General features: G+C 40.0%; 1 protein-coding gene, 1 long non-coding RNA gene and 11 other non-coding genes across 13 annotated transcripts; 1 reads left to right on the plus strand and 12 right to left on the minus strand.

Annotated features, from left to right (window-relative positions):
- The first annotated feature begins 18,564 nt into the window (after positions 1-18,564).
- LOC133814425 (uncharacterized) lies at positions 18,565-19,710 on the plus strand. The gene has a single exon (XM_062247385.1). The coding sequence runs from the start codon at positions 18,565-18,567 to the stop codon at positions 19,708-19,710; it is 1,146 nt and encodes a 381-aa protein (XP_062103369.1).
- Positions 19,078-19,184, minus strand: LOC133820714 (small nucleolar RNA R71). The gene has a single exon (XR_009887115.1). It is a non-coding gene; the product is annotated as a small nucleolar RNA R71 (small nucleolar RNA).
- A 17,474-nt stretch (positions 19,711-37,184) lies between the features above and the next one.
- Positions 37,185-40,440, minus strand: LOC133818062 (uncharacterized). Its single transcript, XR_009885788.1, has 2 exons — positions 39,148-40,440; positions 37,185-37,847 (listed from the first exon to the last, which is right to left on the minus strand). It is a non-coding gene; the product is annotated as an uncharacterized LOC133818062 (long non-coding RNA).
- Positions 37,721-37,841, minus strand: LOC133820377 (small nucleolar RNA snoR77). Its single transcript, XR_009886790.1, has one exon. It is a non-coding gene; the product is annotated as a small nucleolar RNA snoR77 (small nucleolar RNA).
- LOC133820371 (small nucleolar RNA snoR99) lies at positions 37,914-38,020 on the minus strand. The gene has a single exon (XR_009886785.1). It is a non-coding gene; the product is annotated as a small nucleolar RNA snoR99 (small nucleolar RNA).
- Positions 38,352-38,451, minus strand: LOC133820338 (small nucleolar RNA R64/Z200 family). The gene has a single exon (XR_009886755.1). It is a non-coding gene; the product is annotated as a small nucleolar RNA R64/Z200 family (small nucleolar RNA).
- LOC133820337 (small nucleolar RNA U54) lies at positions 38,511-38,570 on the minus strand. Its single transcript, XR_009886754.1, has one exon. It is a non-coding gene; the product is annotated as a small nucleolar RNA U54 (small nucleolar RNA).
- Positions 38,652-38,726, minus strand: LOC133820414 (small nucleolar RNA SNORD18). The gene has a single exon (XR_009886824.1). It is a non-coding gene; the product is annotated as a small nucleolar RNA SNORD18 (small nucleolar RNA).
- On the minus strand, positions 39,005-39,082 carry LOC133820329 (small nucleolar RNA Z199). Its single transcript, XR_009886746.1, has one exon. It is a non-coding gene; the product is annotated as a small nucleolar RNA Z199 (small nucleolar RNA).
- LOC133820389 (small nucleolar RNA snoR116) lies at positions 40,116-40,203 on the minus strand. Its single transcript, XR_009886801.1, has one exon. It is a non-coding gene; the product is annotated as a small nucleolar RNA snoR116 (small nucleolar RNA).
- Positions 40,236-40,310, minus strand: LOC133820390 (small nucleolar RNA snoR117). The gene has a single exon (XR_009886802.1). It is a non-coding gene; the product is annotated as a small nucleolar RNA snoR117 (small nucleolar RNA).
- Positions 40,441-41,921: 1,481 nt separating the features above from the next.
- LOC133820336 (small nucleolar RNA U54) lies at positions 41,922-42,010 on the minus strand. The gene has a single exon (XR_009886753.1). It is a non-coding gene; the product is annotated as a small nucleolar RNA U54 (small nucleolar RNA).
- A 408-nt stretch (positions 42,011-42,418) lies between these two features.
- LOC133820331 (small nucleolar RNA Z199) lies at positions 42,419-42,496 on the minus strand. The gene has a single exon (XR_009886747.1). It is a non-coding gene; the product is annotated as a small nucleolar RNA Z199 (small nucleolar RNA).
- Positions 42,497-72,089: the final 29,593 nt, after the last annotated feature.

Consider the following 72,089-nt stretch of genomic DNA (forward strand, 5'->3'; position numbering starts at 1 on the left):
GTTGATGGCCAAATCTAGAGAAAAAGGATCTAGGTTAAAAGCTTGGACTAGTAAACCAATAGCTTTAGCCTAATTTTTATTTATGAAGATCTCACCTCGAAAGAGAGAGCAAAACAATAGATAAAAGATAGAACTAACAGAGACAAACAACAGTACCAACTGTCTGACAAACACTAAAGCCCAGCAACACACAGGCTAGATAGGTAGTAGAACACAGGCAAACCAAAAACTAACTACAACCATCCAGAATGCTAATGTAACGTACAGTTGAACTAACAAACAAACTAAGTAAAAAAAAACCAACTCCATCAAACTAGTACAAAGACTGGCAACTACTGAAAAACATACATTGAGTTTCAGTGACAACACAAGTTGTTATGGCGGATAATAGGCCTTATAATAATAAAGAATCTCCATATCCAGACTCTTCCAGTCAATCTTGCCAGTCCATTGGTTCTTTTTGGCAGCAGCTGCTACATTATGCGCTGCAAAGTTAATTTCCCGTGGGATTTTCGTCACCTCCCAAAACCACAGATGACTACTAAGGCTTCTAAACTTCATAGAAAAGTCTTCCAACAAAGCAGCTTTCATCACACCCTTCGCCTTAAAGGATTCAACAGCCCAATGAAATTCACTATTAAAGATCATTGCATCTAATTTCAAGTCGACTACAGCACTAGCTGCCATAACTAGTGCTAAGGCTTCCATCTGCATAGGATCCATTTGAGGCACCTTGTCCACCACTGCATGTACTATACCGCCCTCACTTTCACGATCCAATGCTGCAAGAAAACTACCGCTGTCTATGAAAACCACATTTGTAGAGAAGTTAATCCAACCGAGTGGGGGGTTGGACCAATGATAGTTTTGAACCACATCTACCGAGGCACCCCAATCCTGAATATGTCTACTAACCGACTTACAAAGTATGTCGAAAGGCACTGTGGGTGCTCCATGGGCTATTGAGTTTCTTTCCCTCCAAATCATTGAAACAATAGCTGACACTCTTTGCATGAGGTCATTAAAGGATGACGTGGGCAGTCTATTAGATCCATTTCCTAACACTTGAAACCATTCCTTCCAAGAGGATATCCTTCCCGTATCTGCTATGAGACCCCAACAGTATAAGAACCATAGCCTAGCCGAGATTGGGCAAGACCAGAACAAATGTATAGTTTTCCTCCTCTAGATTACACAATGTGCATCTTGAAACAGCTACATGCAAGAATCTTGCCACTTTTGCCTTACAAGGGAGAGCATCCATCAGAATCTTCCACCACAAGATCTTATGCCTCTCATGGATCTTGCTCTTCCAAGTTTGCATCCAAATTTCACAAGAGGAGTCATCTTGAGATGCAATTTGCATGGCAGATCGGATAGTGAAGGAACCAAATGGGTTTGCATCCCAGGACCAAGAATCCTCCTTATTCTCTCATGGGATCAGGATATTAAGAATACGCCTTACCTCATACAATTGAAACCAATTGTACAACTTTGTCACATCCCACCGACCTTCTGAAATGAACTCAGAGACCCAACTTACTCCTAAGGTGGCATCGAGTTTAGGAGTTGGTTTCTGATCACCCCCAGTCACCCAATTATCAAACGAAATGGTTGTTCTTTTTTCCATTCCCTATTCAGCGACATATCCCTTTAGCCAGTAGAGGACGCACTTTCATTATAGCTTTCCAAATGGTTGAGTTCTGTTGCTTGGGTTCATAATCGAAGATACACCGACCATGCAGATATTTTGATCTAATCAGATCATACCATAGAGCCTATTTTCCCATCAGAAGCTCCCAGTCTCTCTTGGCCAAGAATGCTTGGTTCACCAAGTTAACTGGCCAAAGCCAAGCCCGCCAATAGCCTTAGTACGGCATAGTCGTTCCTAGTCTACTAAATGGAGACCCAGTTTCCCATTTTTTTCTCCCCACCAAAAGCTCCTCAACTCTCTATCAATTTTCCTAGCTGTCATAATTGGGATAGGCCTCGAGTTTGCCGCATGGGAGGTAAGAGAACCACCAATTGAGTGAACTAATGTTGCTCTACCTGCCTTGGAGAGCAACTTAGCCTTCCAACCCTGGATCCTAGCTTTTAATTTGTCCAAAGTGAAGTTGAAATCATTTCTAGTTGTACGCGAGTTTAGTAAAGGTACACCTAGATAGTGGCTTCCCTGTTTCACTCTTTTCATTCTTAGATGGTCAGCAATATTGATCGCCTTCGATTTGGATACCCCTTTTGAGAAGAAAACCACAGACTTCTCATAGTTAACCTTCCCTCCTGACCAGCTACAATAATCAATTAGACATTTCATAAACTCATCTTCCTCAGGAATAGTAGCTTTACCAAAGAAAATTAAATCATCTACGAACAAAAGGTAACTAATAGTCGGGGCATTCCCTGATATCCTGATTCCTTTCAACATTCTGGATTCTTCTGAGCAAGTGAGGAGTCTAGAGAAAACATCTGCCACAATAATAAAGAGACTACGTGATAGAGGGTCGCCCTGACGGAGGCCTCTATTTGGTTGAATTCCTTCAAAGGGATTGCCATTGTGGAGTAAAGTAAAGTGCGAAGAGGATACACATAAGATTACCCATGTGATAAAAATCTCAGAGAATCCCCAACAAGTGAGAATATGCCTAAGAAATCCCCAGTCCACTCTATCATACGCCTTTTCCATATCTAATTTCATTAACATAAAACCTTCCTTGGATTGCTTCTTATTCCTTGAGTGGATGATCTCCTTGGCAATCATGATGTTGTCGTGTAAGATTCTACCTTTGACAAACACTAATTGCATGGGTGAAATAATGTCAGGAAAAATCGTTGTGAGTCTATTCGCCAAGATCTTTAAGATGATCTTGTATGCGACGTTGCACAGAGCGATTGTGCGATAATCATTAACTAAGCATGGATTGTTTTTTTTTTGGAAGCAAGACAATGTTGGAAAAATTCAAGTGTTTGGACATCACCAATCTCTGGAAGAACGCCATGACCATCCCATAGACATCATTATGTATCTGACCCAGTGATGCCTATAGAAATCCCCTAAAATCCCATCGGGCCCCGATGCTTATTGGGATCATTTGCATGAGGGCTTCCTTAATCTCGGCTTCATCTGGAATAATGGATAGGCTAAAGTTGGTGGCTTCTGAAATCTGATTGGGGAACAACCTGTCCATATTATCCGGGAACATTGCAGATTGGGCCTGGAATGTTTCCTTAAATTTCTTGACAAAGCAATTGCCTATCTCTTTCCTCTTATAGACCCATCAGCCTTCATCCTTCAAAGCCAAAATTGCATTTCTACGGCCTCTAACCACAGTAGACATATGAAAGAACTTCGTACTCCTATCACCTTGTTTGAGCCAACTGACCCTAGACTTTTGCCTCCAGGGGACTTCCTCTCTTCTCAAAGCTTCATTGAGTACACCTCTAGTTTAGTCTTCTAGTATAGGATCGGGAACAACGGCCGATTCAATTTGAAGAAGCTTTGTTTTAGCATTGTTAATCTGATTTTTGACATCCTTGAATTGTTTCTTATTCCAATTCGCTAGGCCCTTTATATTTGCATTAATCTTAGCTCTAAAGTTTTCCATAGGCATATCAAGCTGAATGAAACCCCACGCTTTCTTAACCACTCAATAACGTCTTGGATCCCTTGCCCACATGTTCTCATACTTGAATAACTTTCTAAGTCTCTCCCTATCTTCGAAAGTATTTAACACAATTGGATTATGATCTGAGGTCAACGATGACACATTCAAAACCATAGCAGAGGGAAATGAGATCCTCCAATCAAGAGTAGCCAAACATCTGTCTAGTCGGGCCCTTTTTAGAGAACTGAGACCACCCGCCGTACTAATCTTCTTTCTCCAAGTAAATGAGGTTCCACTAGCTCTGAGATCAGCCAGACCAATCTTGCCACCATTCTCCGCAGGTCAAACGAGTAGTAAGATTTGTTACCTGCTTTTGAATAATTGATGCATCCAGAGTCCCATAACGTTCCATTAAGATCACCCATCAACAACACAGGACACCCTTCCTGGGAGATTTCCAATCCAATCTACTTCTAGAATTCCTCTCTTCCTTGCAATGCCAGAGGTCCATAAATTGCATACAATTTCCATGAAATTTCTATTGGGCCCGACGCAATGGAGGCAATGATCAAGTTTTTATCTGAATACGATAGTGAACAATCTACTCCTTTCTTCCAAGCAATCCCCAGACCACTAGACAAGCCGCGTGGTGGAACATAGACAAAATAAAATAACGAAAATTTTCTCATAAGACACATATACCGACTTTCATCTATCCTTGTTTCCGACAGAATGAGGACTTCAGGTTCATGTTGTCTGAGTAACTCCACCAATTCTCAAACTACCAGGCTGCAGTGAAGCCCTCGGCAGTTCCAAGCAATGGTTTTCATGGTGCCCTTGGAGACTTTTCTGGGCCAGTCTCTGAAGCCCCAAAACGAAAAACCAATTGTTGTACATCCTGCTGAGCATCATTGTTATCTGCTGACTGTGTGGTTACAGAGTCATCCACCATTGTCAGGTCCTCATCACTGTCCACTCCCACTGAACTCGGGCTCTTCAATGCCTCAAGGAACTCCCTTTGTCAAATGTCATCCACAATATCAAGACTTATCTTAATCGATGTGGAAATAGAATCTTTGAGTACCTTATGGGGCCTTCCTCTTGGCCTACCGGTAGGGGAAGACGACTGTTTCCCATTGAGTGTGTTTGACGCTCTGGTTCGTTTCCTCTTTCTTCCGAGAGCCTTGGTACTCACTGAGTGCGGCGTCGACTCCACTGCCCTAATAGAAAAATTAATGGGGGTGTACCAAAGCTCCAATGCCGTAGAGGAAGGCTTTGGATTGATGTAGGTAGCATCGGTCTCTTGAGCACCATTGCAGGGTAACGATAGGTGATCGAAGTCACTCGGAAGGGGTAATGGGATAATAGTTCCAGTAACTTTCCTTTTCAAATTGATTCCAGCTGATTTATCTTGAAGGTTCCTAAATGACAAAGGAGGGTTAAACAGAGAAGGAGTGGGCCTGAATTTATCAACTGTTTCCTGCCCTAAGTAAAGCTTAAAGGCTTGGGCCTCAAAGGCCCTTCTCTCAATCATCACTTGGGCTTTGCTAGAGCTAGCCTTAGACCCTTCAATGACTTCAGAAGAACCCACTTCTTGGATCAAATTGGGTTGACTCTGGCCCACTAAATCACATTTACCTTGATCTCGAATACTAGTCTTCTTTTTTGTTCCCATGCTACGTTGGTCCAAGTTAAGTTTAGTTTGTGTGCTATTTTCATCCCCCCGATCAGACCCTAGAGTTGCCAAATTAATGCAAGTGTTACTCTCCGAGCATTTCTCAACATCCCCAGTAATCCTGGGGACCTAGAATATCGAGCCTTCAACCACGCGTACCCCTTCCGGATTAGGACGTACCCTGCCATCAGTACTTGACATGTGGTAATCGTTAGCTAGAGATGTTTGAATACTCTGAGCTTTGACCGTCCCGTTTGAGTTATGCTTCTTCGCCAGTGGTGAACCCATTAAAATAGAGTGCCGCTGCCTAGAGTCTCCTTTCCTGGTGGACAATGGTGTTTGTTTAATAGGGGAGTTCATGCCATGGGCCGCCCCTACTGCCTTATTTTGCGTCTCCACCCAGTCCAAAAACCATTTCAGACGTCTGATATGAAATGGGGATTGCTCCCAACATTTCGCTGGAATCCAGTCGTCGTAAAGAGGGAAACTAATTCCTGCATTGTTTTTAATGAGGGTTGGGGGGCTAAAATAGTGCCTTTGATCATGACCCAGTATCTCGCATTTGTAGCAGATCCTTGGGAGCCTCATATATTTGTACTGCAGCCACGCCGGTTGGAGTCCTTCACGGGGAAGTGCCAGTCCAGAGAACAGGGGTTTGTTTATGTGGATATCAGCCCAGAACCGTAATGTTACGTTTCCATAGTTAAGGGCATGCTTTGTAGAGTCCCAGAACTTTACTTAACTAGTTAGATAGTAGTGATAGTTAGTAGTAGTTATAGTATGATAGTTACTATGGATTTTGGTTCAAGCTGGGATTTAGTTGAACACTCGTAGCAATACTTATAGATTTTATAAGTTTAACCTATAGTTTAAGAATATTAATTATAATATAAGGTTTGATTAATATAGCTGATTATAAAGATGTCATTTATTATACTATAAGGTTTAGATAGGATTAATAAGATCATGACACTTATTGTGTGCATGTTTATTTAAGGATTTAAGTACAGTTTAAATAAAAGAAAGTTCAAGAAAGCACTAGAATCTTCCAAGACCATTAAGAACATGACATTTGTCACAACCTTGTTTATTTGGGGATTTAAGCATTTTAAGTGGATAATTCAAAAATAGAGGTTTCTAGAAGCTCTAGACCCTTCCAGAACTTGCTGGAACTCGTATTACTCAGTCAAACCTGATTAACCAATTCAATTATGTTGAAAAAGTGTGATTACGTGTTTAATATATTCACGTATGCCGATATATCACCGTCTAGGAGCCGATGTATCGCCACACGGGGAATACGAAAAACACGTCAAATTCGCACAAACGAATCGACGAGACTCGGGACATAAGCCCAGGTGATATATCGCCTATGATGAGCGATATATAGGCCCTAGGGCCATAATTTCAAACGTTGTTGAACCCGAGCTTGATTCATTCCTTAACCTCTTGACTAGCCTCTGAACGTTTTGACCGAGTCTTCAGCACCTGCTGAACGAATATTCAAATATTTTTTAATTAATACTCATTATTTTTATTCAAGCTAAAAGGAGATAGTTAACTCCTTGAACTCTATAAATAGGACCTAGTACCCAGCCATTTCTCTCATTCTTCAAGCTGTGTTCAGAGCCTTCAAGCTGCTAGGATTACTATAGAGTGATAAACACTTGGGTTGGGATATAAGCTTTATCATTTTAAGCTTTATAAACACTTGGGAAGTGAGATAGAGAGTATGTTTTCAGTATCGAGGTGTAGTTTGGTTCTAGTACATCCAAAGGTATTCTTATTCCTAGTTCATTTCTGTATGTTTCTTTAATTTCCTTTAGTTTCCTTCATTCAAATCCTAACTCGATGTTTTCCATTCTTGGTTAGGTATATAAGTTCTTTGAACTTAAGGTTTCTTTTCGGTAAGCTTCTTCTTGGTGGTTTAGTTCTCTTATTTATCATCTCTTTCTTTAGAATTACTCACCATTCTTATTGTTGGTTTTAGGAGTGTTCCAAATCCCGTCCTTGTTCTCATATCCCGGTATTGGTAAGGAGAATAGGATAGAATTTTATATGTTTATATGATATGATATGTTATGCTTATGTTATGTTATCTTATGTTATGATATGTTATGTTTACGTTATGTATAGAATATAGTCCTTGGGCATATGACTTGTCTAGTCAGCAAGCCCCAATAATTTATGGGCATATGACTTTCTTGGCTAGCAAGCCCCACAAATCTATGGGCATATGACTTGCTTAGTTAACAATCCCCAAGAGGTATGATGGCCATTGTAGTTTAGTATATGTATATGATATAGTTTTATCCATATGCTTTTATGTGTTAGTAGATTTTCCTTGCTGGGCATTAGGCTCACTCCTTTATTTTTTAATGTATGCAGGAAAATAGATATGGTGGCAGAAGGATTCTTGGTAGCTTGGTTTGTGTATTAAGGATGAAGGGATTCAATGGACTGCGTGACGATTCAAGGACGGCGTTATTTTTAGTCTTTTTATTATGTTTTATGTATTTTTGTTTGCACTTAGTTTTGTAAACAATTTCCTTTAGTTTAAAGTTATGTTTTATTTTTTAAACAATGGGATCCTATACCATTCATTTATGTATTTCAAAATTTGCTTTAGAGTTTTTAATAAAGTTGTGAATGTTTCTTATGTATGTTTTCTCGAAAATAGTGTCTATGTATAGTAGTTTTAATGGTCCAAGGTCTTAGAATTAGTTGGGTCATTACAGTTGGTATCAGAGTAACAGTTCATCCGTATGAATTTCTCCTTGATACACACGCTCAAGCTCCGAATCTAACCGCCATGTAAGTGTTTATGTTATAGTTATTATGTTTATATATATAGCTAACGTTTTAGCCTTATGTTTTCAGTTAAGAATGAATGGAGCATTAACTTATGAAGATATCCGAGCCATTAAGGCCTTGAAAAGAATTAGAGAACGAAGAAACACCGTATGAGTACTAGAAAGGATCACTCGGAGATTACTTTTATTCCACAGGTAGATAGGTCACCTCCAAGAAACTAAGCAAATCATGATGAGAGCTGTGGAACAATATGTTTTAGTAATTAGACTTTTTAAAGATTATCCTACTGTAATTGCAACCTTAGAAGATATATGGGACACTATAGATGATGAAGATGAATTACCGGTAGCTATGAGATATTATTTTCTCATATTTAGGTTCACTTCTAAAATTGAATTCCAATTCACAAATGAGAAAAAGCATAGAATTTTTACGAATCTTCCTCGAGGGCATTTTAAGGCTCAAGATAATGATGACTATGAGGAGATAGATGATGATATGTTAGATGAAGGATCAGATGTAGAAGATCCCAATTTTTAGAATAGATTAGTTTCTTTATTCATTTTATTTATTTGCATTTATGATTGTACTTAGTGAAAACTGTTTTTTCAAATTAATATCATTGTTATTTTGATGACATGTATGAGTTTGATTTTCTTTTGCAATCATAATAAATAATGACTAAGTTCGGTGAGGGCCGATACAAATCAATGGACCGAGTTCCATATTGAGAGTTAGGGGGCCATAGTAGTGTGAACAATTTTACTGATCCGAGCCCTCCCTCAATATGGTTAACTTTGGAACAACGACGAGTTTCGAGCCTGAGAATTTAGTCATATAGGAGGATTAGAAACAGACTTAGAAAATAATAAAGATGGCTTATTTTTCTAAGTATAGAAACCCACTCTAATGATAAAGAAGGCTTATATAATTTTCATAAGAAATCATAATTAATAGGTCCGAGTTATGTTTGTTTAGATTAAGTTTTGCCTTAGAGCCTATTAGGGTAAAGTTCTAACATGTTTTTCTCAACTATTAGAACTCTGCTAAAGATGTCGCTCTGAAGGTCTACTCGCACCAATGTCAGCACCTCCAACGCCGCTCCAGAGAGCAATGAAGCCCCTCCGGTTCACAGAAGGGGAGTACGTGCTACTGCTAACCGAAATGCGCTGCCGCCGCCAGTTGAAAACACTGCGAAAATTGCCAGACTACGACAGCAAGTTGAGGAATTATTGCAGCACCAGTGACAACAGACTCAGCCTTCCCCTTTGCCACAGCCACAGCCTCAGCAAATGGCCCCAGCACCCCAACAAGTTGGTCCATATGGGGGATGGCCAATGGCGAACTATGCGACATACCCAGCTCAGCACATGGAGCCAATTTATGAGCGTTTTCGTAAGCAACATGCTCCGAACTAAGAAGGGACAACAAACCCCTTCGAGACGGAAGAATGGCTCAGAAATGTGGAGCCGGTCCTAACGCACATGAATCTCGGCAACGCGGACCGCATATCCTACATTTCGTCTCTGCTCAAGAAAGATGCTAGAATATGGTGGGACTTAGTTCAACTGACTCACGATGTCGCCACCATGACTTGGACCAGATTTGTGGAGCTGTTCCACAAAAATTACTAGAATTCATCAGTCATCGCATCAAGGGTCAAGGAATTCGCTGGTTTGAAGCAAGGGAGTTTATCAGTAGCAGAATATGCTCGGCAGTTTGACCGATTAGCAAAGTTTGCACCAGAAATGGTTCCAACTGACTTTCTGAGGGTGACCAAGTTCCTTAGAGGACTTCGAACGAAGATTGAGCTAGGGGTTAAGCTCGCAGACTCGGGAAATACTACCTATGCCGATGTTCTAGAAACGACAATAGAGGTAGAAAGGCTTTAGGCGAATGTTAGTAAAGAGGAGGCAGTAAGCGTGAGTCTAAGCAATAGGGTTAACCTCAGAATGTTCGGAACAACCACAACAACAGCAGCAATCAGTCCAGCAATAATAATGGTCAGAAAAGAAAGCATCCTGAAAACAAGCAGTCCGATAACAATAAAAGGGCATGGACGAACAATGGAGGTAATAGGTCGGGTTATGTAGAATACCCGCAATGTGCTAAGTGCCAAAAGAAACATCCTGGTGAATGTCATGGAAACACCAAGGGATGCTACAAATGTGGTCAGGAAGGACACCAGAAGAGAGGATGTCCCCAGCTCAAGGCAGAGGGAAAAAGGGAAGACAAGATGGTTCCTGCCAGGGTATTTGCCTTAACCCAAGGAGAAGCTGACGCTAGCAATAAAGTGGTCACAGGTCACATTTCTATCCTCAATAATATATGTTCTATATTATTTGATTCGGGAGCCACTCACTCGTATATATCGTTAGGAATGATAGAGAAATTAGAAAAACCTTGTGAAAGATTCAAAACTAGGTTTGTAACTGAGTTGCCTTCGGGCAAAGTAGTCCTATCATCACGGATAGTACGAGGCGTACCGATCAAGATTGAGGACGTAGAACTAGAAGGAGACCTGATAGAACTGGAGATCAAATACTTTGACGTGATACTAGGCATGGTGTAACCATCGACTTCAAACGCAAGAAAGTTACGTTCAAGACTCCTGATGGCCAGAGATTGTGCTTTATGGGACAAGTTTCAGGATTACGCACACCACTTATTTCATCTCTCAAATCTCAGAGGATGATAGAAAAAGGATGTCACGCATTTTTAGCCAGCATTACAGATGTGGTAAAGGAAACACCACTGAAGGTTGGAGACGTCCATATTGAGTATTTGCTGACGACTTACCAAGGCTACCGCCGACTCGGGAAATTGACTTCACAATCGAATTAGTACCGGGCACCGAGCCTATCTCCAAGGCACCATATGTTGGTTTTTATTGATCAAATCAGAGATTATATGCAGCGGAACAACAATCAAATTGTTAGATTAATCCCATAAGATTTCTAGATCTACTTCTTCACATGCATATATATATATTGAATCAAGGACATGAATAGAAAAATTACCTCAGGTCCTTCCTTGCTGCTATCTTTTCATATGGCAAAATCCTCGAGATCTCACACCAAGATCTTCCAAAATGTTCTCAGGCACACAAAGAACGAGTGTGTGCTCGCTATACAAATAATAGGCAATAACTATTTATCAGATGTTCTCAACACATGAGATCTGATAAAGTTTGGACCTAGGTTTTTGTGAAGAACAATGACTTTAGATTTTGTCACTGTTCTCTTTCTCTGAGAGAGATTCCTAGATATTTTTCTATCCCTGAAAAGTTACGTTCTGTGAAAAACTGATATCCAATATTTAATAATATCCAATATATTAAAATATTTGTTATTTTAAACAAATTCAAAATAACTGATCAGTTATCAGATTTTTGTTTAAATAATAATATTTTAATCATATTAAAATATCTCATTATTTATTTAATATTTAAATAATAGTTAATTGGACCACATACATCACTATGTATTAGCTCTAGTGGTTCTTTGGCTCTATTTCCCATCGAAGTGAAAGGTCGTTTAGTCAATTTTCCTTCTAAACAGGATTCATAAACTGGTAGGGTTCCAACTGTTAGTTCCCTTAGAGATCCATTTTTAGTTAACTGGTTTATCCTATCTAGACTGATATGACCTAATCTTAAGTGCCATAGATACGTGTCATTATCTTTAGAAACCTTTTGTCTTTTGTTACTTTGCAGAACATCTACTTTAAACAATTCAGAATTATTGAGCGATTTTTCTATTGGATTAAGCATGTACAGTCCGTTCTTTTGTTTTGCATGACAAATATTGTTCCCATTCCTTGAAATAAAAATCATATTATTATTAAAAGAAATGTTAAAATTTTGTTCATGTAACAAAGATAAAGAAATAATGTTTCTAGTAATTTCAGGAATAAATAGCACATTATTCAAAACTTGAAAATTGTTCTTAAAATTTGAACGGACTGTTCCACATGCTTTGGCTGAAACAAGAGCTCCACTTCCCACTCTCATAGTCATCTGTCCTTGCTCCAACTGCTTTGCGGACTCAAGCATCTGCAAACAAGAACAAACATGGTTAGTGGAACCAGAATCAACTATCCATGATAATTTATCTTGTTCCACCATACAAGCTTCGAGTACAAGTAAATCTGATTTACCTTTCTTTTTCTCTTTTAGCTCGGCAAGATACTTTGGACAGTTTCTCTTCCAATGACCATCGACATTACAATGGAAACACTTTCCTTTGGGTGCCTTTTTGTTTGGGGTCATTGTTCTTTTTGTTCTCGGGCGCCTTAAATGACTTCTTTGCCTTTTTCGGATTGTCCTTTTTAGGTTTGCTGTCATTGTTATTGCCTTTTCTTTTCTTCTTTGAAGAAGATGGTTTTGCTTCAGCAACATTTGCTTCAGCCTGACTTGAGATGGTCTTATTCAAAGACTCAAAAATTTGTAATTCATTCAGCAATTGTGTCATGTTAAAATCCAATTTGTTCATGACATAATTTGTTGTGAATGCAGAAAAGGCAGGAGTTAAAGACTCAAGTATAATGCTTACTTGTGTCTTTTCATCCATGACTGCTCCATGCGTCTCAGCTTCATGAAGTACACTGATCATGTTCAAAACATGGTCACGCACAGATTGACCTTTCTTCATCTTAACATTCATGTAGGTTATAGTAGCCTCATGACGGCTTTGATCAGATGGGCGCCCAAACATTTCTTTAAGAGATTCTAGTATCTCAAAAGCAGTTTCCACGGATTCATGCTTTGTTCGTAAGACATCACTCATGCTTACAAGCATATAGCACTTGGCTTTGTTATTGGATTGAATCCATGCATCAAATTTGTCCCGAACATGTTTTGGGGCATTAGCGCCAGGTTCTTCAGGACATTCCTCATTTAGGACAAACTTGTGGTTTTCACTAACCAACAACATATTCATATTTGATTTCCATTTTATGAAGTTATCACCAGTTAATTTTTCTTGTGCAATCAAAGCAGTGATGGGATTTCCAAAGATAGACATATTCTGAATAAAATAAAAAATACAAATATATTAATATTATATTTAGAAAAATAAATATCAAAGTTTCAGAAATTAAACGTGATGCATGAGCACAATTAAAACACATAAAATAAAGATTAATTTCCACGATAAAATTTTCTAACAATTAAAGTGCCGCCTTAGGGTCGATCAAATTAATTTTAGAGAATTTATAAGACATTCTTATCTTTATTGTTTAATACTTAAAATAACTCTGTATTTTCTCTTTTAAATATTAAAGTACCGCTTAGTTTGGTCAAGTTATGATTATCCACTGCACGAGCTTAATCATAACTTTGTGAGTGTAACCCATTATTTCGGAGTTCATGACTTAACTTAGGACATGCCGCCTTAGGGTCGGTCAAGCCTAAAATACATCATTAGTTCCTATCTATGTAAGAAATACAACCTTGCTATTAATATGTCCAGACACCTTCCTTAGGGGGACGAAAACAAAGCCGTCGCGAGGCACTATTCATATCTCATGGTGTTATATTAATAATGGAGACCATGGGTTATGTTTGAGATATCAACCCTCTCCCACTCACTATTTTGAAATAAGTGTTTTTAACCTAATTAATTCCAAATTAATTACAGTTTCTTTAAACTTTATGAACAAAATTAAAATTGGAAAGAAAGCGAGTTTCTAGGTGCATATCCAATTTTAAATTACCAATCATGTTCATCTAAACTTTACTAAAAAAGAACACTTTTAAAATAAAGTTGGTTTATAAAAATTAAGTCATAAAGACTTAAAAATTGGTGTGATATTTTACCAAGTTTTCAAAATAAAACTAAGTAATTTACATGCAATTGATTTCACAAAACAATTCATATAAACATATAGGACAATCCTAATAATAATGTTTCTACTAATGAGATGCACGATTATGACTGTGTGGGTTTTCATGTATGGCATACAATGCATGAACATGTTATCAATCACATTAATCACATGAAGATAATTATTTAAATAAATAAACAATAAATGTAGAACTGGGTGCTTTTGGGTATTTCTAATTTTACAATCACTTTATAAAATTAAAATAAAACTGCCTTGATCTCCATCGGGCTTCTTTACTTTACTGTCGGTAGGATATATGGCATTGTTGGTCCAGAACAATACTAAGAAAACAATTTTCAAATTATTTTTGATTAATTAAAACAAACTTTTAAATAATCATTATTTTTCTGTTTCTTTTTAAATAAAACAACTTTTAATTAAAACTGAAATGAATTTAAATTAAAATCTGTTATTTTGAAAAAATTAATTTTAAATAAGATATTCAAAAAAGTTTGTTAAGACAACAAAAATATCTCATTATTTAAATATCAAATTTCAAAAATAGGATATTTAAACATTTAAAAAAAAAAAATTAAATAACAGATTAATTTCAGAAAAAATAATAAAATAAAAAAAATTCTGGACCAGTCAGACGGGGACACGTGGCGTCAAACGAGGGCTGCCGGGCTGGACTGTACGAAACTGTACGGACCCGTCCGTACGACGTCCGGCAGCGACTCGGAGGTTGGCCTCGGAGGTGCGGTGGCTGAGTTCTGAATCTCGGGCTCCGTTCTGACTTTTGTGTCATCGGAATTACAATTTTATGGTGTCGAAAACCAAATAAAATTACATAAATCCTATGCCCTTTAATGGCTTACACAATGATCTAATCATAAACAAATCCTAACCCAAAAACACCATACAATTAACGATTCAACATTCCCACGCATTCAATCACATTAAGCCATCCATTCATTCATCAAAATAAATAAATGCATAAAATTAAACCCACACAGATTCAATACATATATATGTGAAGATGGCTTTGGTACCATTTGTTGGTTTTTATTGATCAAATCAGAGATTATATGCAGCGGAACAACAATCAAATTGTTAGATTAATCCCATAAGATTTCTAGATCTACTTCTTCACATGCATATATATATTGAATCAAGGACATGAATAGAAAAATTACCTCAGGTCCTTCCTTGCTGCTATCTTTTCGCATGGTTAAATCCTCGAGATCTCACACCAAGATCTTCCAAAATGTTCTCAGGCACACAAAGAACGAGTGTGGGCTCACTATACAAATAATAGGCAATAACTATTTATCAGATGTTCTCAACACATGAGATCTGATAAAGTTTGGACCTAGGTTTTTGTGAAGAACAATGACTTTAGATTTTGTCACTGTTCTCTTTCTCTGAGAGAGATTCCTAGATATTTTTCTATCCCTGAAAAGTTACGTTCTGTGAAAAACTGATATCCAATATTTAATAATATCCAATATATTAAAATATTTTTTATTTTAAACAAATTCAAAATAAATGATTAGTTATCAGATTTTTGTTTAAATAATAATATTTTAATCATATTAAAATATCTCATTATTTATTTAATATTTAAATAACAAAATTGTGGAATCAAGAGACTGTGTAAACTCTCTTATGCGTGTAGCACAGTGTCAGTGCACTGTGCCACACGTGTACCACATGCCTGTGATGGCATGTGATTTTCCCAATTTTTATTATTATTTAAATACCAAAAATCCCAAAAATAAATTAATTCAAAATTAATTATATTTTTGTTAAATCAAATAATTAATTAATTAATTAATAATTATGTTTGATACATAGAAAAATATTTTACTTATCACATAAGTCCTTTTTGCCCAATTTTGTATTTACCTTTGTTAGTGTTTGTTTGAGCCATTTTGGGGACCATGGACCTATAACATTAAGCTCCAATAAATAAACTAAATAATTAAACTCTTTAATTATAATATTTAATTTATTAATTCTGATATTACTCCACTATAAATTCAGAATTGCACTCTTTATGTTATAGATATACTTTTACAGAAATCTTATCGTAAGTCATCCATTGATATAATCATCTTACAATAGTTCAACCCTCTAATTAATTAGTTCATAAATTAGAATGGAAGAATTATCATTTAACCTTTCTAATTTACTTCTTATTCCTTAAGTACCATTAATTCACTAGTGAATAAATAATCTATAATCTAATTATAGATTTGAGCTCAAAATCATTCAGTTCCAGAATTAACCCTTAAGGGAACTAATATACGATCTGTTAGGAAAGATTAGATTCTGTATTGTTGATACATGTTCCCAGCCATCCATGATATTAAATCTCCAAAACAAAAGTCATTAGCCTCATTCTTTGAAGAGACCTTAACGAATGAATCAAAAGATTTAATAAACATGAACAGGAGTTTATGAACACTCAGGATTTAGGTTGATCTATAAATGATCATCAGTTATGATATGAATTACAAGTCTTTATTGTTAAATTATTTTTGGATAAAGACTCTAATTCATATAGGTCCATGTCATATATAATCATATTATATAAAGCACCTTTACCGAGATGTCTTTCCACATCAATAATTCGAATCTAGATTATTTGTATCATTATGATACTCAGTAAATCGTGCTTACAACTCCAATTAAAGAATTCCATAACTTTAATTTGTTGTTGTTGACTATTTTTATTCATTCATGTGATCTTAATTCTCTCGTACTAATACAAGATCACATCCTCAATAATGAATATGGAATTTTTCTGATATTTTCAAAATTATTCAAACAATAATTTAACAATCTAAATATAACAATAATAATAAACTATTGTATTTATTTATTCATTAAAAAAAATATGTCTTTACATGCTTTTAGGACACACTCCTAACACCATACCAGATGGCACCTACCGAATTCAAGGAGTTAAAGACGCAACTATAAGAGCTCTTAGACTTGGGTTTCATTAGACCAAGCCATTCGCCATGGGGAGCACCAGTTCCATTTGTGAAGAAAAATGACAGAAGCATGTGGATGTGCATAGATTACCGCGAGCTGAATAAGGTGACGATTAAGAATAAGTACCCGCTACCCCGGATTGATGACTTGTTTGATCAACTCCAAGGAGCCACCGTGTTCTCAAAGATCGATTTACGGTCCGGGTATCATCAGCTCAAGGTACGGGGAGAAGATATTCCTAAGACATCTTTTAGAACTCGTTATGGGCATTACGAGTTTCTAGTTATGTCTTTCGGTCTTGCTGATGAACGAGTTTTAGACTTGTGTTATCTATGTGTTTTTTAGATAAAGTATTAGGTGTTTGTTTTTCTTTGTTCTATTTTACGCTAGTTTTTGTATGTTTTCAGGTGTCGAAGGGCTTAGGTGACTTAGGTGTGGAAACATGGTGGAAAATTTGACAAAATGACAAAAATTGGTGGAAAACGGTGTTTCGGAGCACTTCCTGCGACCGCAGTAAAGGTGTCTTGCAACCGCAAGTCTAGAAGAGAATTGGCATTTCTAGAGCATTCCTGTGACCGCAGGATACGTCTACAAATGAGAAAAACACAGATTTTTAATTAAGGGTGTTTTGGTCCTTTCATGTTTAAAATAATCGCTAATTAGGTTTAAATTACGATTAAGGAGAGAAAAGGAGGCACTTTTTGCAGACTTAAACTGGGAGAGGAGGCTGAGGAGTGGATCTATCATTTAGAGTTTCTTTTCTTTTCTTTTTATTTTTTATTTTATGTTAATTTCAGGTTTATGGATTTCTTAGTGATGTTTATGAACTAAATTCTGTTTAGGTTTTCTAATTGACTCTCTTGAAACTCTGTTATGATTTAATGCATTTATCGATTTCTTCTTCATCTGAAATCTATTCAATTTGTGTTTATTGTGTATGTAGTTGACTGCGCACCTTTTAAATATGATTTATGAATTTGAATCAAAATCTAAAAAGTGAGATTTGAATATGCTAAAATTGAATAGACATAGATTTCAATTTCGAACTAGAGTATCAAATTGGTTTATGTGATTTAGGGTTGTATTCATTGCTTCCTATTGTTTGAATTGACCATAGAAATATAGGGAATTCACATTAGGTCGAGTTTTCTATCTCTTAACTCGAATAGTTAACACTTTTGCATGCCTATCATTTCAGTGAGAAGAGTTTCAGTAGTAATTGAATTAAAGAATAATATAGTGGATAGTAGAGAAGATTAGGATTCCTAATTGTTTCATAGTGAATTTAATCCTTGTGTTCATTTTATTATTTGATTTCTGCAATTTTCATTTATTTCTGTTTTCTCATTTTCAAATTTCACAAATCTAGTTTTCATTAGCCAAATAGAAACTAGAAATTAATTATTTGGTAATTGATAAATCAGTCTTCGTGTGACGATACTCGTTCTTATCGAGATTTATTACAAATTGCGATTACGTATACTTGCGTAGCTTTAATTTTCGCAACAAGTTTTTGGCGCAGTTGCCAGGGACTGATTTTTATTAATATCTATACAATTCATTTTTATTCTAATTTGGTTTTTCTATGTTAATTGTTTCTAACTGTTGTGTTTAAGAATCTTAATTTCAGGTGCCAATTGGTATATGCGACGTCAAAGGACTGACAATCTTTTGCCCATTAATACTGAAATTGAAAGGACTTGCAGACCGAATAGAAAGCAAAAACAGGTAGCAGAGATGGCCCAACATCAAGGCAATGTGTTGAATGGGGACGCTGCTGAGCCAGCAGTTCACCCACTCAGAGAATATGTACTTCCCGCTGTTACTGGAGTACAATCATGCATCCAACCGCTGGCAGTTGCAGCCAATAATTTTGAAATTAAGACGACAATTTTGCAAATGGTCCAGTCTACTGTCCAGTTTGGTGGACTCCCTACTGAGGATCCCAATACACACATAGCCAATTTCCTGGAGCTGTGTGGAACTTTTAAATACAATGGGGTCACTAATGATGCTATTAGACTGAGATTGTTCCCGTTCTCACTGCGGGATAGAGCTAAAAGTTGGTTGAACTCTCTTCAAGCCAATTCAATCACTACATGGGAGGCATTAGCTCTGAAATTTCTTGCTAAATTTTTCCCTCCATCCAAGGCTGCAAAGTTAAGAGGGGAAATTAATAACTTCCCTCAATTTGATGGAGAGTCTCTTTATGATGCATGGGAGAGGTTTAAGGAACTTTTGAGGAAATGTCCTCATCATGGGATTGAAAAATGGATGCTTGTCCATAATTTTTACAACGGTTTGTGTGGGACGACTTGCACCATTATTGACGCTGCAGCAGGTGGTGCTTTCATGAGCAAGAGTGCTAATGAGGCCTATGAATTGCTTGAGGAAATGGCCATGAATAACTATCAGTGGCCTAGTGAACGAGATAGAAATAAGAAGGTAGCTAGTATGCACAAGCTGGATGCTATTACCGCTCTCACAACTCAAGTTGCATCATTGACCAAGCAACTGCAACAAAATTCTATGGCCACTCAGGTCATGCAAATCCAAGCGGTATGTCGTAATTGTGGTGGTCCTCACCCATTTGAGCAGTGCATGGTAGTTGAGATGAACAACTCCATTCCCATGGAACAGGTGAATATGATGGGAAATTTCAATAGGCAAGCGAATAGTCCATTCTCCAACCCGTTCAATCAAGGGTGGAGAAATCAGCCTAATTTTGCATGGAGAAATAATCAGGGTTTTCAACAAATTCAGCAGCCTATGCTTCAAGCTCCACCTTAGGCACCGTTACAACAACCGATACTACCTGTTGCTCAAGAGAAGACAAATGAGTTACAAGCTGCACTGTTAACTCTGACCAACTCTCAATCTCAATTTATGACAGAAACTCGCTCATCCATCAGGAATCTTGAGATGCAAGTTGGTCAATTGGAAAATATGTTACAAAGTAGGCCTCGAGGAAATTTTCCAAGTAATACAGAGGTGAATCCTAAAGAGCAGTGCAATGCAATCTCTTTGAGGAGTGGGAAGAAGTTGGAAGAGCCAGTCAAGAAGTCTATACCTGCACCAAAAGTTGAAGTTGAGAATGAGGGTAAGGTAGAAGAAGAGGTTATTGAAGCCTTGAGAAGAATCAGTCACCAGTGAGTTATGAGCACCACATCAAGATTCCATATCCTCAGCGACTTCAAAAGAAGACACTTGACAAACAATTTTCGAAGTTTCTAGATAATTTTTGAAGTTTCTAGATATTTTTCGAAAACTTCACATTAACATACCTTTTGCCGAGGCACTTGAACAAATGCCAAGTTATGTGAAGTTTATGAAGGAAATATTGTCAAAGAAAAAGAAGTTGGAGGATTATGAGACAGTGGCGCTTACTGAGGAGTGCAGTGCTATTTTGCAGAAGAAACTACCTCCCAAGCTTAAAGATCCGGGTAGTTTCGCGATTCCTTGCTCAATAGGAGATACCGTTATGACTAAGGCCTTATGTGATTTAGGGGCTAGTGTAAATTTAATGCCCTTATCTATTTTTCGAAAGCTAAAATTGGGAGAAGCTTGCCCCACTACTGTGTCCTTACAAATGGCAGACTGCTCTGTTAAGCAACCTCGTGGAGTAATTGAGGATGTCTTAGTTAAGGTTGGTAAATTTATCTTCCCTGCTGATTTTATTACTATAGATATGGAGGAAGATGCAAACATTCCCATTATTTTGGGAAGACCATTCTTAGCCACAGGGAGAGCACTGATTGACGTACAAAAAGGGGAGTTGAAGCTGCGAGTGCAAAACGAAGAGGTAACATTTGATGTTTTTGCAGCAACTAATATTCCAACTTGTTGTAGGGTGGATGTGGTATGTAGTGGTGGTAGTAATTTGGAAACCACCAAGAGAAAAACCAATGCTAAAATTGGTAGTCGAGCAGTTCGTAATTGTTTGAAACAGTTCTATAGTGGAAAGGCTCGAAGGTTACACGAGCGGTGGAAGGCTCCGACAATTAGCAACGTCAAAAGACCAGTTTTTGCTTATGAAACTATGGCTCTAAAGGATGAGCGGGGTGGACTTGACCCGAGTTGAAGTTCAATGAAGGAAGTGAGCATCCAGCTGGAGACGTTAAATAAAGCGCCATTGGGAGGCATCCCAAGTTCATTTAAATTTATTTAAGTTCGTTAAGTTTTTAAGCTATTTTAGTTGTGACAATTTTTATTTTTTTTAGTTATTTTTTGTTTAATTTTAATTTTCTAATAAATATTGTTGATTCTGGAATCGTGAAATACGTGAAAAAAAATAGAAAAATGATGAAAAAAAAAAGCGCAGAACCAATATGCCTACAACCAAACCTTCGCCACTCATTTTGGCATTGACACTAGTGGATTTCCACCATATCCACAACAACCTAACATTGGGTATCCTCCACCTGAGGGGGATGACGAGGCAGGACCTTCATCATGAGTCGAGTCAGGTAAGTTTCCTTTCCTTAGCTTATATTTAAACATTGGGGACAATGTTTTTGTTAAGTTTGGGGAAGAGGGATTTATGTTAGTTATTTGTGTCAGGTTAGATGAGTCAAGTTTCGGTCTATTTTGGTGTTTTGTTAAATTATGTTTGGTTTTGTGTGTTAATTGTGTTGTGTGCTAGGGTATCTAGAGAGTTTGTTGAATCAAGATAACAATGATTAGCCGATGATAATACGTGAATAACTTGTAATATAATTCGAGAAAACTATATTTTATTATAAAAAAAACAATCTGTGTGCTTGGTTTGACCACCTCTTTGGATTACTTTAATTCATTGTAAAACTGAATATTTGATCATGATTGGTAAATTCTTGCATTTAAATATATTTACACTTGCTGAATTTTGAATGTGGAAAGACTGTATGAACAATTCTAGAACTTGCTTGCTTATTATTTGAGGCAAAATCATAGACAATGCTTGTGTTAGGAAAATGATTTAGGCGATTTTTTTTTTTAACGTTTGAGCCTTTCAAGCCATCCTTGATTAATTTATCCTTAGTTACCCTTTTTTTCGAGCCTAAACGTATAATTTTTTATTGTTAACCACTTATTTTGAGCCTAATTGAACACTTATTATTTTTTTCATTCCCTTGATTTATACCATGCGCATATAAACATATAAATAGGGATTGATTTGTAATGGGTGTTATTGTGTGATTTGGTTGTGACAATAGAAAAAATAAAAGGAAAGATTGAGAGGAAAATTCGAAAAGAAAAAAAAAGAGATTGAAAATAAACTACACTTTTTATGTTTGTTCACATTGAAAAACATAAGTTTGGGGAAGTGTAGTTGAAAAAAAAAAAGAAAAAAAATACATCTAGTATGAATTTTTCTCAATCTTGGAAAATAAAGGAACATTTGGGGTTGTCTGGATTACAATGTGGATATCAGGTGTCGTTTGTTTGGATTATATGATTATGGTATATATGAGCCTAAATGACTATTTTATCTACCGTTACCTAAGCCTCTCAATACAAGCTTTAAAAGACCTTTTGATTCTTGAACATGCATTGATTTATATTAGTGGAGAATAATAAGTTAGCAAGCATATGGAAATTTGGGATTTGATGGATTGATGGTGAGAGTTCAGCATGTGTAAATTATTTTAAATATGTGTTATTTACTGTTCATGGTTGATTAGACAAAAATGATCAATGGGTTAAGGTAAGTTGAAGAAGTGGTTGGATTGAAAATCTGGATGACTTGTCCGTTATTTTTCGAAAATTATATATGCTTGTCCTTCATTAATTTTGAGGCTTAAAAATTGTGGTTATCTTGATTCATTTGTTTAGTGTCTGTATTTATTTGTTTAGTTTATCTTGAGTCTTGTTTTGTTTGCTCGAGGGCAAGCAAATATTAAGTTTGGGGAAGTTTGATAAACGAGTTTTAGATTTGTTTATCTATGTGTTTTTCAGGTAAAGTATTAAGTATTTGTTTTTCTTTGTTCTTTTTTTACGCTGGTTTTTGTATGTTTCCAGGTGTCGAAGGGCTTAGGTGACTTAGGTGTGGAAAAATTGACAAAATGACAAAAATTGGTGGAAAACGGTGTTTCGGAGCACTTTCTGCGATCGCAGGAAAGGTGTCTTGCGACCACAAGTCCAGAAGAGAATTGGCATTTCTAGAGCATTCCCGCGACCGCGGGAATGACATCCTGCGACCGCCGGATACGTCTACAAATGAGAAAAATGCATATTTTTAATTAAGGGTGTTTTGGTCCTTTCATGTTTAAAAAAAAAATCGCTAATTAGGTTTACATTACAATTAAAGAGAGAAAAGGAGGCAGTTTTTGCAGACTTAGACTGGGAGAGGAAGTTGAGGAGTGGATCTATCATTTAGAGTTTCTTTTCTTCTCTTTTTATTTTTTAGTTTATGTTAATTTCAGGTTTATGGATTTCTTAGTGATGGTTATGAACTAAATTCTGTTTAGGTTTTCTAATTGACTCTCTTGAAACTCTGTTATGATTTAATGCATTTATCTATTTCTTCTTCATCTGAAATCTATTCAATTTGTGTTTATTGTGTATGTAATTGACTGCGCACCTTTTACATATGATTTATGAATTTGAATCAAAATCTGAAAAGTGAGATTTGAATATGCTAAAATTGAATAGACATAGATTTCAGTTTAGAACTAGAGTATCAAATTGGTTTATGTGATTTAGGACTGTATTCATTACTTCCTATTGTTTGAATTGACCATAGAAATATAGGGAATTCACATTAGGTCGAGTTTTCTATCTCTTAACTCGAATAGTTAACACTTTTGCATGCCTATCATTTCAGTGAGAAGAGTTTCAGTAGTAACTGAATTAAAGAATAATAGAGTGGATAGTAGAGAAGATTAGGATTCCTAATTGTTTCATAGTGAATTTAATCCTTGTGTTCTTTTTATTATTTGATTTCTGCAATTTTCATTTATTTCTGTTTTCTTATTTCAAATTTCACAAATCTAGTTTTCATTAGCCAAATAGAAACTAGAAATTAATTATTTGGTAATTGATAAATCAGTCTTCGTGGGATGATACTCATTCTTATCAAGATTTATTACAAATTACGATTACGTATACTTGCGTAGCTTTAATTTTTGCATCACTTATTAACGCTCCAGCCGCGTTTATGGATTTAATGAATAGGGTCTTTAAGGACTACTTGGATAAATTCGTCGTAATGTTCATCGACGATATCTTGGTGTACTCAAAGGACGAAGTCGAGCACGAGGAACATTTAAGGTTGATCTTATTACGACTAAAGGAGCATCAACTCTACGCCAAGTTCAAGAAGTGCGAATTTTGGTCTTCGCAAGTAGCATTCCTCGGACACATAATATCCAAAGATGGAGTTGCAATAGACCCATTTAAGGTAGAGGTTGTGAAGGATTGACCAAGACCGAAGAATGCATCAGAGGTAAGAAGCTTTCTGGGATCAGCAGGTTATTATTGAAGGTTTGTAGAGGGCTTTTCTAAGATAGCCACTCCGCTCACCAACCTGACCCGAAAACAGCAAAGGTTCAACTGGACTGATAAATGTGAAGAGAGCTTCCAGTTGCTTAAGGATAAGTTGTGCTCAGCACCAGTACTTTGTGTACCGACACCCAACGACAAGTTTAGAGCCTATTGTGATGTGTCGAAGCAAGGGTTGGGTTGTGTGATGATGCAGAATGACAAGGTGATAGCCTACGCCTCAAGGCAGCTGAAGGAGTACGAGCAACTCTATCCAACAAATGATATGGAGTTGGCAGCGGTGGTCTTTGCGTTGAAAATCTAGCGCCGTTATCTTTATGGAGAATGGTGTGAGATTTATACAAACCACAAAAACTTAAAGTATTTCTTCACTCAGAAGGAGCTCAACATGAGGCAGCGCAGGTGGTTAGAGTTAGTGAAGGATTATGACTGCAAAATCTTATACCACCCGGGGAAGGCAAACGTAGTTGTTGATGCACTAAGTAGGAAGAGTTATGGAAGTCTAGTAGTGTTAGCTGGAATAGAAAAGTCGCTACAGCAGGAGCTGATCAGTGCCGGTATAGAAGTAATCATTGGTAAGCTGGCTAACTTGTCTATCTAGTCAAGTCTGTTAGAAAAAATACGGATTGGGAAAGGGCATGATGACATATTAGTAGAACATATGGATGTAGTTAAAGAAGGTAAGGCCACAGATTTCTCAATATCAGGTCAAGGGTTATTGAGATATAAGGATCGGGTATGCGTGCCGAATGATCAAGGGATTAAGATGAACATCCTAGAAGAAGCGCACAGTACCCCATACTCAGTTCACCCAGTGTCGACCAAGATGACTCACGACCTCAAGAAAATATATTAGTGGCTAGGAATGAAGAAAGATATAGCGGAATTTGTGTCTAAATGTTTAGTATGCCAGCAAGTGAAAGTAGAACATCAGCGGCCTGCAGGCTTATTGCAACCACTTAGCATACCAGAATGGAAATGGGACGATATAGCCATGGATTTTGTGACAGGTTTGCCACAAACGAATAAGTAGCATGATTCGGCTTGGGTAGTAGTAGATAGACTAAACAAGTCAGCTCATTTCCTGCATGTTAAGACTTCTTACACAGCGGATCAATATGCAGACATTTATGTCCAAGAAATAGTACGGTTGCATAGAATCCCTAAGACAATAGTATCCAATAGAGGATCGGTGTTTACATCGAGATTTTGGGGAAGCTTACAGCAAGCCATGGGTACTAAGTTAAGTCTTAGTACATCATTTCATCCTCAGACAGACGGTCAGTCCAAGCGTACCATACAGATTTTAGAAGATATGTTGCGCTCTTGTGTACTTGATTTCGGAGGATCATGGAGTAAGTACTTGCCGCTGATAGAATTCTCCTATAATAATAGCTACCAGTTAACGATTGGGATGGCGCCCTATGAGTTACTTTATGGAAGGAGGTTTCGATCGCCGTTACATTTGGACGAGGTAGGAGAAAGGCAACTTCTTGGTCCCGAAGCTGTTAGAAAAGCTCAGGAAGCAGTAGCGCTGATTAGAAAGCGTATGCTCATTGCTCAAAGCCGTCAGAAAAGTTATGTGGATGCCAAGCGGCGTGATGTGGAATTCAAAGTCGGAGATCAAGTCTTCCAAAAGATATCTCCTATGAAAGGTGTGAAGCGGTTTGGGAAGAAAGGCAAGCATAGTCCCTGATTTATAAGTCCTTTTGAGATATTGGACAAAGTGGGAGCAGTTGCATATAGATTAGCCCTACCGCCAGCTCTAGCAGATAGCCACAATGTGTTCCACATCTCGATGCTACAAAAGTATGTGTCAGACCCATCTCACGTCCTCAAGTATGATACAATAACACTCTAGAAAGACTTGAGTTACGAGGAACGACCGTTTAGCATCCTAGACAGAAGGATGAAGCAGTTACAGTCCAAGAGTATTCCGATAGTCAAAGTCTTATGGAGTCATAGTTTTGAACGGGAGGCAACGTGGGAGTTGGAGGAGGTAATGCTCGGTATCCATAATTGTTTGGTAAGTAAATTTTGTGGACGAAAATCTTTTAAGTAGGGGAGAATTGTAGAGTCCCGGAACTTTACTTAGCTAGTTAGATAGTAGTGATAGTTAGTAGTAGTTATAGTATGATAGTACTGTGGATTTTGGTTCAAGCCGGGATTTAGTTGAACACTCATAGCAACACTTATAGATTTTATAAGTTTAACCTATAGTTTAAGAATATTAATTATAATATAAGGTTTGATTAATATAGTTGATTATAAAGATGTCATTTATTATTCTATAAGGTTTAGATAGGATTAATAAGATCATGACACTTGTCGTGTGCATGTTTATTTAAGGATTTAATTACAGTTTAAATAAAAGAAAGTTCAAGAAAGCTCCAGAATCTTCCAATACCATTAAGAGCATGCATTTGTCACAACCTTGTTTATTTGGGGATTTAAGCATTTTAAGTGGATAATTCAAAAATAGAGGTTTCTAGAAGCTCTAGACCCTTCCAGAACTTGCAAGAATCTTGTATTACTCAGTCAAACCTGATTAATCAATTCAATTATGCTGAAAAAGAATCTGCATGCTTAGAAATGTAATAAGAATCTGCTACCTTTGCAGCCAACTTATGAAGATTGGCCTCCGTCCAATAGCCAATGGGTATGTGAGAAACCATCACCCTTATCGGAGTCGACTCGAACTCAACTTCTGAGTACCGAAAGTTTACAGGCCACAGTACGATTTCCAGCAACGCTCCACTCACCGCCCAAGGTGTTTTATCTAACACCTTCTTGGTATCCTCCTCGTTCTTGAATCTGAACTCATAAAGACCTTCCTGAAGTTCACTCCATCTCCACCAATTAAAGCTTGCCCAAGCTTGGTTTAAGGATGCCTTCATGATCGTTTTGGATATCCTGATTCTAGCAAACAACTTCCCAAGCAACATAAATTTATAGACGTGTACGTCCTCCCTTGGTGCTAGTTCCAACTCCAGCTCATCCATCTCGATTTGGAGGGCATCTTGAAGCCATTCGGATAGTTCCGGGGCCTCCATAAGAATCTCCATGACCCTTTTTTTCACTAAATGATACAGCCAGCTCCTACAGAGCACTATTGTGTGGTTGATTTATACACTTGAATTTAATATTACATCCATCTCTACACTTTCCAAAGTCACTCAACTAGCTTAAGCCTAATTTAGTCATACTAAAAGAACAAATTCTTCTTCTGGAATGGTCAATAAAACACCTATGCCACAAACTAACAAAAATAAGTAATATATTTAAGACATATATTTTTTTTGCTTTGAATCATATTATTAATTTATCAAATAAAAAAATATATATATTAGTAGCAAAATTACCAATTCTTTTCACATGGTAGAATATTTGAATAATGGGTGAACTAACTAATATTCTTATAAATAGCTCAATATTTTTACACATTTTTAATATGAGACACCCTAATATGAATCAAATAAAAAATTTAGTAGCAAACATATAGATTAGTACCATATTATTAAATATAATATAGCAAGTTCTTATTGTTAATTTTTAATTTAAAATCATTTAAAAGATATTAGTAATTATAAATTTATTATAATTTTGTATTATTTGAATTTATAATTATTTAATTTTAAGTAACCAAGGAGACTTCTCTTCGATTAAAAGAGTTAGTATATTATTTTTATTTTGTATATATTTATAACTTGTTAATCTTTATTTCATGTTCAAATAGTTTCCTAATCAACAACGTTTAGTTGGCAGCACTCTATAGGACTCAAGTTCTCATATGCTTAGTGAATGTGTGTTTTGCTTTAAAAACTTTATTATCTAAATTTTACTGGGCAACTCTTTGTCATGTTGGTCACTTTTTTTTTTTTGTTTTGCTGCCTGTTAGTTTGCATGTCCTGACAATAAGTATATTTCAATGGAAGAATCCATCCACTTAGGTATATCTTTTCTTCTATATATACGTGATTCATTCACTAAAAACAAAGTAGTGAAAGTACTAATTCCTCAATTTGTATCAGAAATTTGTTGGATTTAGACAACTTTAATAAATGATTGATTAAAAATCTCTAAATAGTACTAGAAAAAAAGGCTTTATATTCTGGTTTTTTACCCCTTTTTACTTCGCTCCTCACATTTATTGGAACCAAAGTCATTCTTGGCAAAGTAAAAATGTTAAAAACTAATGTAGTAGTAAGAGCAACTCCAATCATACTCTCTATTTTTTAGTTAAATTTTAGTTAAAATAGCTAAAAGGTTATCTTAGGAGCCACTTTTAACTTATCACTTCCATAGTCACACTCTCTAATATTGTTAGCTATTGAAAAATTTAATATATTTTATAGAACACACTTTGATTTCATAAATATTCTTTTTATTAAAATAATAATCAAATAGTAATAATGATGATAAAATAGTAATAAAATATAGTTTAGCTAGTCATAGAGACTCTCTACATTTGGAGAGCCAAAAATGTAAAAATTAAAATAGCTAAAATATAGCTAGCCCTTTAAAGTGATAAAAAAAAAATACAAAATAAGTTGTTTTTTTTAGCTATTTTAGCTAAAAAAAAATAGCTAGTTGGAAGTGCTCTAAAGAATCATTCTACTTCAGTTCTTGACAAAGAATCAAGAACCGAAGTAGAAATGGAACTATCTACTTTGTATTTTAACAAAGAACCAAATTAGAAAGTCCTCGAACTCTACCTAAGCCATGTGCCCCTCACTTGCCCCTTTTTATTTTTTTTCTTTTTTAATAAAAAGTGGAAGTAGTAGCTTATTTCCTTCCCAGTCTATGCTCAATATGTTATATTATTTCATATAATATTTTATTAAATAATGTGACAAAATGTGATTTGTCACACCTTGTAACATATAATTAAGAGTTATGAAATTGGACACATGTGTGCCCAAATGTAACATATTTTGGAGCTACAAAATCAGTTACAAATTTGTAACTCTCAAATATCACCCAATAATGTATAGATTTTATGTTACACATTTTGATTTGAATTCATCAAAGTCATAAGTGAAATGGTCATTGGAGATATGATTTTAACCCTCACATAATGTGTTTGGAGGTTACAAAGTCATGTGGGAAGAATATAGAATCGTTTGGAAATGCAAAATTTGAATTTTCCTGAAATTCAAGCTGTGGTCGTGCCCACTGATTTCCGCAACCATTGGCCTCTCTCTCCTAGGCTGCAACCAGGAAAATGTGGGGGGGGGGGGGGGGGGGTCAAGAAAATGGGTGGGTTTCAGACAAAGAAAGAGGGAGAGGGTGTAGAATGGGGCAATCAGAGCTTAGGAGGAGAGGGACGGATAGTCAGAGCTGGGAGGGGGCACGGGACCAACGGTCGAGGTTGGGAGGAGCTAGCTGCAGAGGAAAAACAAAAATGGAGGAGAAATGAGGAAGGAGGCGGTTGGCTAGGTACAAATATCATTAACACAAAAGCCCATCTCGCATAGGAAAAAGTTTGACCATATCCCTAATTGAAAACATAGTCGTTTTATCCAACAGTTAATAAAAAATTGACTTTTGCCAGCGAGGTAGGTGGATACTCCGGCAAAAGTCCACGTTTGAAATGTGGTGGTTGGGCATACTTTTTTCGACGCATTTCTCGTAAGTCACCGGGAAAATTCTATATAGCGGGGTTGTTTTGCGCTGGTAAAAGTTATCCCGCAGGGAAAAGAACCATCATACCTAATTAAAATGAGTGATTTTTTTGTAATTTGAAATGTATGAGAGAGAATCGTACGGCTGATTAACTTCAAAACGACTAATCAATTTTTAAGGTTGTAGTTGATCGAATGATTATGGTGAGATCGAGATCAATTAATAGAAATCAGAACACTTTAACGTTTAACATTCAATAAGAACAGTGTTAGTTAGTTCGATTGTTGATATTTAAACATGCATGACTCAACCTCAATCGAATTATTTATTACTTTTAAAAAAACTAATAATTTGCTAACGTTGCACGACATTACTAATTCATAGTTAGATTAACAACATTACACACAAATCATAACACTTTAAGTACTAACAGTTGATAAGAGCAGTTATAAATATTAGAGAATATGTATCTAGAAACACTATATGTACAATCGAACCATTGATGAGTTCTAAACTAACACTTAATTATCAAAGGTTACTACAAACTATGATCTCATGATGAGATCGACACCGATCAAACCAATTTAACTACAAATAGTTAAGAAAATATTATTAGTAAGTTTATATGTTAATATCGGAACAATCCAGAAGAAATCAAACTGTTGATTACGTTTTCTATACTCAAAACATATACAATGATGAAAGTGAACCAAAAAAAATGACTACAAGTTTACAAAAATTCTATTTTTTCAAACTAATAAACTTTTGCCGGCGCAAAACATTACTTTTCCTTGCGAGGATTCGACATTTCTCAGGAAATAATTAAGACTTTTCCCGGCAAAATAACAAACACACTGCCAAAAGTCTCTTAGCAATCCCCAAATAATTCGACAAACCCTTTGCTGACGCGTTTAGCAAACAGTGTTGGCAAAAATTGGCTGTGCCGGCGACAAAACGCCTCGGGGAAAAAGTGGACTTTTGCCGGCAGTTTTAGTGAAGCCCGCCAACAAAAGTCTCGTTTTGCCGGCGAAAGAAGAAATTCCGTCGGGGAAAGTTGCATTTCTTGTAGTGTCTTATTGAAATGGATAATATATTATAGGGTAATTCTTTATGCAACCCCTAAAAAGAGATGCACTAGTGCACCCGTTTATGTGTTGGCATACAAAGAAGTTGTAATCTCAATTTTTTATATGACGGTATTCATTGTTGTTATTTAGGATATTATACAAGTTGTTAGGAAATTCTGAATTATTTAGGGTGCTGAAATAAGAGTTTAAATAGTTTGTTACACACGTATTTTTTTTTATATGAGTGTGTAACAACTGTTTGAACTCTAATTTTAGTAGGCTTTAAATAAATTTTTTTTTTTTAAATTCATAGTATGCTCTTAATAACTACAATAAATATCGTCATATAACAAATATATTTGGAATTATAATAGTTGTAAATTTCACCGCCGGCCTTCTTTGTTTAATTAATACACATTTTTTTAATTGCTCCACTTGAGTTTGTACTTTTTATAAGGAGTGACGTCTTTTGTATCTACTGTGAGAGACTTGATTAATCGTATGTAGTATTATAGGAGTATTTGATTCCTCCCCCAAATCTCTAATTTCTGTACTTGCAATTAGGGTGAATGTTGTACATAGTAACTACTGTACTATACTACCCATTTCAAGAAAGACTTAATCAGGTAAACTCCTATGTTTAATCAAATACAAATTAATTTGTTCAACCACTGACATCTTCATTTAAATACTCTTTTTGTGTGTTTTCAAGCTGGTTCGAGAAAATTATTGTAAAAGAAAAGGCTAGGGTTCAGATTTAGAAGATACTTTTACAGCATTCACGTTGGATATTTTTCCTCTCTTTTTCGAATATATATTTTGTTAAATAAGGAAGAATGAATAGACAAAAGCAAGATGACACTGCAGAAAGAGACGTGATAATAAAAATAAAATATATCAGAGAAGAGACAATTATATATTAATAAAAGACTCCTGATAACTTCACATACAAATTCCTAATAGAATCGACAACGTACAAATTCCCAAGTCTTCTACTTATTGTCAGCATCCAATAAATTTAGAAGAGATATATAATAAAGAAATGCCTACCACGAATGAGATATGTTGCATGAGTGTGTATTGCCCACTTTCTCATTTAAAAAACATGTATATATAATAAAGATATAGTTATATGCAAGCTATGTAAAAAAGATGAGGGTTGGTTTACCAACTATCTCATAATTTAATATTTTAATTGAATATTTGGACTATAATAAACCACGTTGCAAGAGTGCAATATCAACTTTTTCACTATATGATTCCTTAATTAAACCAATAAAAGATATTTCAAAGCAACTTACCCAACTAGTTAAAAGAATTTATTTTAAGTTTAGGTACAAGTACTAATAGAGTAAAAGCCCTTTTAAATTTATGATGCTTGCCAGGTGAACTTTTTAACTCTTTCCCATTGCAATGCATGAGAAATTGTAAAACCCATTTATAGTTGATAAAATAATTAATGTCCTCATCTTTATTTAGTTTAGTAAATGATCCTTTTAATATTATTTATAAATTTTTTTCATATATTTTTGCTTCTAATTTTAAATGTATCCGCTAAGTTCTCACTTGTCTTAACATATGAGATCGATATGATTCCATCTTGAATTAATTGTCTCACATATTCATGTCTTAGACTAATTTGTCTAGAATTTTCATTATACACACTATTATATGATTTAACAAGTGTGGATTGACTATCACAATGTATTGAAATTGTTGATACCATATTCATGGTTAAAAGAATATCAATCATGAGATTCCTAAGCCACTCGGTCTCTTTGTCGGTTACCGCTAAAGCTATAAACTATGATTTCATGGTTAAGTGTGATATACACGTTTGCTTCTTGGAGCCCCATGAGACTGCACCTCCTCCAAGAGTAAACACCAAACTGGTGGTAGAGAGATTATCTCCAACTCCCGATATCCAATTAGAATCGGAATATCCTTCAAGTATCTTTGGAAAATTTGTATAGTGAAAACTATACTCTTTGGTACCCTTAAGATAACCAGGAATTCTCTCATTAGCTTTCCAATGCTTGATACTTGGATTACTAGTAAACCTACTAAGTTTACTAACTACATATGCAATATCCGTTCTTGTGCAATGAGCAGCGTACATTAGGCTACCTATTGCACTTGCATATTCTAATTAAGTCACTGTTCTTTCTTCATTCTTTTCAAAATTCATGTTTGAATCAAATGGTGTATGTGCCTCTTTGATTTTGAGATGTCTGAATTTGTCGAGCACTTTCTCAACATAGTGGGTTTGACTCAACACAAAATCACACTATTCCTTCTACATTTGATACCTAGAATGACATCCACCTCTCCAAGGTCTTTCATTTTAAAGTTAGAAGATAGAAACTTCTTCGTTTCCATTATGTCTTTCATGTTATAATTCAAAATCAACATATCATCTACATATAGACACAAAAGTATGACATAGTCACCACAAGTCTTAGAATATAAACACTTGTCTGCATTGTTGTGTCTAAATCCATTAGAAACAATGACTTTACCAAACCTCTCATGTCATTGTTTTGGAAATTGTTTCAAACCATATAATGATTTGACAAGTCTACATACTTTATGTTCATTTCCTTAAATAACAAAACATTCAAGTTGTTCCATATAGACCTCCTCCTCGATATCCTCATTTAGGAATGTCGTTTTGACATCTATTTGGTGAACATAAATGTTGTCTTTAGATGATAAGTCAAATAACAACATTATAGAAGTAATTCTTGCTACCGATGCATATGTGTCAAAGTAATATATTCCCTTTTTTTTTTGTTTGAATCCTTTGGCTACTAGCCTAGCCTTTAAGGTTTATAATGTGTCCTTGGTATAATATTTCTTTCTAAATACTCATTTGGACCTAATTGGTTTGGACTATTTTGGAAAGTCAACCAATTCCCAAGTGTGGCTTGAGATAATTGAATCTATTTCATCATTAATTGCCTCCTTCCAAAAGGCGGAGTCCTTTGAGGACATAGCTTCTTTGAAGGTTTTGAGATCATCTTCTATTTGAAGTATTATTAGATGTTTCCAAGTAACTTCATCAGTATCACCTTCAACAATGTATAGTGTCTATTGGATAACACTTCTCATTTTATTCTAAATATGTGTGTCTTTGGCTTCTTCTGGGCAATTGATGTTACTCACCAACTATTCAAGGAATCTCCTGATGAGACTCTAGTTTGAGTTAGTTCTAACCTGTTGTCATCGCATGACATATTCTCAAAGAACTCAACTTCTCTATATTCAATTATTACATTAGACTTCAAGTCTAATAATCTATAAACTTTGCTAATTTGGGCATAATCCACATATGCACATCTTATAGCTTTTGGACTCAACTTAGTCCTTTTTGGATCGGTGCTCTTACAATAAGCAAGACACCCTCATACTTTGAGATAACCAATGTTTGATTTCTTTCATTTTCATAACTCATATAGAGATATATTATTTTGTATTCATGGGAATACGATTCAAAATATGAAAGCAGATAGCAAGGCTTCATCCCACAAACTAAAATCAAATTTAGAGTGTAATAGCATAGCGTTAATCATCTAAAGAAATGTTCTTTTTTTTTTTTTTTTTGCTATATCATTTTGTTGTAGAGTATAGCATAGCATTAATCATCTAAAGAAATGTTCTATTATTCTATGTTCTTCACAAAACAAGTTAAATTAATTTGAAAAATATTCATCACCCCTATCACTTATTCTGCTTTATACACCTTAAATACATCAAATGTTTCATCTTTATTTTTAAGCAAATACACATATGTGAACCTAGAGCAATCATCAATGAAATTATAAAATATCTATTTCCTCTTTTAGTCAGCATTCAGTTAAGTTCACGTAAATCACTATATATCAAATCTAATTTAGAGTTTTTTCAACACTAGGAAAAAGTTTCTTTATCATTTTAGATTCAATACATAATTCACATTTTCATGCTCAATATTATCACAGTCAATTAATCCACATTCGACAGCCATTTTAATTGTGCTAAATCATATATGTGTCACAAAGTAATAGAATTTGAATCAAGCATAAGAGATTTTATTGTTCACATTATCAATGGAAGTACAAAGTTTGAACATGTTATCACAAGCATATCCCTTTCCACAAACAAATTTGCCTTTAGATAAAATGAGCTTTTCGGAATCTATCACAACCTTGATTCCAAGTTTGCCAAAGTAAAACGTCACTCACAAGGTTTCTTCTCATTTTCGGTACATGCAAAATATTGGTGAGTAGAACCTTCTTGCCAGATGTGAAGAACAAATCAATGGTTCATTTTCCTTCAACCTTAGACCTTTTCTCAATGTCCATTTGGATTTCATGTCATTCATTTGAAGATTCAAAGGTCTTCAATAGAGTTCTAGTAACATGAATGGTGGCACAAGTATCATACCACTACTCATTCACATTTCCCATGTATGGCAATAAACGTATTTAGTGTTGTCATTAGTTCCTCTTGGGTTGAGATGATCCTTGCCTCATTGTAATGGCTCATATTCTATTTTTTTTTTTTGCTATATCATTTTGTTGTAGAGTATAAGGGATTATTCTATGTTCTTCACAAAACAAGTTAAATTAATTTGAAAAATATTCATCACCCCTATCACTTATTCTGTTTTATATACCTTAAATACATCAAATGCTTCATCTTTATTTTTAAGCAAATATGCATATGTGAACCTAAAGCAATCATCAATGAAATTAATAAAATATCTATTTCCTCTTTTAGTCAGCATTTTGTTAAGTTCACTTAAATCACTATATATCAAATCTAATTTATAGTTTTTTTCAACACTAAGAAAACGTTTCTTTATCATTTTAGATTCAATACATAATTCACATTTTTCATGCTAACATTATCACAGTCAATTAATCCACATTCGACAATCATTTTAATTGTGCTAAATCATATATGTGTCACAAAGTAATAGAATTTGAATCAAGCATATAATAAGAATAAGAGATTTTATTGTTCACATTATCAATTGAAGTACAAAGTTTAAACATTTTATCACAAGTATATCCCTTTCCACAAAAAAATTTGCCTTTAGATAAAATGAGCTAATCGAAATCTATCACAACCTTGATTCTTAGTTTGCCAAGTAACCTAACACTCACAAGATTTCTTCTCATTTTCGGTACATATAAAATATTAGTGAGTAAAACCTTCTTGCCAGATGTGAAGAACAAATCAATGATTCATTTTCCTTCAACCTTAGACCATTTCTCATTGTCCATTTGGATTTCATATCATTCATTTGAAGACTCAAATGTTTTCATTAGAGTTCTAGTAACATAAATAGTGGCACAAATATCACACCACTACTCACTCACCTTTCCCATGTATGACATTAAACTTACTTAGTATTGTCACTAGTTCCTCTGATGATTCTTGCCTCATTATAATAGCTCATTTTGAACATACAATCTCTGCCAACACACAAAATAAAGTCTCTAAAAAATTTTGAATTGTCCCCCATTCTCCGTGAGCCAAAGAATTTTTTACCCTTAACCTTGTTCTTGTCGTCACCATTGGCCTTGGAACGAGATTCATGAAATCTTTTTCCTATAGCCTCTTATGGAAGAACTCCCACAATCAATCATTTTGACCCAAAAAAAAATTCATAATTACATCGAAACATAGATGATTTTTCATCAATAACATATTATTTTTGGTAAAAAAAAAAAAAAATTTATGATTACATCCATCAAAACATTATCAATTTTCATCTAAAACCTATTTTGCAATTTATTCATAAAAAAATGACCAGAACTAGATTTTTTCAATAAAAAATCAATACTACTTCAAAACAAAATCAATGTTTCAATATTTTTGCTATGTAATTATAAAAACTAATTTTTTTGTCAAAATAATACATTTTATGCAATTTTGATGTTAAATTTGACAATAATTTTTTTACTCAAATGTGTTAGTAAAATGAGACAGAGAATGAGTGAGATTAACAGATATTTCAAACTAAGAAAAATAATGAGGGTTTCAATAATAAAGGTATTTTAGTCTAAAAAAATTAAATTTGTAATATATTTGAGATACTAATATTAAAAAATTTGTGAAATTATTAAACGATGAAATTTCGGTTCCCAAATTCTGCTCTGTTCCCAACTACAAACAATAGTTTAAAATGATATGTACTCTTTAACCCAAGGTAATGTTGTTGAACACTCTGGAAGGTTAACATTCTGGAAGGTTAATCATTGCATTTATGCCATCACTGTATAATCCGTCTGTAACATGCACTGTATAATCAGTGCAGGCAACTCTAGTTTGAAATCTTAACCCAAAGAATTTGATAAGAATGGCAAGTCAAATTTCGTAGCTCAAATGGTCACAAGCAGACCTCTCCATGCTTCATCCAACATAATAATGATTGACTGGATTGACTGCATCAGCAGTGTAATCTACGAGCGACTGCAATGACAGTGTAAACCTTGTCTCAAATACGCTGGCGTTTCGACCAAAAGTTAGGACATTTTTCTTTTTTTAAAATAAAAACTAAAAAATAAACAATCCAGAGATGTTCAAAGATCGAAACAGATAATTAATTAAAAATTTAAGAACTGAATAAATTAGACAATGTACTAAAGCTTACTAGACCAGCTTCCCTGTAACCTCAGCAAGTCTGAAGAGCAAAAGAACTTGATTTATGAGCAGTATAACACCTCTTTCGTAATTAAAGCAACAAAAGGATTGCCTGAATAACTACTCAAAACACAACAATTTAACCAATATGAAAATCATTAAACCAAAAGAAAAATCAACTTTAGCTAATGTATCAGCCTCGTTATGAATCCACTAAAAACAAAACACAATAGCGAACAATAGTGAAAGGATGAAATATTTAATATAGGGAGCTTCATTCATCTCTAAAGCACTGTAATTAGCAAAAGAGTCAAACTCAAGCCCCATAAAATCAACAAAACAGATTTTCACTAAATGTAACAAAATGTTTGTCTCATGGCCGGTCCGAAGAGGTAAAGGCAACGACGCTGCTCCCCAAGGCAATGGAATATGAGACCACCCAAAACGGAGGAACTCCCAAAAAGGGAGGACCGTCAACGTTGTTAGGCTTTTTTATACGACGCTTACTTGGGATTGCACAAACATTATACAAGTTCGCTCCCATATAAAAAGCAGGAGACTTCCTCGCAGAAATCTCACATCGCATTAATTTAAGTTTTGAAAAAAGACTAAATTCATAACAAATTTCTGCTCAGGGAATGAATTGTCTATCTCATTGATTTTTTTCCAAAAATCTCTGAAGTCTGACATGTGTTAATTTATTCAAAATTCCTCACTGCAGACTCAAAACTTAGAAAAACAAGAAAGACTAATGAAAGAGCAACAAAAGTGTAATTATTTTGTAGCTCTCATGAATCAGAATAGCGTATATTACCCCCGTTAGAGGCACGTAATCACAGAGCTACTAACAGTATTTTTTAATTCAAAACAAAATTGATATAAATTTTTTTTAATTCAAAACAAAATTGATATAAATTTAAGTGATAGATCAGAAGTGGTTAAGGGTTGTCGGTCACGGTAAAATCAGAAACACGGACCAATGGTTACTCATCATATCTAACACCACAATTTTATAAAAAAGGATAAATACTTTAAGCTAAAAACAAACACCAAATAAATCGAAGAAAAAAGAAAAGTTTGTTCAGCCAAGGAAAGTAACCACATAGAAATATTTGATATCAATAGATTCAAAACAAAATTTCAAAACGATCAATAAAGTAAACGATCAGAGATGGTTAAGAGTTGTCAGCCACGGTAAAATCAGAAACACGGACCAGTTACTCATCATATCTAAAAAACAGTATAAATTTTCTAAAATTATAAGAACAAAATATAAGAATCATCAGAGACTTAAGTACTAAGAATCATGGAATAAATCCATCATATTGTTGCAGTTATATTCTCATCAGTTGATTGCTAATCTCAAACGAAAGAAAGAAAAAAAGAGCAAAAAAAGAGCAAGTAAATGACGGGGACGAACCGAGTTGGGAATCACTTTGATCTGGAGGATGATAGTTGAGGGCGTGCTTCTAATTGTCACATACTCGAAAGAAGCTGAAAAATTACACGTAATATCATACCATGGTTTTCATCACAACTTTACTTGTTCTTCTTAATTTGGTTCCTGCCACCATTAGTAGAAGGTGGCAACAAAAACAAAAAATAACAAGAAGCCCAAAATTAGACAATCCATTAAATCAAATTGAGTGAACAAAACTAGCAACTCGTATTCAAAAACAAAATGTGGGAATATCTGAATGCATAAATCTCACAAACGAGAGAAACGCCAGAATCTCAGTCCCCAAAATCTATATTGGCAATGTACAGCGCTAATAACACTAGCAAAGTAAGCGTTACAGAGACTCTAATCTATTGCCTTCCTTAAATACCAGAATTAGTCTAATTTCTTTTAATTTAAATGAAATATACCAACATCTGAATGCATAAGCCTAAAAAAAAATAAGGGACAAATGCCAGAATCTCAGTTTCCAAATCCATTTTGGCAACGTACAGCGCTGAATACGCTACTAAGATAAGCGTCACAGAGACTCTAATTTATTGCATTCACATAATACCAAACTTATAATTTGGATACGACTGTTTACAGAAACACCCAAACCCATATTGTAAAATTAATCTCTATTATAAAATGTTTTTCTAGATCCACTATTTCTTCAACTTGAAAACGTATAATTGTAGAACTAAACCCTAAATTACTTTTATTAAATCAAAAACAACAAAATAACTTTGAAAAGTAGCAACTAGAAAATGAGATATGGGAACATCTGAATGCGTATAACTCAGAAAAAAATAGAGAAAAACGCCAGAATTTCAGTTCCCGTGATCATTTTGGGCAACGTACAGCGCTGAAAACGCTACTGAAATAAGCGTTACAGAGACTCTAATTTATTGCCTTACAAATCATAGATCCACAACAAAAAATAAACAAGGCTCAGATATTACAGTATTGTTGGCATCAACAAGCTTTATTTGAAGCTTTCAAAGTTTGATGGTATAAATTTAGTCGTCACTGCCACTGTATATAGAAAACCCTATAAAGCCGAAGAGAGGCCGCAGAAAGGTTTGAAATATGAATACATCAGAATATCAGATGGTACGGACAATTTTATAACATCACAGGCCATTTAATCCATCTATTCTATGCACATAAACATAGAGAAAAAAAGCAGAGATCTGAAAAGAGAAGAAGAAAATAAGGAGATGAGGGAGCCGGGCGGCCGTCAGCGAGAGAGGGAAGGAATAAGATAAGTGGTTAGGGGATGAAGAGGAATTTATAGATAGGTTAAATTAAAATTATATATTTTTTTAGGGTTATTACCGGCGAAAATACCCAATGTTTACATGTTGTTCCACTTATACACCCAATCTTTATTTTTCGCGGTGAATATACCCAAACCCACTAAAAGCGTCTCTCCGTTACTATCCACTTGTTAACACCGTTAATGGTGCTTATGTGGCATTGACGTGGCCTGACCGAAATAACATGTCATTGCCACGTGTACAATATAAAATAAAAATTAATTTAAAATTACAAATAATTATAAATTATATAAATAAATAAATAATCAAAATTAAAAAATAATTTCATAAAAAACGAAATCATTTTCCCCATCTTCTTTTTCCTCATCTTCTTTCCTCCTTGGAACCTTAGCAGCCGCTGTACCCACCTCCGACCACCATTCTCCGTCGCCATAACCACCAGAGCTCCAAGCCTAGCGTACCCAGGACCCCTTGCCTATCCCCCACGAACCCAAGCTTCGTGAGAGCCCACCCCAGAAATCATTGCCTTCCCCAAACCCGCGCCTCCTCTGAACCCATCTCCATAAACTCCGAGACCCCAAGATCCTTCAATGTAAAGGGTAAAAGGAAGCAAAATCATGGCCGCCCTGGGAGCCATGTAAAGCAACAAATTCATGGAATGAAGCTTCTCGGAATCGGAAGATAATAATTTTCTCCGAAAACCCATAATTGTTCATGTTAATTTTTCTGTGAAATTTCTTTACATTTCAGTAATGTCAGCCTTATCATTACCTTTATTCACCATTACTCATCAATCCAAGCTCTCATTCCCTCCATTTTCAAAGCTTCCAAACAAGCCATTTCTACTACCTTCCATTCTTTGCAACGTCGCCGCTTCTCATGGAGCCAAGCCGGTGCGAGCCTCCACCAGCGAACCGGCTTCCACCAAATCGGCGGTGATGGCGACGGCGATGGGGACTGGGGAGAGGAAAGCCAACGTTGGGGATGGGGACTGGGGAGAGGAAAGCCAAAGCGGAAAGGATGTTTACTTTGATGGATGGGTTTCAAAAGATGAGGGAAAAGAATGGTTTCATTTTTTATGAAATTATTTTTTAATTTTAGTTATTTATTTATTTTATAATTATTTGTAATTTTAAATTAATTTTTATTTTATATTGTACACGTGGCAATGACATGTTATTTCGGTCAGGCCACGTCAATGCCACATAAGCACCATTAACGGTGTTAACAAGTGGATAGTAACGGAGAGACGCTTTTAGTGGGTTTGAGTATATTCACCGCGAAAAATAAAGATTGGGTGTATAAGTGGAACAACATGTAAACATTGGGTATTTTCGCCGGTAATAACCCTATTTTTTATTTTGAAAAAATTAATATTTTATAATATGGTCCATTGGGCCTAGAACCTATTCAGTTGTGTAGGTTTGTATTAGGGGAACAAGCAAAAGAGCAACAAAAGTGTAATTTTTTTGTAGCTCTCATTGTTGATATAAATTTTCTACTCACTCAATGAATCAGAATAGCGTATATTACCCCCGTTAGAGGCACGTAATCACAGAGCTACTAACAGTATTTTTTAAATCAAAACAAAATTGATATAAATTTAAGTGAAAGATCAGAAGTGGTTAAGGGTTGTCGGTCACGGTAAAATCAGAAACACGGACCACTGGTTACTCATCATATCTAACACCACAATTTTATAAAAAGGAAAAATACTTTAAGCTAAAAACAAACACCAAATAAATCGAAGAAAAAAGAAAAGTTTGTTCAACCCAAGGAAAGTAACCACATAGAAATATTTGATATCAATAGATTCAAAACAAAATTGATCAAAATAATCAATAAAGTAAGCGATCAGAGATGGTTAAGAGTTGTCGGTCACGGTAAAATCAGAAACACGGACCAATTGTTACTCATCATATCTAAAAAAACAGTATATATTTTCTAAAATTATAAGAACAAAATATAAGAATCATCAGAGACTTAAGTACTAAGAATCATAGAATAAATCCATCATATTGTTGCAGTTATATTCTCATCAGTTGATTGCTAATCTCAAACGAAAGAAAGAAAAAAAGAGCAAGTAATTGACGGGACGAACCGAGTTGGGAATCACTGAGATCGGGAAAAAAATCACTTGTCCCCAAATTTCCGGTATCCTCCATGTCCCACCAATTATTTAAAGACACCTCATTTATTTATTTAATATATATTTAAATTATTTACAACTTTCTTTTTTTCCAACTATACATAAATATGATGTCTTTAAATAATTTGTGGGATATGGAGGGGACAAAGAATTGGGACAACAGATTTTTTTTCAAGATCTGGAGGATGATAGTTGAGGGCGTGATTCTAATTGTCCACGAAGCGCCAATTTATAGCTCTAGCTATTGCTACTATGAGGAAAACCTAAACAGAGAATGCGGATTAGTATGGGCCTCGATAAGGCCCACGAAAGACATAATCGCTATCAACGAGGTCCTAAAACTATAGTTTCAGAACCCACATATCCCAACAAATCAAATGTAAATTAAAAGTGATTTTTTCATAAAACATTTTTATGATTTTTTTATTTTACACTTTTACCACTTCTAAATTTTGTGCCATCTGAACTACATCAACTCCACCGCAATATATTGTTAAAATGGCAACTTAAAATCAACTTGTTACAGAAATTATGAATTAATTAGACATCAATTCAAAATATACTAAAAAAAACAACAACAAAAAAACGTATTCCTGTATTTTAAAATGTGTAGAAAATATATTTCAAAACAACTAAATATATACCCAAAATAAATTAAAAAACAACTTAAGAAACATTACTATTGAAAACAAATATTAGTTTTAAATATATATATATAAACTCAAGAATTACATAAAATAAACTAAAATTAAACCAAAAATATTCTCCACCAGAAATCAACTCCAAATACACCTCTCAACTAGGGGTGTTCATAATTTTGTACAACCCGCCCAACCCGATTAACCCGCCCAATTATTACATTGGGCTGGTTGGAAATCAATGCCAACCAGCCCAATGTAACCCAACCTACCCAATTAAGCCTTTTTTATGTATAGTTTATTTTTTAGTTTTTAATAGATGTATAATTTATATTTATAAATTAGTTAGTGAAAATTTTAGAGACTATTATCGTTGGACTTTAAATTTCATTATGTGATATTTAAATGTTAATTCACTTAGTACTTTAAAAAATTGGTCAAATAGATAAATACATAGTAGGGTAAATTTTGTCTTCAATTAAATTATGATATAATTTTTTTTATAATAAATCTAAACTATTTTATGGAAGAAATATATCTTTTCTTTATAAACTTATTTCCCAGTATTTTAGTCTTTAATATCTTCAAAGATACATTAGTGAATTTAAACATTGAAATGATTTAATTAGAATTTATATTTATTTTATAAAAAAAAAACTAAGCGGGTTAAATGGGTTAACCCGCCCAAACCGACCTAAACATTAGACAGGTTAAATACTAATTTTTGGTTAATTGGACGGGTTAGGTTGGACATTTTCAACCCGATTTTGAGTTTGGCAGGGTAAAAAATCCCTCCAAACCAACTAACCCGACCATGAATACTCCTACTCAGAACAACTACACATATACCTAAAATAAATTAAAATGAACAGTAAAAGAATCACTAAGATTTTAAAAATACCATATTACTCCCATTGTTTTGCAAAAATATACTAAATAGATCCTTCAATTAAGTTGTGGTTAGATTTTTTAAGAAAGAGACATAAATACCTTTATTGAAATTATTTAAAGTATTATTTTATTTATTGGTGTTTGTAACAAATTGTAGTGTTCCAGAATATTTACTTAGCTAGCTAGATAGTAGTGGTAATTTGTAGTATGTTAGATTCCGTGGATTTTGGTTCAAGCCGAGAATTAGTTGGACACGCATAGCAACAGTTATGGATTTTATAAGGTTAACCTATTATTTAAGAATATTAATTATAACATAAGGTTTGATTAATATTGATGGTCATATATATATTTATTATAACTTAAGGTTTAGATAGAGCCAATAAGAGCATGACACTTGTCATAATCATGATTATTAGGGAATTAACTATTTCGATGAATAGTTTAATTAAAAGAAAGATCTAGAAGCTCTTTCCAACAGATGTTAGGATCATATTATGACTCAGTCAAAGCTGTTTTATCAATTCAAAATATGTTGAAAAAGTGCAAATACGTGTTTGATATATCAACGTATGCCGATAGATCGCAGCTATAGGGGTCGATATATCGCCTACGGAAGATACGGAAAATACGTCAACTTTGCATGAACGATCAAACGTGGCTCAGGAATATAGGGGGAGGCGATATATCGCCTATGGGGGGCAATATATCGGCTGCAAGTGTGATTTTTGATAAGTTTGTGATTTTGATTTTAAAAATAGCCTTAACCACTTACACTTGCCTTTGAAAGATTTTGACTGAGTCCTGAGCGTTAGTTGAACGAAAATTCAAATATTTTTCATTTTATGTTCATTTATTTATTCAAATTAAAAGTGGTTAGTGATATCGCCCAATAAACTCCTAAGCGGTCCCAGTAGTAATCGGGCTATGTCGTATTCATAGAGAGGCAAACACAACTAAAGATTAGATTAGTAAATAAAAGATAAAAATAGAGTAGAATTGAAGAGATGGATTTTGTGAAATTAAAATGATAGATTAGAGAAAGCGATCAGATAAAGAGCATGGCAAGGTAGAGATGCAGTGCTGTAAAACCTATTCTAATATTGATATTAATTCAAAACACAGTATTATGAAGAGGAGAACGAGGGGGAGTACCACGACGAGGCTGCGGATCCTAAGACCCCCGAGAGAGAGTCTGATCAGCAAGACTTGGAGGTGACTAGATTAAGGCAACAAGTCCTGGATCAGGAAGCCAGAATCGCTGAGCAAGCGGAGGCGCATCGACGGATGCAAGAGTCTCTCCAAGCCCTGCAGGCACTCATGGGCGCGCAGGGTCCGACAGCCAACCCTGCAACTGGCCCACTTCCAGAATCGCAGCAACCTGCACCACGAGAGCAAGCCGGGGTCCCCAGAGGTGCCAGCCCGGTCCCTCCCCCGAAGCCTTTTTCCGAGCCAGCTCCAGGAGGCCCGGACAGGGAGCGACGGAAGACCCGGGAGAAGACCACCCCCGTCGCAAGACCCGGGGTCCGTTCCCGGCCGCTACCTAGGAAAGAGAAGGTGTGCCCCGTCCCAGGACGTGGCCACCCGATCGATTCGCAGGGGTCGCGGCCGCGGAACGCACAACCTCGACACGCCCCAGGGCGAGACGGGCGGGAAGGATCTTTGCACCCAAGTTCCTCGGTTAACAAGAACCGTCGGAAACGGCCTTGCCGCAAAGAGCGTCATGCCCTCAGTTCAGGGGACGACACTTCCCGGATAGACTTACGCGATGGACTGAACGCTCGGAAGGAGCGGGCTCGCAAGGAAAAAATCCTCCCCCGAGACGGCGACCTCAGGAACAACATCAACGAGAGAATCCCCCTGGAGGATGGCACGGCCAGGCAGCTCATGGAGCAAATGGTCGCTTTGAAAAAGGTCACGGATCGCCTGGTCTGCAAGCAAGAGGGCGCGGACACCGACTCCGACGAAGAGGATAAAGAGCCCTGCGCAAGGCACATCCTGGACGTCGTACTCCCCAAGGGGTTCAAGATGCCCAGCCTCACTGCCTTTACTGGAAACACTGACCCTAGGGACCATCTGTCCCGGTACAACAGACTCATGATAGTGGCCCATGTCAGCGACGATGGCAAATGCCTCTGCTTCTCGATCACTTTGGGCGGTCCCGCCGAAGAGTGGTGGAAGAGACTGAAACCGGGGTCCATCCAATCCTGGTCCGGGCTGCAGTCAGCGTTTCGAAAGCAGTTCGTGGCCGCCATGAGGATGGATATGCAAATCAGCGCCCTCACAAATATTAAGCAACTCCCCGCAGAGACGCTGAGGGCCTACATCCAGCGCTTCACTGAAGAAGCCTCCAAGACGAAAGTAGACGACGGACAACACCTGGTGGCACTGCAGTCCAAGATCCGGGCCGGGTCCCCTCTTTGGGACGACATGCAGCGGAACAAGGCCGCCACCTTGGAAGAGTTCATCAGGAGGGCCCAAGGATTCATCAACTGGGAGGAAGCTCAGATCCAGGCTTTCGGGTGGCCTCCGGCCCTGCAGCCCGTCCCCCAGTCGTTCCCGGGTTATGGCGGGCAGTTCCCGGCGCAGCCCTACGCACCCCCCATTGCCCCTGGATCAGCCGTCGCGCCTGGGGGTAGCTACACCCCTACGGTGTACGGCCCTGCCACTTCGGGGTATGCCCCGGCCCAATCCACTCACTTCTCCGGTTATGGCGTCGCGCCGACAGGACACAGCATGGCCTCTGTCGGCGCCCAGCAATCCCAGACAGGAGTAACTGAGGTAAGCGTGAATCCCTCCCGAGGGAAGCGGTTGGGCAAAGGCCAGAACCGGCCCGAGCCAGTCAAAAAGGGGAAGAGGGGCTACGAGCCCCAATATTCAGAATACACCAACCTGATGGACACCAGGGAGAACATCTATCTGGCGACAGAAAGGGCGGTTCACTACCGGAAGCCTGGCCCCGTGTTTAAAGGAGGGAGAAATCCAAGAGATACTAGCAAAAGGTGCGCCTATCACAAGGATGTGGCCCACACCACCGATGAATGCCGGCAGCTCAAAGATGAGATTGAAAATCTCATCAAGCTGGGACACCTCCACCAGTGGGTAAGAATGCCCGTGGGAGTCCCGGGCCTATCAGCAAGCCCCGGACAACCGGCGGCCCCGGGAACGACTCGGGCATACCCCCCCAGGGAGGGGTATGCACAGGGACCCCCGGCGCAGGTCCCTCAGGGGCCCCCGCTGCACAAGTTCTCGGCCCCGGAATGCCTTATCCCTCCGGGACAGCACCCCCTCGAGTTGACGGACATGTGGCAACCATCTCGGGCGGACCTCACCTGGGAGGGCCATCAAGAAATGACCAAAAGCGCTACCTGAGCGAGCTGGACCACGACCAGGAAGTTTGCGCCCTTGTCCAGGCTCCGGCTCAGCGCCCTAAGCTGATAAACCTCCCCATCACCTTCACGGAGGACAACGCCCGCAACGTCCACTTTCCGCACCACGACCCGCTGGTCATAGATGCTCAAATCGCCAACAAGTTGGTGTTCCGCGTGTTGGTGGATGACGGAAGTTCCGTCAACATGTTGTTCAAGCCCGCCTTCACCGCCATTGGCTTGACGGAAGCAGATCTGGCATTCTGCCCGACCCAAATTTACGGCTTCAACGGAGATGCGCTTCTCCCCATGGGAAAGATCCAGCTGCCAGTTACGTTGGGGGGTGAATTGCAGCACTCGTTCAAGTTCTGCACCTTCGTAGTGGTGGACTACCCCACCGCTTACAACGTCATCTTTGGCCAGCCTGCACTGGTCAAGTTCGGGGCCATCACCTCCATCCGCCATCTTTGCATGAAGTTCCCATTCAACAACGGAGGGGTAGGGACCGTCCGGGGAGACCAAAAGAGCACCCGGAAGTGCTACCATGTCTCCGCCCGGCCCGTATACATGGTCCGCGAGGAGCCCATCGAACCAGTTCCCCTCCCTCCTGCTAAAAGGGTGGTCCAGGAAGAGGACGACCTGGACCCGCGGATAGGGGACGATCGCGTCCTGGAGCCAATGGACGAAATAGAAGAGGTGTGCATCAGCGAAACCGATCCGATCCGGATCATCCAAGTCGGAAAAAGCCTGCCAGCAGACATTCGGGCAGCCATCATCGCCCAAGTCAAGGGAAACCAGGACCTTCTGGCCTGGTCCCACTCCGACATGACCGGGATCGACCACAATATCATTTTCCACGCGTTAAGTATTGACCCAAACGCGACCCCGGTCCGCCAGAAACGCAGGCCTTTGGGGACAGAGAGGGTCGAGGCCCTTAAACTGGAGGTTGAGAAGTTGTCTTCTATCAACTTCATACGCGAGGCTGTGTACCCCGTGTGGCTGTCCAATCCCGTCCTGGTACCAAAACCGAACGGGACCTGGAGAACGTGCATTGACTTCACGGACCTCAACAAAGCTTGTTTGAAGGACTGTTTCCCGCTCCCCCGGATCAACCAAATGGTGGACGCTACATCTGGATACGAGATCTTGAGCTTCATGGACGCTTACTCCAGCTACAATCAGATCTCTATGCACATGGCTGATCAGGAACATACCAGTTTCCAAACCGACAAGGGCATCTATTGCTACATAGTCATGCCTTTCGGACTCAAGAATGCCGGAGCAACTTACCAAAGGCTCGTCAATCGGATGTTTCGGGCCCAGTTAGGGCGAAACATGGAGGTATACATCGATGATATGCTGGTCAAGTCTAAGACATCCCGGAACCATTCGGACGACTTGGCGGAGGCTTTCGCGGTTATCCGGAAGTACGGGATGAAGTTGAATCCTAAGAAGTGCACTTTCGGCGTGGCTTCCAGGAAGTTCCTGGGCTTCATAGTGAGTTTCCGGGGAATAGAAGCCAATCCGGATAAGATCAAGGCACTGATCGACATGGCCTCTCCCCAGAAGCACAAGGATGTGCAAAGCTTGACGGGGCGAGTAGCCGCCCTGAGCCGTTTCGTTTCTAAAGCCACGGACAAGTGCTTCCCGTTCTTCAACGTCCTTCGGGGAAGCCAGCGTTTCGAGTGGTCGCCCGAGTGCGAAGAGGCCTTTCGAAAGCTGAAAGAACACCTGGCCAAAGCCCCAATCCTGGCGAAACCAGTAGAGGGGGAGCCCATGTATCTATACCTTGCCATGAGTGAGCACGTGATCAGCGCCGCGTTGGTGCGAGAGGAAGAAAGGACACAACTCTCGGTGTATTATGTAAGCAAGCGGTTTCTAGACACTGAATCTCGATACCCACTGATCGAAAAACTGACTTTTTGTCTGCTGATGGTGTCCTGGAAGCTTCGACCTTACTTTCAGGCCCACACCATAAAGGTCTTAACCAACCATCCCCTGCGACAGGTGTTACAGAAGCCCGAGTCATCGGGAAGACTCCTGAAGTGGGCCATGGAACTGAGCCAGTTCGATATATCTTACGTGCCCAGGGTGTCCATCAAGGGACAGGCCCTGGCCGATTTCATCGTCGAATGTTCCGGGATCTCTCTTGAAGACAATATTCCCGAAACCCCCACAGCGCCCGTGTGGAAAATCTTCATGGACGGAGCCTCGAACGAGAATGGGGCCGGGGCCGGGATCATCTTGGTGTCACCACAGGGGCACCAGCTACAAAATGCCCTCCGTTTCCAGTTCAAAGCGTCGAACAACGAGGCGGAGCATGAAGCTGTCCTAGCCGGCCTGCGCTTGGCCCGGGAGGTAGGGGCAGCAACCCTAGAAATCTACAGCGATTCCCAGCTAGTCGTCAGACAAATCTCAGGGGAATATCAGACCAAAGGAGAGAGAATGGCAGCATATGTGACTCAAATGAGGGAAATGCTACAGGCGTTCGCAGCACATTCTATCTGCCAGATCCCCCGGGAGCAGAATGTCTTCGCGGATACACTAGCAAAGCTGGCCACCGACGCCGAGGCCGAGCTGGCCGGACTGGTCCCTGTCAACCATCTCCCCGCTCTAAGCATCAGGGCCCCCGCCGTCCACACCGTCGACCACTCCCTTTCCTGGATGGGACCACTTATCCGCTACCTGTCTACTGGAGAGGTTCCAAGCGACCGGGCCGCAGCCAGGAAACTCCAGTACCAAGTCCACCGATACGTCATGATGGACGGAAAACTATATCGCCGAGGTCTATCCATGCCTTACCTCAGGTGTGTGTCCGGGACGGAACTGAGCACCATCATGCATGAAGTGCATGAAGGCTTCTGCGGAGATCACACTGCCGGGCCCAGCCTATCCAAGAAGATCCTGCGCCAAGGATACTTTTGGCCAACCATGAAGACGGACTGCATTGACTACGTCTGCAAGTGCGAGCAGTGCCAGAGGTACGCGAAGGTCCCACGGGCCCCCCCGACAGAGATAACCTTGATGAATAGCCCCTGGCCCTTCGTAGTGTGGGGGATCGATCTCGTCAAATCCCTCCCGACCGGGAAAGGAGGGGTAAAGTACGCCATCGTGGCTGTCGACTATTACACGAAGTGGGTTGAGGCGGAGCCCATAAACACAATCACATCCAAAAAAGCCTTAGATTTCGTCATCAATAACATAGTGTGTCGGTATGGCCTCCCCTACAAAATCGTGTCCGACAACGGGAAGCAGTTCGACAGCGCCCACTTCACGGATTTTTGCAAAAGGCACGGTATAGTAAAGAGCTTCTTTGCGGTTGCCAGACCCCAGGCAAACGGGCAGGCAGAAGCCGTGAACAAAATCCTAAAGGGGACACTAAAGAAAAAGCTCCAGGCCTGTAAGAACAAATGGCCCGAGGAACTCCCCCGCGTACTGTGGGCTTACCGGACAACCGAAAGGACGTCCACCGGACACACCACCTACTCTATGGTCTATGGATGCGAAGCCGTCATCCCGATCGAAACGACCGTCCCGTCCCACCGACGCGACACGTATGATCCCACCGAGAACCACGCCTTACTCTAAGAATCACTAGATCTCATCGAAGAGATCCGGGAGGAGTCGTAGGTGCAGCTGAAGATGTACCAAGGCAAGATCGCGCGACACTTCAACTCCAAAGTCAAGAGCCGTAAGTTTGGAACCGGTGACCTGGTCTTGAGAAGAGTCTTCCCTGCTACTCAAGATCCGGGAGTGGGGGTTCTGGGCCCAAATTGGGAGGGGCCATAAGAGATCCAACACGAGGTGTGCCCCAGAACATATCGCTTAAAGCGGCTCGATGGCTCAGAAGTCCCGCGGGCCTGGAATGCGGAGCATCTCTGTAAATACTATCATTAGTCAAGGAGCCTTTCCCAGTTTCATATTTCTGTTGTAAACAATGTACGCCTCAGGGCAAGCCTTTTTCAAACAATGGAAATGACGTGTGCAAAACGTCATAAAGAAATATTATGAAACTATGCTAATCTTTCTCAAGTGACCCCAGACTCGTCTCCGCTCACTTGCGGGGGGTATCCCAGGTGTAGGCAAACACCTGGCGGGGTGCAAGCTCAGGTTAGTCCCAGCTCGGACCACCAAGGTCCGAGAGACGCAAACCCTACGGTCCCACCCCATACGAACGACGTCTGGGGGTATAAAAGAGGACCGAACCGGAGGCCGGTCCCATCCCAAATGAACGACGTCCGGGGTTATAAAATAGGACCGAGCGCAAGGCCGGTCCCACCCCAGACGAACGACGTCCGGGGGTATAAAAGAGGATCGGGCCCAAGACCGGTCCCACCCCTGACGAACGACGTCCGAGGGTATAAAATAGGATCGAGCCCAAGGCCGGTCCCACCCTAGACGAACAACGTCCGGGGGTATAAAATAGGACCGAGCCCAAGGCCGATCCCACTCCGGACGAACGACGTCCGGGGGTATGAAAGAGGACCGAGCCCAAGGTCGGTCCCACCCTGGACGAACGACGTCCGGGGGTATGAAAGAGGACCGAGCCCAAGGCCGGTCCCACCCCGGATGAACGACGTCCTGGGGTATAAAAGAGGACCGAGCCCAAGGTCGGTCCCACCCCGGACGAACGACGTCCAGGGGTATGAAAGAGGACCGAGCCCAAGGCCGGTCCCACCCCGGACGAACGACGTCCGGGGGTATAAAAGAGGACCGAGCCCAAGGCCGGTCCCACCCCGGACGAATGACGTCCGGGGGTATGAAGGAGGACCGAGCCCAAGGCCGGTCCCACGCCAGACGAATGACGTCCGGGGGTATAAAAGAGGATCGGGCCCAAGACCGGTCCCACCCCTGACGAACGACGTCCGGGGGTATAAAATAGGATCGAGCCCAAGGCCGGTCCCACCCTGGACGAACAACGTTTGGGGGTATAAAATAGGACCGAGCCCAAGGCCGATCCCACTCCGGACGAACGACGTCCGGGGGTATGAAAGAGGATCGAGCCCAAGGTCGGTCCCACCCTGGACGAACGACATCCGGGGGTATGAAAGAGGACCGAGCCCAAGGCCGGTCCCACCCCGGATGAACGACGTCCAGGGGTATAAAAGAGGACCGAGCCCAAGGTCGGTCCCACCCCGGATGAACGACGTCCAGGGGTATGAAAGAGGACCGAGCCCAAGGCCGGTCCCACCCCGGACGAACGACGTCCGGGGGTATGAAGGAGGACCGAGCCCAAGGCCGGTCCCACCCCGGACGAATGACGTCCGGGGGTATGAAGGAGGACCGAGCCCAAGGCCGGTCCCACGCCAGACGAACGACGTCCGGGGGTATAAAAGAGGACCGAGCCCAAGGTCGGTCCCACCCCGGACGAACGACGTCCGGGGGTATGAAAGAGGATCGAGCCCAAGGCCGGTCCCACCCCGGACGAACGACGTCCGGGGGTATAAAAGAGGACCGAGCCCAAGGCCGGTCCCACCCTGACGAACGATGTCCGGGGGTATGAAAGAGGACCGAGCCCAAGGCCAGTCCCACTTCGGACAAACGATGTCCGGGGGTATAAAGTAAAGAAGGACCGGACCCAAGGCCGGTCCCACCCCGGACGAGCGATATCCGGGGGTATAAAATATAAGAGGACCGAGCCCGAGATCGGTCCCACCCCGAACGAGCGATGTCCGGGGGTATAAAAGAAAGAGGACCGGGCCCAAGGCCAGTCCCACCCCGGACGAACGATGTCCGGGGGTATGAAAGAGGACCGAGCCCAAGGCCGGTCCCACCCCGGACGAACGACGTCCGGGGGTATAAAAGAGGACCGAGCCCAAGGCCGGTCCCACCCAGGACGAATGATGTCCAGTGGTATGAAAGAGGACCGAGCCCAAGGCCGGTCCCACCCCGGACGAACGACGTACGAGGGTATAAAAGATGACCGACCCCAAGGCCGGTCCCACCCCGGACGAACGATGTTTGGGGGTATGAAAGAGGACCGAGCCCAAGGCCGGTCCCACGCCGGACGAACGACGTCCGGGGGTATAAAAGAGGACCGAGCCCAAGGCCGGTCCCACCCCGGACGAATGATGTCCGGGGGTATGAAAGAGGACCGAGCCTAAGGCCGGTCCCACCCCGGACGAACGACGTCCGGGGGTATAAAAGAGGACCGAGCCTAAGGCCGGTCCCACCCCGGACGAATGACGTCCGGGGGTATAAAAGAGGACCTAGCCCAAGGCCGGTCCCACCCCGGACGAACGACGTCCGGGGGTATAAAAGAGGACCGAGCCCAAGGCCGGTCCCACCCCGGACGAACGACGTCCGAGGGTATAAAAGAGGACCGAGCCCAAGGCCGGTCCCACCCTGGATGAACGACGTCCGGGGGTATGAAAGAGGACCGAGCCCAAGGCCGGTCCCACTCCGGACGAACGATGTCCGGGGGTATAAAATAAAGTGGGTCGACCAAGGCCGGTCCCACCCCGGACGAACGGTGTCCGGGGATGTAAAACGAAGGACTGAGCCCAAGGCTCATCCAGTTTGCCCGGGACAATTGGACAATTGAATGCTCGAGAGATAAAAGCATCCGGTTTTCCCCAGGGCAAAGCCATGGCCTAAAACTGATAAAAGAAAAATCAAAGCGCCAAGTTAGACCAAGCTCGAGGGCCCTGGACTTGGTGCCATGATTAAAAACTTATAGGGTTAAGTCGTTGGGTCCAGTCCAGGCCGTTGGAACCGGAACTGAACCCTCACAATCAGTTATTCGCGGCAACATAATGAAATTTCTACTGGGAATAACAAAGGGAAGCCTACATTAAAACCAAAGAAGGTAGCAGTGTTTTAAATTTGATTACAAGCCCAAAAACACTGATAAAACTACAAGGCCGGGGTTCGGGCCTACAGCGCATCCGCCCGGAGGTCCGCATCCTCCCTCTCCTTGGCCTCGTACTCGGCCCGCTTTGACTCAGGATCAGGGAAGACAAGGAGATTCATACTCTTATCCTTGCACCAGGCCATGTAGATGGCCTCGTCAAAGGTGACATCCAGTAGGCCCTCAGCCTCCTCCTTTTCTCGACGGGTCGTTTCATGCGCCGCCTTCTCGTGAAGCAGAGAATCGCCCAGTTCGCAGACTCGGGCTTTCAAGCCCTGGATCTCCTCCTTATCTAGGGCGGACTGAACCGCGGCCGTCTCAAAGAGCGTCGCCTGTTCATCGGCCTCCTTTGTCTTCCGGGATAACTCCTCTTCCAACCCGGCCTTGCCGCGGCTGAGCTCCTCGTGCTCTGCCTTTACACAGACCACCTCTGCCTGGATGCGGGCCGTCTCCAGGCCGAGAGCCTCCTTGGCGGCCTCCCTCTGATTCACGACCGCCTCCAACTCCAGCTTGGCCGTCTCCATCTTCATGGCAAGCTCGGCCACCAGATCGGCACTCCGTTGGGACAACAGGTCAACCTGGAGTAGAAAAAAGTTAGAAAATAAAACCCTCATCAACAAGTAAGGGAAGGAGTGTAAGAGAAGTGAAAGTTACCGCGGTGGCCTGGTGGCGGAGAGCCTGGGAGATGAACAGTACGTCCGGGTTGGCTATCGTGGAATACCTCTTAAGCTGAAGGTTGGACATGGTGCTCCCAACCTGGTCTAGTAGGTCAGCCGCTAGGGGGGCCGTATCCTGGCCGAGTTTAGAGCTGAAGCCCGCTTCGGCGGCTGGCCGGTCCACGATCGGCTGAGAAGCGCTGAACTCGGCAGGACGCTCCGCGAACTCAACCTGACGATGGATCGTTAGGGCCTTGTAAGTTTCTTCCCTCTAGCACCGGCCATTTTCCCAGGTCCGGTTGATCAGCCGGGACTGCTCATCCCGCAGGGCTGACTCCCCCTCCTCGAGAAGAGTCGGGTGTAGGGGGAGAACTGGCGGTGCAGGGATTTCCCCATGTGACTCTTCAGTTGAGCCGGCTCACCTCGTCTGGGGCCTCATCCCAGTGTTGCCCTCTTCGGCGCCAGCATCTGGACCCCTCTTCCCGGAGCTCCGGCTAACAGCCGCGCCCGCCTCCAAGTCAATCACGGGGGGCAGGGCAGAGGAGGAGTTTGCGGCAGGCTCCATGGCCCGGAAAGGGACCACGGCCAGGGCACCTTCACCGGGGCGAAGGTCCGTCCCAGACAATTCCTTGGCAGGGTGGAGCTCCGGGCCCGTCGCCTTGTTGTTCTTCCTGGCCGCCTTCTTAGCCGCCCTTTCCTTGAGGAGCCGCCTCATTTCACTAGCAGGGGTTGACATATCGGAGTCCCCTGCAAAAGTACAGAAAAAAGGGGAGTTAGGACGATAAACCAATCAGATAAAGACACAAAGAAAAGTTAGCAATGACCTGGGACGAACCCTCGTCTATGCCCCGGGCATAACTCAATTCTTCTAAAGCAAAATAATGGACCCGATCCCCTATGTCATCTGGGTTCAGGAAGCCCTCGTACTAGAGGAACCCGGTCCCCTATGTCATCTGGGTTCCGAGCCTACGGGGATGGGAATTGAAGGTCTCATCTCCCCATCAGCCCCAAGCGCGGGGCCCGGGGGTACTAGCCTATCCCTAGCTAAGTCCCCGACTCGGGGAGCATAAGTTAAGATTAAAGGGGAGTTACCTCACCCCGATACGCTAGCCCCAGGAGCCCTGACGTTTGGTAGGGCATCTTCGAAGAGCTCCTCTAGCTCTTTGAGGTGGCCGCTTCTGTCGGGGACTGGTCCTTCTTGTGCCGGTCCGCGTCGGCTCGCGCCGCTCTTACCACCGTGGCAATGTGATCCAGGGCCATCTGCTCCAGGACGTCGACGTTCTTCTCGCAGGGGATGCCCCGAAGGTTCGGGATAACAATGGTTTGGGTGGCCGCGAGCATCCCAACCAGTCGGAGATTGTCGTCCGTGGCGTAGCCCCCTACGTCCAGATCCTCCGCGCTCAACTTGGAATAAAATCTCCTCCTTTAAGGGGAGTTTGAGCGAAGGGCCCTGCCACCCGGAAGATATGATAAGAGACGAGTAGAAAAGATGAGGAATAAAAGAGAGGTCCAGGAAGTTACTTACCCACTCGCTGGAAGTCCAGCAACAGTGCGAGGTTCTTGTCCACGAGGAACCCGGACATCATGAACCAGTAATGTATGACGTCCGGGGGATGCCTCCAGGAGCTGGTAGGAGCGGGATAGCTACTCCATGGCTTCAGCCTATAAAATCTGTCCAGGGTCTTGTCCTTGATGTAAACCTGTGGCTCCAGCTTGTAGAAGTACAGGACCTCCGTAGGGGTGGGCTCCGCGATCTCCTTCGCGGCGCAAAACACCCGTCATCCAGCGGGAAGGCGATACGCTTGGGACAGAAGCTGGAACGGTGCGATTCCCACGTACGTCAAGAACCGCATGAAATAGTCGTGAAGCGGGAGCGTAGCTCCCGCGCTAATATGGCCAGTACTCCAGGCTCCGAATCCTTCCACGGACGTATGCGCCCGCTCCTCGATCCTGGCCAGGCGGTTGTGAAAGAGGCCCGGAGTTGATTCGATGCCCAGACGCTGCTCCAGGAGTAGCATCATCCGATAATTCTGGAACGAGTTGGGCGTCACGTCCATCTCCCACCTGTTGCCCTTAGGCGTCTGGGATCTAGGAACGACGACAGGGGCCCTATTGACCTCTTCTTCAGAATGGAGCATAACGCCTATTGCCATAGTTGACGATATGGGAACAAAGAAAGAAAACCAAGCAGTCAGTACCTGAACCCAAGAAACTCGGTCAAGGTACAGGGAGTCTCCTAAGGACTTCTTGGAGTCCCGTCGGATCAGGTTCAAGACTCTGGAGGGCCCCGGGACCCTGATCGGGAGAGGAGACTACTAAGACCCGCCCTCTGTCCGGGAAGCATCTAGATACAGAGCAACCCGAACCAGGCGGCCTTCCTAACAACTTCTAAGCATAGAGCCTAAACGCATGCATCAAAAGAACATCATAAGTTCATAAAGTTGTCAAGAGAGTCAGGAGGACTTACTATGAGGTGTCGGCCGTAGAAGATGATGGTTGTCCGACTGTAAGGACGGCAGAACCTCGTTCTTGAAGTGGTGTAGCCGGTGTAGTAGTTCGTCGACAGGACAAACCCGAGATGCGTCTTCAGGTAGAAGAGCGGAAGTTGGGGTTCTGGGGAACAGGCGGTGGCGCAGAGTTAGTAGGTGGCAATGTATGTCGTCGGCGATGTCGAACATGCAAGGCTCGAGTAGTGTTTAGCGGTTCTTAAGCTGGTTCAAAGAGGTAAAAGTGCCAAATGTGGTTTTCGTGGGGTACTTATAATGGCCCTAAGTCCTGGCCCACGATCCAACAGACAGGTGTCTCTTCATCGGACGGTCAGGAATCGCGCAGGGACATTTATGAGTCCTTTTAGGTTGGATCCTCGCCATCTCAGATCTGACGGCCCAGGAGTGACGGATGCCAAAGGTCGCCCCATCCTACGGTCCACCTCGTCCCAGGGACATTAATGATGGCCCCCCGTGCAGATGGGACGCTTCGAGACGTGCGCTGACACCCTAGCCTAGGCCTAGCGACCCTTGGGAGGGCTAGGCGACCTTTCAAGACCCGTGCAGCAATCAACTGATGACACGTGTATCCTTTCCATGAAGCAGGACAAAGGTAAACGTCCCCGGATCGTGGTAAATGATCCGGGCCAAACATCCAACCAGTGCCACAGCCCGCTGTCACAGACCCACGATCTCGGGCAGGAACTGGGGAGGCAACCACGCGAGCGTCCTGGGGACGATGCAAACCTCCTCCTGGTAGACCTAGGCGAAGGCTTGAGGGTAAATTTTATCCACATTTCTTGCATGGGATCGAGGCCTTCAACCAGGCCCATTGTCAGGGGCCAAATGAGCATGCGGGCCCAGCCCAAGGCCTCCTGGTACGGAGAGTGTCCAAGGGGAGGGGTATGGACCGGGGATGCATGTCTGGGCCCGTTGGAGGGGTCCGGCATGTCCCTCCGGGTCTGTCCTCCCGGACGATAGCCCGGGCGATAGGGGTGCACATTTAACCCGCAAAACCCAAAAACCCGCCCGACCCGAACCCGGAGAACCCGTTTTTTCGAAAAAACTGACAAAATCGGGTTTAACCCGACCCGAACCCGAAAAAATCGGGTCGGATTCGGATTTGCAATATATGTACTGTCGGGTTCGGGTGTAACCCGAAACCCGATTGAATTTTTTTAAAAAATAAAAAATAAAATCAAAATAAATAAAATCAAAATCTGAAAGAATTTAACCCTAAACTTTATACCCAACCCCTTTTTTTTTTGTTCTTCTCCATTTTCAGTCAAGCGGCAGCCCAGCCCCAGCCTCTCCCTCGTCCCTCCTTCGGTTCAAGCCACCATCATCAAGCACGGCAGCCTGAGCTGAGCCTCCCTCTTGGTTCAAGCTTTAGCACGCCAGCAACAGCAAGGAGCAGAGAAGAAGAGAAGCCGAGCCGAGTGCCACTGCCTTGCCTGCTGCCGACCCAACCCTTCGAGACGAGCCCGGAGCCTCCCTCACCCTCAGCTCTCACGCGGCGGCACCACCGGCCACCACCAGCGGCGCAACACGCCTCGGTCCGGTAAGTACAGCTATACATTACATAATACAGATTTACATTTAGTATATATATATGTATATATATAATATATATATATGTTAGGATAGGCAGGGGGTTCGGTTAATATATATATGTATATATAATATATATATGTTAGGATAGGCAGGGGGTTCAGGGGGCATGGTATCTGAAAAATCCAAGCTTATCGGCCCAAAATCAGAAATGGCCCATCAAACCCGAAATTACACCCGAACCCGAACCCGACTGAATCCAAACCCGACTGAACCCGAACACGAAAAAATCCAAAAATTTCGGATCGGTTTCGGTACCATTTTTCGTAACCCAAAACCCAAACCCGAAACCCGAAAATCCAACCCGTGTGCACCCCTACCGGGCGATGTACAGAGCGTTCGAACCCCGCGGCCTACGCGTCCAGGTCCCGGACCCTGATACGGTCCGGGCCTGTGGTAAACGAAGCGGGACAAAGGTAAACGGACCCGGATCACCTCACCCCCGGTTGAAGGGGTCAAGCGTCCAGGACCCTGAAGTCGCCTCACTCCGCGTGGGTGTTGTCCCCACTTTTCACCTGCAGAAAAGGCCACCTCGGGATTGCACGCCGTTGTTTTAGGCCTGCGCTGTCAAGTACTCTGACTGATCTTGTCTCTTGAATCTGCCTCGTAACTCGAAGTGTCTAGACCAAAAGCACTGTTTTGTTGGGCGACATGTAGCTCTAAGGTCAAACTGTTGGGCCTTAGCTGGTTTGGAATTCATGTATTTTGTACTTTTTGTATTGGGCCTCCTCTAGAAAGGCCAGGAATATCCCTATCTCCGATGGGCCCGGGTTGTACCCGGCCCAAACCCGATGTTCCCATAAGCCTATAAATATAAGCTATAGAACACTGTAAAAGGGGTCTCTCTTCACCAAGAAATACAGGAACTCTGTCAAAATATAGAGGGAAACTCCATTGTAAAAGGTTCTTCAAGCTCTAATAATATAGACTCGTGGACTAAGGCTAGTTAACGCCCCAACCACGTAAAAACTCCGTGTTAATCTTCTGCTTTCATTATAATTATCATATAGATAACAGATATTAATATAGTTGCCGAAAATCTCTGTTAACAATAGCATATCATATTATATATCCAAGAGCGACAAAATACCATTGGCAGAATGCAGTAAAAGACATACAATATAACAAATATACTAAAATAAATTAACAATCTAAGCTACATAAGAAAATGATGACTGAACTTATGTAAAAGATACTAAATAATTTTAGAAAAGAAATTAGAAGATGAGAAACAAAATAATTAATGAGATATGGAAATGAAGCATAAGAAGAATCAATATCACTATTGAGAATGAGAAGTACAACAACTACACTCTAACCTCACCAATATTTCTAAAATAATTCACTCATTTTTGTCACCTAAAATAAGAAAAATTAAACTAGAAATAAGAAAAGAAACAAAAGAACAAAGTGTCTTTTTCCCACTCTACATTCTGATGATTTTTTCCTACATTTGGCTCTCTATTTTATAGTGGAAATATGACCCAAAATGTGTTAAAATCGTGTACTAAAGAGTGGGAAAATGACTGCAAAAGTGGTGCAAAGTGGGACAAGTGGGAGACAAGTCCAGCAATAAAGGAGACATGATCGCCATGTGTCACGCACCGATTGGCTCGGCAGTGGAGTGCGTTAGGCGCGTGGGAGACAACAGCAAGCAAGTGGGACAGGTGGCGGGATCGGGTTGGCTCGGCAGCTGGTGCGTTAGGCGGCGTGGCAGGCGGCTCCGGCTCGGCTGGTTGCTGAAGACTTTGGGCCTGGGCCATTTTGGGCATAATTTTGTCAAAAATGTCATTTTCTTCATGATTTATTTAATTTTATTTCTTTCTTTCTTCTTTTTTTTTCTTTGTGTCAAAATACATTTTATTTCCTGAAAATTAACCGCAAATTAAATTAAAATTAATATTTTCAAATATAAAATATATGACAATAAATCCATGAAAATATTAATTAAAACTTGATTAATTTTAAACTTAAAGACTAATAACATGATACTTTTGAACACTAATCACAGCCCCCAACTAGCTTATTGCTAGTTTCTAGCAATTCAAGCGAAATAATAAATGTCAACATGATATATTTCAGGTCAAAAATTATAAAAGAACTTAAGTATTAACACAAAATGTTAGTAATAAGTCAATAAGAGTTATCAAGATTACTTTGAATAAATCTAGAGTTGTGAGTGTGTGCACCAAACATGAACATTCTTACCGCAAACCATAGCACATTAAGCCCTCGAAATTATGCCAAGTAAAAGTCTCAACTCCATTAACCTCTCATGTAATTGAAAATATTTAAAGTTTAAGGGTTTCGCTCATAGAGTTGGAAAAGAAGTAAGCACTCATCAAATGGGTATATATTTATGACAAACTCTTAAATAATTATTGAAATGAAGATAGGAAATAACTATTTGGACAACCATCATAAAGAGTACAACAAAACCAGATTTTCGGGATTTTTAGGTTAAATAGACAATCTTTACATTTATTCTAAGAGTCATAAAATAAAACATGAAATTAATAAACACATTTTTTTTCTTGGACACAAGAGACAACATAATTGAAAATGATAGAACTATTGTTCTTGTGTCTTTTTTCTTTTTCTTTTTTTATATATTTTTTTCTTTTTCTTTTTTTCCCATATCCTTTTTTATTTATGAAGAACATAATAAAAGGCTCTCTAATAAGATTTGTCTATAGAAAATATTATCCTTAAAATATCATCCATTCATACCACAATACCTTGTCCAAATAATTATAACAATTTCTAAGAATCAATCAAAAATTTAAAGTTGTTTTCTCAAGTCTCACCTCTCACAGAAAAAAATGAATTCTTAAACATGGAAAATTTCTAAGAAAATATGTGCTAACAACCATCTTACCACAACGTTTGGCATGTGCATCAGGTAACTCTGGAGAAACTCTTAGTAATACAGATAACAAAAATTGACTCAAAAGTAACATTTTGCAAGAATAAATAAGTAATTTTCAAAAATTTGACAATGAAAATATTAGTATGACAAAAATCAACATGAACGTGCATGAATATGCTCACCACCCCTAACCAAAATCAGACAATGTCCTCATTGTTTAAAAATATATACACGAAAATCGTGAAATGAGAACATGTAGAGAGTGAGTTAATGCAAAATGATATGATATTGATTCTTAGTAAAAGAAAAATTAATGACAAGACAAACTATCATAATAAAATAAAAAGGAAAAATAAAACATACCAGAAATAAAGAAAGCAAGGAAAGATAGAACCTGATTAGCCTTGGCAAACCAGAGAAAAGTCTCCTCAGGTTGGTTCACCAACTCAATATTCTTGACTATCCAGTATCAAAAATGAATTTTCTTTTATCATGTGTCTCAAAAATGGAAGCATTAGTAACATTCTCAGGATAAAGAAAATGTTCGTTTTCAGTATCGTGGAGGAAATAGTGTGATTGATTCTTTGAGAAAAGTTTGCAAATTTCCTCCACAATAAGGTTTATCACATCAGTATGATAACACTTGTTTTCATTCGGAGTTGTTGGAAGAATTTCACCATGAGAAATATGTTCACTCCGAATAGTAATGACACCAGTCTCATCAAATTTGTAGGAAATAGGATTAGAGATTGGTGCCGTTGTTTCCTCATATGATTGGAATTGGTTGAAATAATGTGAATTAACTTTGTCGGTCAATTCTGAAAATTGAGTGCGAATTTCTCTAAATTCCTCCATAATGTGTTTAGTAATGTTTCTTATGTGTTCAGTGAAGTTTATTTGTTTCTCCATAATCGTATATAATGTTTCCTCTAAGGAATCTGTATTAGTCTAGACATTATGTGGAGGTTCATGGTAAGAGTTAGAAAAATCGTGTTCAACATTCCTACTAGATGGTGCCAATTCCCAACCAATCGGTGCACGGTAGTTGTACTTAGACTTCCAACTTGAAGCAACAGGGTTTTTCCAGCTAAGATTACTGTTCTTGTAGTAAGAATAATATTGAAAGGCTTCATCCCTTTCTCTAAGAGTTGAGTAATCTTGAGCAAAATGGTCGACTCTTTTACAGCCAAAATATGGTTCATCATACTCTACCCTCATGACCTCGTTACTTTCTTGACCATACTTAGCTTTCAAGTTTTTGAATTCTCTAGCCAAGAATTCTACTTCAGATTTAAGGTACTCTTTTTCGCTAAGTTGGTGGGCACCTCTAAAATTGCTAGTACCCTCAGTAGCACTAGATTTTGGATTGTTTTGAAGTGAAGAGAGATATATTAGATAGTAGTACTCAAAAACGTCGATGATCTTCTTCATTCATTTGCTATTTTTTTAATTATTTTTATATTATTATTTTTTTGTAAGTATTATAAGCTCAAGTGTGTAATAGTGTAGTGAGTATACACCAAAAATGTTCCCAGGCCAATTGGGAAGGCTGTCAAGGTACCACTTTAGGCCCAAGAGCTTCTTAGAAAATGTTGGACGGTAACACTAACACATACCTTATTGAAGAACCAATTTTTCTAAGACAGAACAAGTTTGGTTTTTATTGATTTCCAAAATTACACAAATGTTCTCAATACTTTGTTTTGATACAAAATCTTATTTTTATTTTTAATTTTTTTGGAAAAAAAACTAAATCTAAAAAATAAAATCCTAAACCTAAACCTAAAAGTAAAAGTAAAAGTAAAATAAATAAAATAAAATAAAATAAAACAAAAAAAGAATAAATAAATAACTAAAAATGAGCCCAAAAACAAAAATTAAAAACAAATAAACAAACTAAAAATAAAAATAAGCCTAAAAGTAAAAGTAAAAGTAAAATAAGCAAATAAAATAAAACAATTAAAAAATTAATAAATAAAAAAACTAAAAATAAAAATTACTAAGGAAAAAAATTAAAAAAGAAATTAAAAAAAATATACTACTTTTTTTTGGATAAAAAAAATTAATTTACTATGCAAACCTTTTATTGTAGAATTATCTCCCCGGCAACGGCGCCAAAAACTGATATCGCCCAATAAACTCCTAAGCGGTCGTAGTAGTAATCGGGCTATGTCGTATCCACAGAGAGGCAAACATAACTAAAGATTAGAATAGTAAATAAAAGATAAAAAGAAAGTAGAATTGAAGAAATGGATTTTGTGAAATTAAAATGATAGATTAGAGAAAGCAATCAGATAAAAAGCATGACAATGTAGAGATGCAGTGCTGTAAAACCTATTCTAATATTGATATTAATTCAAAACACAGTTGCAATTCTACACCATTAATTATAACTGGAAGATGTATATGTTATAAACACAAATTAAATATTCTAGATTAAATTGAATCTAACTCCTAATTTCATAGCATATCATATTATATATCCAAGAGCGACAAAATACCATTGGCAGAATGCAATAAAAGACATACAATATAACAAATATACTAAAATAAATTAACAATCTAAGTTACATAAGAAAATGATGACTGAACTTATGTAAAAGATGCTAAATAATTTTAGAAAAGAAATTAGAAGATGAGAAACAAAATAATTAATGAGATATGGAAATGAAGCATAAGAAGAATCAATATCACTATTGAGAATGAGAAGTACAACAACTACACTCTAACCTCACCAATATTTCTAAAATAATTCACTCATTTTTGTCACCTAAAATAAGCAAAATTAAACTAGAAATAAGAAAAGAAACAAAAGAATAAAGTGTCTTTTTCCCACTCTACAATCTGATGATTTTTTCCTACATTTGGCTCTCTATTTATAGTGAAAATATGACCCAAAATGTGTTAAAATCGTGTACTAAAGAGTGGAAAAAAATGGCTGCAAAATTGGTGCAAAGTGGGACAAGTGGGAGACAAGTGCAGCAATAAAGGAGACACGCTGGCCACGTGTCACGCATCGATTGGCTCGGCAGTGGAGTGCGTCAGGCGCGTGGGAGACAACAGCAGGCGAGTGGGACAGGAGGCGGGATCGGGTTGGCTCGGCAGCTGGCGCGTCAAGTGGTGTGGTAGGCGGCTCTGGCTCGGCTTGGCTCGACTGGCTTGGCTCGGCTGGTTGATGAAGACTTTGGCTCTAGGCCGTTTTGGGCCTAATTTTGTCAAAAATGCCATTTTCTTCATGATTTCTTCAATTTTAATTCTTTCTTTTTCTTTGTATCAAAATACATTTTATTTCCTGAAAATTAACCAAAAATTAAATTAAAATTAATATTTTTAAATATAAAATATATGACAATAAATCCATGAAAATATTAATTAAAACTTGATTAATTTTAAACTTAAAGACTAATAACATGATACTTTTGAACACTAATTAGTTAGTTTCACTCCTTGAACTCTATAAATAGGACCTAGTAGTCAGCCATTTTCTTCATTCTTCAAGCATTTGATCAGAGCCTTCAAGGTGCTAGTGTTACTGTAGAGAGATACACTTGGGTTTGGGATAAAAGCTTTATTATTCTAAGCTTTTCTAAACACTTGGGAAGTGAGATAAAGTGCGATTTCGGTGTTGAAGTTTAGATCAATCCATAAGATCATTCAAGGTATTCTTATTCCTAAGTTCAATTCTTTATGGTTCTATAGTTTTCTTTTATTCAGATCCTAACTCTTGTTTATGATTCTTGATTAGGCATTTAAGTTCTTGAAACTTAAGGTTCTTCTTGGTAAGTTTCTTCTTAGATGGTTTAGTGTTCTTTTTATCTCTTTTATTTTAGATTCTCATCATTTTTACTGTTGGTTTATTGGAGTGTTCTAATCCTGTTCTTGTTCCCAAATATCCCGGATTTTGGTAAGGAAAGTAGGCTAGATAAATGTGTTTATATGTTATGATATGTTTTATGCTATGGTATGATATATGTTATGTTATATGTTTTATAGTCCTTGGACATATGACTTGCTTAGCTAGCAAGCCCCACAAATTTATGGGCATATGACTTGCTTAGCTAACAAGCCCCAAGAAGTATGATGGCCATTGTAGTCCTATATGATATATGTTTTTTTTTATAGTCATATATTTTCTAGTATATCTTTATGATATAGTTTTATGCTTATGATTTATGTGTTAGTAGATTTTCCTTGTTGAGCATTAGGCTTACTCCTTTATTTTAGTGTGATGTAGGAAAATGATTATGGAAGGCGGAAGGATTCTTGGCAGCTTGACTTGTGTGTTGAGGATGAATGGAATGAATGGACAGCGTGTTGATCGAGGATGACGTTAATTTTTAGTCTTTTGAATTATGTTCTTTTGTAATTCTGCACTTAGTATTTAAATAATTGAATTAAAGTTTATGTTTTATGTTTTATAAATAATGGGATCCCATACCATATCATATTTTATTTTATACTTTTATGATATTGATACAATATTTATTTTGGGTTTTCAATAAAGTTATGTTATTTCTTATGTTTGTATCAAAATAGTAGTAGCTATGTCTAGTAATTTTAATGGTCCAAGGTCTTAAGAAATAATTGGGTCATTACACAAATATTAAACAAAATCTAATATCAATAATTAATTACTATTGTTATCCATGTTTTCCACCTGTGACACGTGGCATGACCCAATGGGTCTGTGGGCCCTCTTAAGAGGTCTGGGCCCATCCTGAGTCCAATGAATGGGGAAGGACGAAACCTTGATAGCTCAAATACTATCGAGCCCAACAACATTCAATGGGTGCAAGCATAATGAAGGGATCGGGACTTGGATGCAGGCCCAACTCATCTCCTTGACCATGACCAACCTACATATTTTGAGATGATAATTAAGGTGGTAGACTAACTGTTCACTGGAGACGGACCTTGTCAAGAATCCAAGGGAGATCTCCACCACCACGTCCACCTTGGCAAATGAACCCGGGTCCTGGTGAAAAAACTAGGACTTCGGTAAATGAACTGGGATATTAGTAAATAAACCTAAACCAAACATCCAGATAGGGCAAGCCTAGTTTCCCCTGCTGCTGACTTGTCCCCACGAAATCCAACAGTTGGTCTCCTCAACTAACCTGCAGAAGAGGGTACACACTGAACGTACAGTATTCCTAGAAAACAATACTGCCACTACTCTGACATATCCTATCCCCAAGATCCCCTTAGTAGCCCACGCGGACTAGTCTGTGCTAACGTACAATGGGCAGCTGTAAGGCTTGGCCACGCCTAAGCCGACCCAATAGGCCCAAATTAACAACATCTAATTACACTACATTCTTTGTATTATGACTCCGTTAGCAAGAAAATTGTAATTACATCCTTATTGGACCCATATTAGTCCAGCCCAAGCTACTTAACTGCCTATAAACAGGATCAATTGTGCACTGTAGCAGGGATACCAGAATTTATCTTGTAAGCAAAAGCTTTGCTAAAACTTGTAGGAAAACTCGATTGTCAAAACTCTCTAAAGCCTAATACTAGTGACTCATGGACTTAGGCTCATTAACGTCCCAAGAACGTAAAAACTGTGATTATCCATCTTTTATCCTTTCTTTTTAGCTCTTATTTCATAACATATTTCTAGTTTCTGAAAAACTTGAAAAACATTTTGGTGCTTTCATTGAGAGCTAAAGAAAGCTTGAGTCAACCTTGATCATCTGCGAAAATGGTGAACACTAGGCATATCGTGTTCGATCCTGCTCACCAGCAACAACAAGACAATGGAGAACCATTTCCCAATCAACCACTTCCTCAAGACCAACCCAAGGATGCGCCTTACCAGGGGCCTATGCCCAACGACTTCCAAAACATCGGGGGTGGGGGTGACTATGACAAAGGCTATTACGAGGAAGATGAAAGGGAGTATGAGGATCACGAGGCTGAAAACCCCATTGATCCTGACGAGAAGAACATGGATCCTGAACAGGAGGATCCAGTGGTGGTCCGTTTGAGACAACAGGTCCTGGATCAAGAAGCCAGGATGGCTAAACAATAGGAGGCCACCTGCCAAATGCAAGAGTCCCTCCTGGCTCTGCAGGCCTTTATTGCTACCTAAGGATTGGCAGCCAATCCTTTAGTCGTTCCTCTATTAGGAACGCAACCGCCTGTCCCACCTGTAAGGATTGGCGTACCCAATGATGCTACCCTTATTTTATCCTTTGGGACCATCCCCACATCCCGGAGTTGGCTCGTCGAACCCTGCTTAGGAAAAAGGGAAGGCCAAAATGGCTGATCCTATAGAAAAAACAAACCCTCAAAGGAGATCTCATCCCGTTCCAAAAACCAGGGCTAACCTAGGGAAATTCCCTAGGAAAGAACGGATGAATTTTATCCCAGGACGGGATCATCTGAATGATCTGCAGGGGAAGCGCCCGCAGGGTACTAAGCCCCGGAAAGTCCCCAGACAGGACGATCAGGGATAGTGCTTTTATCCCAACACCTCAGTGAACAAGGATCACAATGGCTACAAAGGCGGAGAAGAGCCAGAACAAATCAGTTCAGGAGATGACACTTCACGAGTGGACTTGTGTGACGACCTCAATGCCCAAAAGGAGTTGGCCCACAAAGAAAAGATTAGCCCTCGAGGAGGCGACTTGAGGAATAACCTCAACGACAGGAGGAACGAAAGAGTCCCCCTGGACAAAGGAATGGGCAGGCAATTCATGGAACAGCTGGCCGCTCTTAAAAAGGTCACGGACCACCTGGTTCGGAAGCAAGAAGGTGGAGGTTCTAATTCTAAAGAAAAAGAAAAATAATCATGTGTCAAGCACATCCTGGACATCGTGCTACCCAAAGGGTTCAAGATGCCAAATATACCCGCCTATACTGGGAACACTGACCCCAGAGATCACTTGTTCTGCTACAATTGCCTGATGTTTATAGCTCACGTATGTGACAACGACAAGTGCATACGTTTATCAATCACTCTGGCTGGACCCGTAAAAGAGTGGTGGAAAAGACTTAAGACGGAATCGATCCAGTCTTGTTCCGGATACAGTTAGCTTTCCGTAAACAGTTCATGGCCGCCATAAAGTTGGACATGGAAGTTAGTGCACTGGCCAACATCAAACAACATCCCACAGAGACCTTTAGGTCTTACATACAATGCTTCATGGAAGAAGCCTCAAAAACTAAGGCGGATGACGGACAATGTCTGGTAACTCTCCAGTCTGGAATCAGAGCTAGGTCCCCTTTCTGGGACGACATGCAACGTAGCAAGGCGACCACCCTTGAAGAATTCATCAGGAGGGCACAAGGTTTCATCAATTGGGAGGAGGCTCGAATCCAAGCCTTTGGATGGTAGCCAGCAACCCAGTCGACAACACAAACCTTTATCGGATACTGAGCATAGTATCCGGCAAATATCTATTCGGCACCTCTAGCAGCATCCAGATCCGTTGGAAACCTTGGGTTGCCATTCATGACCCCAACAGTCTATGGGCCCACTTTGACGAGATATGATTCGGCTCCATTGGCCCCAATCTCCAAGTACAGAGTGGCGCCCACCGGGTATAGTGCCGCTCTCGGCAGTGCCTAACTGCCTCAGGTTGAAGCAGCTGAGGCAAGCATAAACCCCTCTCAGGGAAAGATATCGGGCAAAATTCAGAACCAATCTGAGCCTTCAAAGAAGGGGAAGAGGGGGTACGAGCCCCAATACATAGAGTATACCAACTTGGTGGACACCCGAGAAAACATCTACATTGCAACAGGCAATGTAGTCCATTATTGGAAACCAAGCCCTATGTTTAAATGGGAAAAGAATTCAAGGGACACCAGCAAAAGGTGTGCCTACCAAAACAACGTTGGCCACACGATCGAAGAATGTCCTCAGTTGAAGGACGAGATCGAGAATCTGATCAAACTAGGGCGTCTCCACCAATTGGTCAGGATGCCAACAGGAGTTCTGGGACTGCTAGCAGCTCTCGGACAACCTTTGGCCTCGAGTGAACATGCATCGTACCGAACTCCTTAGGGAGGGTACGCTCCCGAATCGGGAGCACATGCCCCTCAGGGGGTCCCTAATAGTGCAACCACTTAGAGGTCTAATGGCTCTTAGACCCCGAATGTCATATCCTTCCAAAATTGCACCTCCTCAAGTTGATGGTCACATGGCCACCATATCAGGAGGTCCTCATCTGGGAGGACCATCCCGGAATGACCAGAGGAGATACCTTAGAGAACTTGATCATGACCATGAGGTATACGCATTGCTCCAAACTCCAGCCCAGCACCTGAAGTTGATGAACCTGCCTATCACGTTCACAGAGGAGGATGTCCGAAAAGTTCATTTCCCGCATCACGACCCCTTGGTCATTGATGCCCAAATCGCCAACAAAAGGGTATCTTGAGTGTTGGTAGATGACGGGAGCTCTGTCAATGTCCTATTTAAGCCGACATTCACAGTGATTGGCCTAACAGAGGCAGATCTAGCTTCCTGCCCAATGCAGATCTACAGCTTCAATGGGGATTCATTGCTCCCGATGGGCAAGATTCAACTACCCGTGACATTGGAGAACGAGGTTCAGGGCTCGTTCAAGTATTGCACTTTCATAGTGGTAGACTGCCCCACTTCATACAATGTGATCTTCGGTCATCCCACTATAGTCGACTTTGGTGCCATCACCTCCATCTGCCACCTTTGCATGAAGTTCCCATGTGATAATGGAGGAGTGGGAACCATACGGGGAGACAAGAAGAGTGCCCAAAAGTGATATCACGTTTCTGCCCGACCAATCTTCATGGTCCGCAAAGAACCCATTGAAGAGGAAGACGTGGATCCAGTTCCACCTCTGCGGCCAGCACGAAGAGTGGTCCGGGAAGATAATGAATTGGATCCGCGAATAGAAGCGGATAGGGCATTCGAGGAGGTGTGCATCGATGGCATCGACCCAACAAAAGTAATATGAGTTAGGAGAAATTTGAACCCAGAGGTCAGGGTTGCCATAATCGCCATGGTGAAAGAGAGCCAGGATTTTCTGTCCTGCTCTCATTTAGATATGACTGTGATCGACCGCAACGTCATATGTCACACCCTGAATATTGATGAAAACACAACTCCCTCCTGGCAGAAGCGAAGGCCCTTAGGCGTGGAAAGGGTGGAGGCCCTCAAGTTAGAAGTCGAGAAGTTGTCCTTGATCAACTTCATCCGGGAGGCCCTGTATCCTATTTGGTTGGCCAATCCAATGTTAGTATCAAAGCCAAACAGAACGTGGAGTACTTGCATCGACTTCACGGATCTTAACAAGGCATGCCTAAAAGACTGCTTCCCTTTGCCCCGAATAGACCAGATGGTGGATGCTACATCAGGGTATGAGTTGCTGAGCTTCATGGATGCCTAATCTGACTACAACCAGATTTCAATACATGTAGCAGACCAGGAACACACAAGCTTCCAGACGGACAAGGGTGTATACTGCTACATCGTCATGCCCTTCGGGCTTAAGAATGCTGGGTCCACTTATCAGAGGCTGGTCAACAGGATGTTCCGAAACTAACTAGGGAGGAACATGGAAGTCTATATAGACTACAAGTTGGTCAAGTCCAAGACCTCGGCCCAACACGCGGATGACCTGGTAGAAGCATTTGCCATTGTCCAGAAGTATGGGATGAAGCATAACCCCAAAAAGTGCATGTTTGGCGTGGCATCCGGGAAGTTTTTGGGCTTTATAGTATGCTCAAGAGGAATAGAAGCCAACCCGGACAAGATCAGAGCGCTGATCGAGATACCATTTCCACGAAAGCACAAAGATGTTCAAAGCTTGATGGGAAGAATAACACCTTTGAGCCGCTTCATCTCGAATTCCACAAACAAGTGCATCCCGATCTTCAACATACTTCGCGGAAACCAGATGTTCGAATGGATGGCTAAGTGTGAAGAGGCCTTCCAAAAATTGAAGGAACATCTGCCCCAAGCACCAATCTTGTCAAAACCAGTGGATGGGGAACCATTGTACCTGTATTTGGCAGTGTCAGAAAACACCATCAGCGCCACTTTAGTGCGAGAAGAGGGAAAGGTCCAGCTCCCGGTCTATTACGTAAGCAAAAGGTTACTGGGCGCAGAGTCCAGATACTCTTTAATCAA

This window comes from Humulus lupulus, chromosome 2 (assembly GCF_963169125.1).
Source record: "Humulus lupulus chromosome 2, drHumLupu1.1, whole genome shotgun sequence".
In the NCBI taxonomy this organism is placed as follows: Eukaryota; Viridiplantae; Streptophyta; class Magnoliopsida; order Rosales; family Cannabaceae; genus Humulus; species Humulus lupulus.

Bases quoted from the DNA above. Each gene is read 5' to 3' on its own strand.
- LOC133814425 (XM_062247385.1), top strand. From the start codon at position 18,565: ATGCGACGTCAAAGGACTGACAATCTTTTGCCCATTAATACTGAAATT.